The sequence below is a fragment of the Larus michahellis genome, chromosome 2, assembly GCF_964199755.1.
Source record: "Larus michahellis chromosome 2, bLarMic1.1, whole genome shotgun sequence".
In the NCBI taxonomy this organism is placed as follows: Eukaryota; Metazoa; Chordata; class Aves; order Charadriiformes; family Laridae; genus Larus; species Larus michahellis.
This window is the reverse complement of record NC_133897.1, coordinates 69,804,979-69,877,067: the sequence shown is the minus strand read 5'-3', so window position 1 is coordinate 69,877,067 and position 72,089 is coordinate 69,804,979. Positions and strand designations below refer to the sequence as shown.

Here is a 72,089-nt window from a genome sequence, read left to right as displayed (position 1 = left end):
GAGTATCTTTCAACCTGCCTGTAGCACTCTATCCCCTCAGTGCCTTGTGGACAAGATGCATGCGTACTGTCCTTCCAGCTGCGCTCCAAACTTCGCTTATGAACAAGTGTATGAAGAAACTCAGAGAATTTAACTTCTAAATGAAATGGCTTATCTGATTATTTCATCTTTACATGTAGGCAACAGAAAGCAAGATTTCAAGAAAGAGCAGTGTTAATTATTATAGACATCCTTTCTAAGAAAATAAAAAGCACTTTTTCGTACATTAAAATATTGAAGCCTTCCTGATTAGGTGTATTCAAAGACGTGTAAAAATTACAGGGTAGGGACCTAGTTGGGAACAAATTCCCCTTATATTGCCATGCCAACAGTGCTCATGCTGCACCATTTCACCTGCAGATAATAGAGGTAGGTGCCTAGAACCAGGAAAGGAGGCGGCTTCTGTTCCGCTGTGCACAGTTCTTAGTTATGGGAGAGCAATTCTGACTCCTACAAGATATTTCCAGATTTGAAACGCTGTTTTGTTTTGTTTGGTGATGAAAGGTAATGACTTAGCAAGTTTATAATTGAATATTGCCATGAGTGTTAGTTTACATAGATAATGAGACCATCTTCAGCTACATTACATAACTTTTCGTTGGTGTGACTTCTGCGAAAGGAATCTGAGTCTTTCTGCTTTGGGATGTGAACTCACCACCAACCAAACAGTTGAGAAGAATCTTCCTGTAGGGAGAAGTGTCCTCTTCCCTTTGTTTTTTGTTTTCTGCCAGTAGCCTCTCTTGAAAACAAACTCTTAGACCAGCTGCTTCAGCGTTACTTTTTTTTGCCTTTCCTGTAGAAGTTGGTCCCTGCTTGCTTCACACTCTGGAGCCACATGGGTAGTGGTGGCCCTGCTTAAGGTGTAGGAACTGCTTTGCATGAGCTTGGATGACATCGCATGGGTGCTGACCTGCAGGCTGAAGCACAGGAGAATAACCATGCGATGGTCACAGAGGGGTCACAGCACGATTGGCTTTACCAGCTCTGTTTTGCTACTTTATCATACAAATGAGCTCGCTCTCCTAATCAGGTTTTCACGCAGTGAGCGTGGAACAGGCTGGTACTGAAGGGGGGCGTGGGGAGAGAGGGGGAAGAAAAGAAGAAAAATATTTGTCAGGCTTGATAGTGTCAATGAAAACATAAAGAAAGAAAGGAGGAAAGCAATGTTTGGAGAGCAAAGAGTGACCTGACGAATGTGACCCCTGTTTTTCCCAAGGGCTTCTGACTTTGAAACCAAAGCTGCCTTTAATGTTCACCAGGTGCCATCAGGGTGTTTTGATTCCCTTTAAGGAAGGGAGTTAGCCCTATAGTTTCAGCATCTGTGCTTCAGTGAACTTCAGTGACAGGGTGTATTCTTGTTCAGATCATAACCCTTGAGGTTCAAAGGCCATGAGCAGCTCAATAATTAATTCTGTTACTTCCACAGGAGGCGATGAACACAGACCTGTACTACACACAGTTTTTGCCACAGGAGCCTTTCCAGTCCTGTCCCTGCTCGAACAGGGTGCGCCTGAGCATCTCTGAACGGCTGGCCAGAGCAACCAGAAAGGTAGGCAGATACAGCAGAGAGGCAACACCGGCAGTAAGATTATTCTTCACGCTAAAAGGATACTTTAAAGTTCATATTTTGTCAGCTGAGATTATAGTTCAATTTCTTGGAAAAAGCGAGGTGTTATTTTGCTGAAGATATAGGGCTTTTTGTCCCCTGTTGTTATATAAGCAAATTGTTGTTACTTATCATCCTCTTTCTGGCCGCTTCCTCTCCATGGGTAATCGTCCCTCTGATATTACCTAGATATCTCAGCCCTGCTTGTGACCCCAGTGTCGCATAGAGATTTCAGCTTTTCAGGTGTTTGTCCTATTGCAGAAGACGGATTTATAGGAATATTGCATAATGTCACCCAGAGGAAACGACTGACTGATTGGTGGGGCCTTTGCTCCCCCCACCCCTCACCTCTTTCCTCCGAGAGACTCAGGAAATTCAAGAAGCTCATCTAATCACCTGGTGCAGAGGCTGGGTTGTAGCAGGGGGGAAGGCAGGGTAGGCAACCTGTCCTCGACAGAAGATTTTTTTTTTTCTTTGGAGGGGAGGACCTAGAGGGCTATCCAAGGGCTAGCTCAAGATCATTGAAGTGCTAGTTGCTGGAGTAGTGGGGTGGGCGCGATGGCCTTGAGAGGCCACATCCAGTGACAACTCTGCAATATCTGTGGTTCTCTCAGCCTCAGTACTGCAGCAAATGGATGCTTTAGGAACAGAATCTAATAGTATCTCTGACACCTCTAGTTGTACTGCAGGACCGTGTGGGTCCAGACGTGCAACAGGATGACCGCTCCTTCTAGTCATCAGTACAAGACCTCCTGCACCCAGTATCTGTTCTATGGTCACCTTCTGCTCCCAGTTATGTGTTCCACAGGCCATTCATTTAGAAGTGTAAGACCAGAGGAATTTCAATAAGAAATATGGGATGCTGTTGTGCACCACAGATCCAAGACAGCTCGCGTTCGCTGAACTGAACATGATGATGATGATGTTACTAATAATTGCATTTCATATTGTGGCACAAAATGCAGCTTGTCTTTATCTTTGTGTAGAAGTGTTCAGTTTATACTGTAGTAGTGCTTCTTAGTTAAAGTGGAAAATTGCTTCCTGAAGTTGTGTTTGCATTCAGAGGGAGCATTTTATTAATTAGTAAATAATGATATGATGGAATTGAAGTATACTGCCTTTTCTTTTCAGTCTTTCTTTGAGGAGTGCATGCTAGAAAAGTGTATACACAAATAAATGCTTGTCCCCGTGTCCCTAAAAACTTAGGCAGATATGTTGCAATACAATTTAATTTTAATGGCAATGACAGCTTAGAAAGGAAATGCTGTCCAAAGGTAGATAAGAAGCATATCAATAAGAATGTACTTTTATGAGTTTAAGATAGAATGTTGGAAGCATATTTCTATAAACCAGAGTCACAATATTAACATGGAGATATATAGATATGTATTAATATCTTGTTAACATTAAAATATGTTTGGAAATTGTCTTGAAAATTTCCAACCCAGCCACAAAATCTAGGTACCTGTTCTTTTTGCTTCATGTTAGGATAAAAAACTTGCAGTTGGTGAGTGGGATTTAGCAATGCTAGAGGCATTACTGTGGGTTTTGGGGCCGATTATAATCGCTAGGGAGATTGAAGTGTACTGAAAACCAGAAAATCTGAACAAGCCTTTTAAATGAATTGCTGAAGTCCTCTAAGAGGATTTTAGAATAAAGGTATCTGAATGCATTCACACATGTGGGGACCGGAGTGCATATGTGCATTGCTGGGCCCTGGTCTAAATTCATGTAATACTACCATGAACTAAGGCTGTGCTACTGTAAAGTGTGTGTTGACTTGGATATAGCACCTTCCGAATCGATTCAGAGCCCTCATTAGTATAAGGATACTTCTGCTGGAGAACGTGGGCCTTCTTCAATTGCACTGAGTGATTTTTAAGGATGCTTCAGTATTGGGGACTGGATAATAGAGCCTGGAGGAGAATGTTTCAAAGTTGGTTTGAATGCATAAGAACAACCAGTCCATCTTGCAAATAATACTGACATGATTTTTTTGTATTTAAGTTGTTTTTCATGTAGTTAAAAATAGTATTTTAGTATTTCTGAAGTCTTCCCTAGTTTGTGTTCAGCAGCAAATTCTGGAAAGTTCATGAGCAGCTGCAAAATTAACCCTAGAGTAGTAATTCAAGAGGAAGCTGCCTCAATATTCACAGCTGAAAGGTTCTCCTGCTGCATTCTCAAATCTGACTTTCAGCTTCACTTCCCTATAGCATAGTTCTGATTATATTGTGTAATGAACAACATCTGATATAATCTTTACTACTTTTCTTTCTTTTTGCACAAAGAAAAGAATTTTATTGTTATGGTAGAAGGAAGAAACTATTCTAGGCACAACTAGAAAATATAGAAGGTGGAAAACAACTTTCATTATTTATATTAAGAAAACATCAAATAATTCAAAAATATACACATGGGGGAAAATTCTGAAACTTCAGCTGTGCTTCTAGTTTTCAGTTGTACCACTTATTGGTGATGAATCTCTCTGTTTGTATGTGTGAACAGAGGAATGCTTACACTGAGATGTCTTGAAGTTGGTGTTCTAGATGTATTTTGCCTGATTGTCTTCACATTTATTTTTACTAGTCTTGGAAATCACAGTAGTTGTAGATCGGCCCACAAGATTATGAAGACAAAAGTAAGCCAATGAGTTAACGAGTTTGAAATATTGCACCCATAGTATTCTATGTCATTTTTTCCTGTCATAAAGTGGATATGAATTGCCAGTGAGTGCTATAGTAGGCCAAATTTGCATGATCAATAATTTTCTGTCTTTGAAATATTTTGAATATCACATATATTTAATATATATATAAAAATATATATATTTGAAGAGGTCTGTGCTGGTTTTCTGTGCATATATATGATATGAAAACTTTGTTTACAAACAATAGGTCTTTCTCTTCTTGTCCATTTATCCACAAATAAAAAGCAAAATGGGAGAGAGAGCTAATCATTATCATTTATCAAATCCAGCATTTTTACTGCATGTGCCTATTTGTTCACATTAGCAATTCACTGCTAGTGACAACCTGCTCCCTGAGCAGTAATTTCACCTACAGTCTTAAGTGTGAAAAAGAAGATACTGGGTTAGACGTAATTAAACTTCAAAATCTGGAACAGTTGTTCATTTTAGTGGTTGCTTCGTGTGAAAATTCCTTTAAGATTAGTGGGACGTCAAGACCCATGGAAGTGCAAGTGCATTTCATGACCCTAAGGACAAGAAAAGACAGGCACGGTGCGGCAATGGTTACAGCAGAGACGGGTGATGGGGGAGATGACAAAGCTCTTGGGGAGATATCCATGGCACAATTGCTGCATTCCAGGTGCAGCAGCTTAAAAAAAAAAGTAAATCTGAAACTCCTTTGGATCATTCCTTAAAAAAAAAGAATATTGTGGTGATGAAGCCCAGATTGATTTTATTTTTTTTTTTTTTTTAAAAACTCAGCTATTGACCTGTGAGTTCCTAAAGGAGCTGGGGGAAGGTTGCACAGTGAAACGCCGGCATACCTTTGTCTAGAGTGTGTTGATGGGCGTAGATGTAATAGTGTTGTAGTATACCATATGAAGAAGAGGTAAAGTAGATGGGTGCATCTGCTGACAATCTTTCTTTTTAATTTGGAGCCACCTGAAGGCAGTAAGTATCTCAGTAATAACCCGATCCCCATATGGCTTCCGTTCTTTCAGAGTAATAGTGTGCAGGGGCGGAGGGGGGGGCGAAGAGTCTACTTTTAGCTCTGGCTTCTGTTTGCCCCTTTGTGAGCCTGAGAACATTTCCTGTCTGCTTGGTGATGGGAAATGTAACCAAAACAGACGCCGGTGAGTGACATTTCTCATGGCTGGCTTTCTGCGTTGGGTTTTCTGTACCACCTTAGAGATGTCGCAACATGCGTGAAGGAAGAAGGAAGCCAGATCTTTGGCATGATTTGCATGCTCACTGTAATATTTAACCTTGTCTTCTCAGCATATATTGTATTGCATCTAAAATATTTTTCCCGATTATAATTCCTTACAGTCCAGTATTGCCAACAGCAGGTGAATATTGTACTTTAAAATACATTTAGTTTTGCAAGTGGCACATTTTAAAATAAAGAGTTTTGCTTTGGTCTAGAATTTATACATAGACTCTCTACTTATAGTTTCCTCATTTTTGTTTCTGTATCTCCCCATACTTTCCTTCCTGTCTGTGTTGTCTTATTTTCTCTCCAAATTATAGATACGCTGGAACAACCATTTTCATTGAAAAGGGCTTCACTTTTGGGGATAATCTATGGCCATTTTAAGAAAGGTCAGCAGTTCACAAGGGTGTTGCCGAAGATGGGACTATATGAAATGTGGCTTTAGGAAAAACAAAACAAAATCAGCAGTCCTCAGCACCCTGCAATCTTCAGATGGATAGTACTAGAGAAGAAATGCCCATCCTGCTTGTTTTTCCAAGAAGGTTTTATGCCAGATTATAGTCCTTGCCCTGTCTCTGTCAAAGTAAGTTTTGTGATGCAAATTCACATGTCATGTGAAGGGCAGGGTGAGACAAGGAGAATGAGTGAGTGCAGAAAGGAACAACAGAGAGAGAATTTGTGCTTCAGCCGTGTTTAGTATTGATGCTACGCTAAATCATTATAAACACAGGTTAGGACTGCCGATTGGGAAGCAATGTCAATATTGGCATCTTTACTAGTATCTGTTGCCCTATTGAATTGTTTGGTTGCTTTAATGAGAGAATGTGAATATATGCAACTCTTTAGGAAGAATTTCAGAAGGAGACAGTGAAGTCATCTTCTTTTTTGGCCTGTGCAAACATACACTTATTTATTGGAGATGAGAATTCAAAGTTACGGATTCAAAGGCACACAGGCATAGAATAGTTGTATTGTATTGTTATTTTGAATTGTACTGTTATTTTTTCTGCTTGGAAAAATGTGAAATCCTGAAACACGCTTCACTGCCCATTTTTCACTCCTTTTGCTTACCTCTAGAAAATAAAGTCTAGGCTGCTTATTGTTGACTTTATGTAATTTCTGTCTCCAGCTTGCTGCATCTTCTGGTTCGGCACTGCACGGGAGACATAATCATGCAGCAAAACTCCGGCTTCCCCTCATCTGGGTGTCATCAGGGAAAATGTGCGCTGTGGGTGAAGGGTTTCCAGAAACCCCAGTCCCAGCATGAAAGCAGCTGTGAACTCCATTCTCTGGACGCTGCTTTAGGATCTTAAAAATTAACCTTCCTTACCCACAGTGGGATTTCAGGTCCTGCAGAAGTCCATTACCTGTCCCTACATAGGCACGAACAACAACTCAGAAATTTCTACAATGTTGTGAGTGTTAAGGTGTTTGAGTTGCATGTATTGAATATATGCTTATCTTTCCATAATTATTTTAAAATCAGGGCATAGGCTTGGTATCATGCATTCGATGCCTTCCTATTCCTCTACATGTTGCTTTCAGGGTCAATTTTGCTGTTAATACTTTATCTTTTGAGAATGTTGGATAAGGAATCCATTGGATATGGCAAATTCTTGTTTTTCTACATATTGTCTAGTTGTATGTTCCTCACAAAGCAGTATGATGAAGCTAAGATATAGTTTGTTTCACCTAGGTAGGGAAAGTTGTGAAATTCTAGTTGGAAATAATGATACGATGATGTTATTCCATGTTTGAGAGAGATCTGATACCTGTATTAAGGCAGAAAGGCTGGTGGACAGAAGGGCTTAGTCTGTACTAAGAAGTTAAACGAGCCTGGGAGTACCCTCTGGCACAAAGTTATGGACAGCCCATCTCCATAACATAGAACTCTTACTCTCCAAAAGAAGGTGGTGACACCCAAATTGCCTTACAGTATTTAACCCCGGGCTGTGTTTTTCCCCTGTGAAGAGTGCTGGCAAGCCTGTGCCAAGCCTATGGCAAGGACTAGTCTAATAACTGAACTGCAGAGACAATTAAAGTCTACTGTCTGGGATTGCTTCTTGGCACTATTTAATTTACTGGTGTAGAAGTGGCCAAAGAGGAATGTCTGGCTGTTTATCTCCAGTTATGCTGTTTATTGAGGATCAGCACTCCAACTGGTGTGTTTCATGAATTTGGGAACTCATTTTGTCTTAGCGCTGCTGAAAACTTTTGTTACGGTTTTGTATTAAAATGACACCCATGTTACTTCTGCGTATCTCTTGGGGGGGGCGGGCGGGGGAAGAAAGAATCCTTAAGCGAGTGTAACACTGGCCACTGTACGTGAGACCAGTAATGATGGGAGTGAAAGAGCTTGCCATTTCCCTGAGGGTTTTTTTTGCCCTTCCTTTATGATTTCAGGGGATGATAATGACTAATTTTCACTGTAACATATAGCGCGTTTCTGCTGTGTGCTTCAAGTGTATGCCTGGTGTGTGTGTATCTATGCACAGACACACACATACATACGTCGCCCATTTCTAGAGGAGATGCGAGTAGCTGTGGATGATGTTGGGGTGGTTGGTATTAAGTGATAGTGACAGGTCATGTGAACGCTGAGGCTCGGACCCAGCAGGAGGCGGTGCGTATGCATCTTCAGCATCAGCACAATCGACATCCGCTCAACAGAAGGGTGGCCGGGCCTTTCCTTAGGAAACATATGCCAAAACTATTATTGGAGACTACGTCATGGCCTGCAGCAAACTGGACAGGATGTTAATGAGGAGGGAACTGTGGAAGAAGGAATCTGAGTGCGTCCCATATTATCGAAACAGAATGCTGAATAAACAGATTATTTCCATTACTGTGCCCTGTCAGCAATCTCGGTGTTTTGATCTTTATCAGGTTTATGCTGATAAAGGTTTATTTTTCATTACTTAGTTGATACAGGTTTGGGGGCGTTTTAAGTGCAATAAATAAATAAACAAATAAATGCAAACATCTGGGAGGCTATAAAAGACACTGTGGACCCAGGACAGCTCATTATTTCTCCTTGACGAAAAAATCTCTGGTGCATCCTGTGATGTCTGTGACAGCGTGTAAGGAGGCACTCCACTATGTCAAGCCCAGAGTCATAATTCTGTCTTCTCTGCTGCAATAATGAGACTTTTTGAACTACTGAACTCAGCAGAAGTTATAGGTGTAAAGAAAATGGCTTGTGTTTTGCAACTGTTTACAACAGGTGGAGATCAGGGAATTCGGACTGGTTATTTTTTCATTTGAGGACCATGTATCAGAACCTGAACTTTAAAATCGTGTTGATGATTCCAACAGTCTGGCACTAATTTAATTTCATATTTGGCAATTTTCTTCTGTAGTCCTTAATTAGAGGGTCAATATTTTATTGCTTACTTTGCTTCTAGTTGTTTTTTTCTTTATCTTTTTCTTCCTGTCCCTCTCCCCCTCCCTGAAGGTTTGCCTGAGTAGCAAGAGTAAGATCGACAAAATAAATAACTTTGGGGAATACAGCTGTCCATTTAAAGTTGGTGTTCTTTTGGTGTGTTTTAGAAAGCAAAATACCAAAACAAGATTTAACCCCATACTTTTTTCCAAGATGCCAGCTGTTTAGAGATTGCACTTTTATGCATTGATCAGAAGTTCATCATTAACATTAGTTTCATGTCCCTTGAAATGTTGGGTCGGTTCTCTGCTTATTCATAAAATTAATTAAATATGGCCAACGTCACAGTGAGTTCATCTTATCATTAATTTTAAGCTGCCTTGTCTTCACCAGACAATGAATGTATTTTTTCCTACATCTTAGATAATGCGCAGTAACTAACATGCGGTAAGCTGCAGTTGTAATACGAGTTATCAGGATGACGTGGCTCTTGGCCTCTTGGCAAAGTATTCACAAAGTCCCTTGTCTTTGTTACGATTTTACCAAATGTCAGCTAATATGCACTAAGAATAGCTTTGCTGCCTGCCGCCCCAACAGGAATGACCTCAGCCCTGACCTGGAGCTTCCCTGTCTCAGGCTGCAGAGATGGCTCGTGTGCTGGAGCCATTCCAGCCTCGGCCCCTCAACCCCCTGAGGTGCAAATCTGTGCCCCCGTCTGCTAGAAATGAGATGTTTGGTGTTGCAAAACCCATCAAACGGCCCTTGATTGGCAGCCGCTGTCACTCATTATCAATCTGAGCTTGATTTGAGGAACCAGCTGTTGGTAAAGGGCCATCTAAAACATTTGTTGTTTGTTGTTAAACTTTCCTTTGCAGGGAAAATGCCTCTAAATACCAGGTACTTAAGAAATGGAGAAGTTGGATCTGATCTGTTTGTTTATGTACCATATCGTCATTCCGGGTGACCTAGTTTAGGATTGTGATGAGATCTGAAGAGCAGAGTATTGAAAATGTTGTTTGTGAGAGCCTGTGTGCCAGAACAATATGGGGTAAAATCATCTTAATGAGATGCTAGATCATCTGCAAAATGCATCTCCCGGTAAATACAGTGGATTTATTTTCCTTAAGAGGAACACAGTGAGCATCTCACAGGAATGCACTTTCATAAGGTTGAAAGAAAATAAGTAGAGGTTTTGGTTCTTTCAAAGCTCAAGCAGAAGCAATTTTCTGCAGTACCACCATGGTTGCAGCCATCGTGATTAAACAGTTGTTATTGCCAGCCTGCTCTAGATTCACACGTAGTGATGGGACATTGAACAAAAATCTTCCGTCGTACTCCAGAAATTAGATAACCGTTCTCAGTTTGTTTGGCAAAATAAGCATGAAGGTGTTGTTTTATTATTGTTAACCAAGATCCAGAACCTAAGAGTCCAAAATAGTACTGTAGCTTCCAGCTAAAAATCAAGGCCTGTCAGGTGGTATCACATCCATTCCCTTTTGAGCATTATTTGACCCAAGAGGAAATTCGTTGAAATGCTTGCTAACCTTTACTGAACAAGAGGAGTGACTTAATAAACATGATTTTTCCCTGGGGAGTTTTACTGCCTGGCCTACGTTTAGGCAAGGTTTCCCCCTTGACATTTTTCTACTCATGTTCTGAGTCTCCCAGGGAACACAGCAGTAGCTCTCAAGGAGACAAGTTGCATTGGTGTTCCCCTGGAAGAAGCATAATATTTGTTGACCAGAGCCTTAGCAAAAAATTTACGCTATATATAAGCTAATAAAAAAGGCAGATTTTTACTGTTCTGAATTTGCAAGAGCAATCTTGTAAACCTCATGAGTTTTGATTATTTAATTCTTTATAGGGAAAAGGTAAAGTTATGGACAATGGCTAGGAAAAAGAAAGTATTTTGATTTCCCTTAATGTTTCCTGCTAGTAAACTTGTACTGACTGGAGGTCATGTTATAGAATGAATGAATAAAAGATGAATGAGTAAAAATTATTTACAGAAGGGAACTTGCCTTGCTATATGTTTTCCCATCCTGATTCTGGTTGATGGCATCCTCTAATTAATTGATTAACTTCTGTGAGTAAAACTCATAATAACCTGTTACTGTTATTCAAAATATTAAAAAAAATTAAAAGAAAATCCAGGTTTTCTCAATTTTCTGTCTTGCTCAGAGTGAAATCCACGTTGCTCAAACTGAATACACGCAAGACTCTATTGATTTTTCTCCTCTTGGTCTACATCCATCAACCAGAATACATTCCATATTGAAATAATAAATATGCCTTCCCACCCAGAGAATGGCATTGCATTCCTTTTCACTTCCAGACATGAAGAATTATTTGTGCTTGTTTGTTTGCTATGTCAGAACTGGAGAACGTTAGCATTTCCTGGCAACTCATGTGTCACCAAAAAGGCTCTTTCCTTGATAGAAGTCCTCCACTTTTTAATTGTCCCACTACTGCCTGAGTCAAAGTATATGAGCATCTCACTCCAAGGGAATACACTAGAAATGCAATGGATAGCTTATTTGATACACTTGCAAACTATAAGTAAATAACACAGCTGCATCAATACGAGGTGAAATTCAGCCATAATTTTAACGATATATTGTCTGGCTGCTGGTAACATTTTTCTTGTTTTTAAAGACAGTGTTTTGAAACACATACACATACATGTACATATACATATGTACATGTATGCGTGTGTAACAAAAAATATTTCTTTTTGATTGGTTGGATAACTGACTCTCTGCAGAAAACAATGGTAATGAACTTAAAGCCATTATTTCTCAATTAATTTTAGTTCAGTTTTGTATTTTACCCGTATTTAACTCTGTTCTGTGCTCTTATGTGTACACCATGTTATTTTGCTCATTACGGCTTACAGAATCACAGAATGGTAGGGGTTGGAAGGGACCTCTGGAGATCAGCTAGTCCAATGCCCTGCCAGAGCAGGTTCAACTAGAGCAGCTTGCACAGGAACGCGTCCAGGCAGGTTTTGAATGTCTCCAGAGACGGAGACTCCACCACCTCTCTGGGCAGCCTGTTCTGGTGCTCTGCCACCCTCAAAGTAAAGAAGTTCCTCCTCATGTTTAGATGGAACTTCCTGTGCTCAAGTCTCCGCCCATTACCCCTTGTCCTCTCACTGGGCACCACTCAAAAGAGCCCGGTCCCATCCTCCTGACACCCACCCTTTAAGTATTTATAAGTGTTGATAAGATCCCGCCTCAGTTGTCTTTTTTCCAGACTAAAAAGACAGAAATCCCTGAGCCTTTTTTCATAAGAGAGGTGTTCCAATCCCTTCATCAACTTTGTAGCCCTTTGCTGTACCCTCTCCAGCAGTTCCCTGTCCTTCTTGAACTGGGGAGCCCAGAACTGGACACACCACTCCAGATGCGGCCTCACCAGGGCAGAGTAGAGGGGGAGCATGACCTCCCTCGACCTGCTGGCCACGCTCTTCTTGATGCACCCCAGCATGCCATTGGCCTTCTTGGCCACAAGGGCACATAGCTGCCTCATGGTCATCCTGTTGTCCACCAGGACTCCCAGGTCTCTTTCCACACAGCTGCTCTCCAGCAGCTCAGCCGCTACTGCTTAACTGTCATGCAAGTAGTACCCATCCGTGTACCGTTATTGGACAGGAAATTTATAGAGCACAGGTCACGGTTTTCCAAATAAGGTCATTGTTGTGATTTTAATACAGGAGAGTGAAATATGGTTAATATGTAATGTTTTAGTATTTTTAAATGATTCCTTTGGCTTTCAAAGAGCGTAGTTCACTCTTCTGGGCCAAATAAGTTAATTCATTCTTAATACTTCATACTTAATTTTTAAAAGAGTTACAAAACTGTGGAAAGAGTTTTGTTGGTTTTCTTGACTTAGTATACTTTAACTTCAAATATAGGATTGAAGGCTTGGGTTCTTTTTCCTATTTTTCTCTCTGGATAGGATTACTTTAGAGGCAATGGGAGCACTGCACCTTAAGTTAAAGCGGCATGGGGTGATGCTTTATTGCCTTAACTTTGATACAAATAAAATTGAGGATTCTAACTGATCGTGTGTATAAACAGTAGATAACTTTCTCCTCCATAGCTTTTTGTAGCTGATGGCTTGAAGGTGGACACAGAAAAAACTTTCATCCGTCGAGTTCTGACTAAGCATTTTAGAATTCTGGTTTGCATCACCCTAGTGTATGTCCTCTTACCTTGACTAAGACTCATTTCTCACCACGCTACATTTTGATCAGCTTAAGATGCATCGAAGTATACATGTACAACCAGAAAAGACTTTAAGCGTATATGTTAACAGCTCACTTTTAAATCTTAGTCCAGACAAAGCCTACGGCACTATTCCACACTGATGTGTGTACGAATAAGAGAAGACCTTTAACTCCATCCTTAAGTGCTCAGCCTGCCATTGGCACATCAACCTGTCTTTTTTTATGATTCATAGTCTAATGAATAATTTTGTCCCCCATGTGTCAACCAGAAAAAAAAACCTGAATCTGTTCCTTTAGAGCTGTGTTGGTAAGTGGAAGGTCATAAAACTGAGGCTTATGCAGGTAACTTACTGCTGCAAACTGAGGCTTAAATCAAAAAATGAATTTGCTTGCTTGCAAAAGATACCATTACAAAATTTTCTTGGAAAATTTTTCTACACTTACTGTGTCTTGGTAACTGTACTATTCACAACGCGCAGTCTGTTTTCATTAATTATACATACCTAGCATGTGCATTATATTTATTAGGGAACAGCATACATGCTGTATTCTTAGGGAATAGCATACAGATTTTGTATTCTTATCAAAATTGACACGGTAATAATGTATTCTTCAGTATTTTGTGGCAATTTTACATTGGTACGAAATACAGCTTCTTCAAGCTGGAATTCAGTTCTTACAGAGGATATTTCTGTCTCCCTCCCTGTTCCTTTGAATGATACTTAAAGGGCTCTATAATTAAGTGGGGATACAAAACAGACATTAGGAGAAAAAAATGAAGCAGGAGATGACACTGATTTTTACCAAGGGCTGATTATGTTTCTGAGAGCTGTATCTTGGCAGTAAAATACCTTAAGGCCCAAGGGGAGTTTCTTAACTGTTGTTGATTTATAATATTTGATGTACTGAGAAGAAGGAATCCATCTTTGTACAGTGTACATAATGCTGATAGCACTTTAAAATCAAAATATAATGTACATTTAGATCTGAAAATGGGGATATTTTTACCAATACCAGTGCAAGTGCATTGTTATTGAATAGCAGTAATACCTAACGAAACAAGAGCAAGAGCTGCTGAAGTAAAAATCTGTCTCTTTTTTCCTCCGAAGAACACTACCTGAATATACTTGCTGCTCATAGAGAAATATTGACATGACTTTTGTTAATAATCAAAATCACATCCTGCTCTGGTCCTAGAAGACTATTTTTTAATAGCAATTTCCCTTTCCAGATTCCTGAAGTACAAAGGGATTTATAGGTGATATATGACAACAGAAAAGTTCTGATTTCTAGGGCAGAAGAATTGTTTTGCGCGCAGGTAACCTGTTAAAGTGGGTGATAAAGAGACTTTGGCCAGTTAAATTGCTTTTGGCTTTTCCATCATGCTGAGTTAATTAGTTAATATTAGGAGATAAAAGAAATGAGATACAAATGTATCAAGCAGCAAGTAAGTAAAAGACTCATTGTAGTCTGCTGTGGCTGGAGGATATTACAGAAACTGTGAAGTCGAAGCACTTGAGGATTTTCCATTGAACAATGTGCTTAAAATCATATAGGAGCAAACCCAAAGGATATATGAGTCAATGATAAACTATATGGTAACCCACATGTCTGAGATGCTGTCCTGGCCCTGGAGGAGATACAGTTATTTGAGCTGAACCCAAGTACCAGGAATTTTTAAGTGGCTGGTCATTAGTCTGAGAAAATGCAGGATACGTATGTCTGTAAGCGTCACAGCAAGAGAAAATAATACAGTAAACCTGTATAACATTCTTAAGCCTTTGGAGAAGTTTTGCATGAAATATTCTATTCCTTCCCATTCTGTTCTCAATAACCAGGCTTGGCTTATTTCTTTATTATTGTATTGGCAGGATTAAGGAATACATTTCTACTTGTTTTTTAGACACATTTTGAAATAGTGTTATTAAAACAAATGTTCAAGTAAAATACTGAGGAAACATTTTGTATGTGCTTAAGGAAAGACACAAAATAGAGTTTCTTGCCACGCTCCTCTGTCATACAACTGAACGTGTCTTGAGACTACTTTATCTTCCATTATTGAGACTCATTCTAAAACCTTTGAGCAATAGAAGTTTGGGGACACAGGAATTAAGGCTGGACCACTGTGTCTTACTGCGAAAAGACAGAAAAAGACAAATCAGCGTTCTGATAAAGGTTGTTGGAGGTGGATGGAGATGGTTGGAGGAACCCTTGCCTTCCTCCGTTTTCTTTTCAGGCTGTGATGTGTGCTGCAACCTACAGCTGGAGCTGTTTGTAAGCAGGACTCTGTGTCTGACCAAATGGCATAAATATGTAAATAATGTAGTAGCTCTCATTTAATTTAGAGTAGAGTTAGGGAAGATAATGTGGCTTCGTACTAAATTTCACTGCTGAAATATGTTTTATTGGTTGGAAGGAACATCCTTTACTAGCTGATCTTGTGCTGACTGGAGCTGTGAGTGCAGGGTTTATGCTGGGTATCACGGCTCTTTGATTTGTATCTATTCCAACTTTGCTATACGGGAAAGTGGGCTTAACTCCTGGGCCATTAGGCTTTCTAAAACTAACATAAAAAAAGATTTCACCCTCTGTTGGCAGCACTATTTTTTACTTCTTGTAGCCCATGTTGGTATGATAATCAGGAAAGGCAAGCAATTCCACAAGGCAAGGTTTTTTGTGGAATTCAAGCACTGGCTTGAATTAGGATGGATTTTAACACATGCTAATGTATAGTTAAGCGTGTGTCAAGGTGCACAGTTGAATGAAGCCTGTAATTAAAAATTATGTATATGTGAATCCATTAGGTAAAATTTCAGCAATTTGTGAAGTTGCTTGTAAAATACAAAATTTATAAAAGAATCTTAACTTTAAAGTAATCTTAAACTGAATTTGCTATTCCCATGTAGACACCTAGGAACTGTAAGTTAAGGATCTGCTCCATGGTCTTGCTGGTCAGTCTCACCTCTGTGCCCAGGAAGATCATGGAGCAGATCCTCCTGGAAACTATGTTATATCACATGGAAAATAAGGAGGTGATTGGTGACAGCCAACATATCTTCATTAAGGGCAAATCGTGCCTGACAGATTTGTGGCCTTCTGTGAAGATTTTACAGTATTGGTGGATAAGGGAAGGGCACCTGATATCATCTACCTGGACTTGTGCAATACATTTGACACTGTTCCACACAACATCCTTGTCTCTAAATCGGAGATGCAAGGATTTGATGGATGGACCACTTGGTGCGTAAGGAATTGGCTGGATGGTCACACTCAAAGAGTTGTGGTCAATGACTCAATGTCCAAGTGGTGAGCAGTGACGAGTAAAGCTCCTCAGGGGTCGGTACTGGGACCAGTACTATTTAACATCTTTGTTGGTGACATGGACAGTGGGATTGACTGCACCTTCAGCAAGTTTTCTAACAACACCAAGCTGTGTGGAGTGGTCAACATGCTGGAGGGAAGGGATGCCATCCAGAGGGACCTGGATAGGCTTGCGAGGTGGGCCTGTGCGAACCTCATGAAGTTCAAACAGGCCAAGTGCAAGGTCCTGCATGTGGAACCCATGCACAAATACACAAGCACAAGCACAAATCCCAGGCACAAATACAGTCTGGGCAGAGAATGGATAGAGAGCAGCCCTGCTCAGGAGAAGGACTTGGGGTTGTTGCTGGATGAGAATTCTCCAGCAAGGTGCACTCGCAGCCCAGAAAGGCAACCGCATGCTGGGCTGCATCAAAAGAAATGTGGCCAGCAGATTGAGGGAGGTGATTATCCCCCTCTACTCTGCTCTGCTGAGACCCTACCTGGAGTACTGCGTCCAGCTCTGAAGCCCCCAACATAAGAAGGACGTGGACCTGTTGGAGCAAGTCCAGAGGAGGCCCATGAAGATGATCCGAGGGCTGGAGCACCTCTCCCGTGAAGACAGGCCGAGAGAGTTGGGGTTGTTCAGCCTGGAGAAGAGAAGGCTCTGAGGAGACCTTATTGCAGCCTTCCAGTACCTAAAGGGGGCCTACAGGAGAGACGGGGAGGGACTCTTTACAAGAGAGTGTAGCGATAGGACAAGGGGTAACAGTTTTAACCTGAAAGAGGGGAGATTTAGATTAGATGTTAGGAAGAAAGTCTTTACTGTGGGGGTGGTGAGGCACTGGAACAGGTTGCCCAGAGAAGTTGTGGATGCCCCATCCTTGGAGGTTTTGAAGACCAGGCTGGATGGGGCTTTGAGCAACCTGGTCTAGTGGGAGGTGTCCCTGCCCATGGCAGGAGGGCTTGGAACCAGATGATCTTTAAGGTCCCTTCAAATAAAATCGCACTTCTTGACAACCTGCACACCATATCCATAGAGTTCACTGTTTGATACTTCGGGAAAAGTTTGTTTGCCCCAAAGCTCCTTTTTTTGGGTTTTTTTTACTCTAACATGACTTTGTCAGTTGGTGAAAGAGATTACTACCTGATTAGGTGCACCCTTAATCTCAGTCACAACAGCACAATATCTGTAGTCTTTTGAAATTCCCATGGTGGTAACTGCAGAGCCCCATTAACAATGCTACAGGTTATTATTTATTTATGCTATAAGCTTTGTCTTAGACAAAGAAATTTTTTATACAAGGAATATTTTTTTATTCAAGGAATGTTTTAGGATTTTGGAGGTTTTTTCCTCCCCCTTTGGATGGGATGTTGATGTCCTCAGAAGTCAAGACATGGGGCCTGGAAAGAAGACCTACAGATTGGAGTTCCAGCATGCATTTTGTTGTGTTTCTGCCCTTGATGGTCCCCAGCATGGGGTTTGCAGAACTTGCTCTCCTTTACAGTATTTGCCCTATTCATTATAGTAATAAATCCACTGGCACCTTCAAGTGAGTTCCCTTGGTACTCTGGAAGATTACTTGAGATATTGATGGCAGGTAGACATTGCACTCTGTTGGCAGTTCAATAGGCCCAATAACATGTAGTTTAGAAATTGAGGGCATTGTGCTCTGTCTTGCACTATATTTTCCTGTAGGCTTTTTTCCAAGCTGCGACTGAAATATTTGTTTTTTCTAAAAACAATTTGCAACTGTTCATATTTGCAAATTAAAAAAAAAAAAAAAAAGTGAGAGACAGGTGCTGACAAGATTCCCTTCTTGGTCACACTTACTAGACATTTGCAGACACTCAGTTTTGCAGTGGCTTTACTGGACAGCTGGAAGGCCAGAGATTAAATTTTCAGAAGCATGATGTTGGATAACAGGTATGAATATAAAAGTCGATGGAAGTGAGTAGCTTTAGAAATGGGACTTGAGGTTCTTTTGACAGTTTCACCTTTAATCTTTCAACAAGGCTGAAACCTTGGGTATAGTTTAGTATGGCTAAGACCTGGTTTTAGATACAGCTATTTAATTTTATCAGGCTGTCCTGGGGAACTTTATAGTTCTTGGCTTCACAAAGCATGATGATCTGCTGGGGAATGACTGTTTTGTAAATGAAAAGGCAAAAGTGGCTGTAGTTCTGTTTGTCTGTCCAGTCTCCTTTAAATCTTCAGTCCTGTGGGTAATACATTATCGGACTGATTCCAGTTTCCTGTTTATATAGGGTCTGGCTTTGATGTGAGTACAGCAGATTAAGAAGCAGAAGCAGAGTTCCTGTTTTAGTAATTTCTCATTAAGATGTATATAAGTCCAATGACACTGTGCTGACAATTATTTAAAACATCAAACTGGCTAGCACATATTTTTACATCAGCACCAAAGATTTAAAGGCGTACCACCTCGGCAGCAGCCCCACTACTTCATCTTTGATCAAAGCCACACATTCGAAAGAAATTTTGTGTGTTGTTTTACAAGTGTTTTAAGCTAAGGAAGATCATTCTGAAAAGACTGATTTGTCTCTAAGAGAGAATTTAAGTAAATAATTCCTGCGTTAAATTAAATCCCACAGTTTTTGTCTGAAGTTCATTTATCAACCAAAGTGATCTGGAAACTGTCGATAGGCTTTTCTGGTGATTTGTTAGTTGCATTTCATGTTAAAAAAGTCATGCTTTACTTGCAGTTTCAATGTCTTTAGCAAACTTTCTTGCCATTACCTCTTGGAATGACTTTGATAAATTATAGTTCACAGCACAGAGCTCCTGGGATTGGGATACAGTAACCTGTTGCCCTGGCTCTTGCCATTTTGCTAATGATTTTTTGCCAGCCAGAATTTTTGTTTCGATGTGGAATTCTGTTATTCCTTGAGTAAAGTAATGTTCTGTCAACACGTCACCTGGTACAGCAGCATACCTCCACCAGAGTGGTCTGCAAACCACATATTCTTCTTGTTCAAAGACAGACGATAGAAAGCCACTTATTTTATGTCAAAAATTAAAAGAAAAAAAAAAGCATTTCAATATGATTCTTTGTGTTGATAAATAGGCAAGTGTTAAGCCTATTGCCTCAAAATAAGCTTAGCAATTCAGAATAAACTTGTGATGAACTCTGCAAGAAGCTGAACTCTACATGAAGTCCCAGCTTCTCGGAAGTTCACGCAGGCAGGCCAGGACACTTTTTCCCCTCAGTGCGCGGCTTCTCTTGGAAAAAGGTTTGCGATGACCCTGCTCCACATTACCTTTTCCTGAGTTAACTTTCCAAGTTGATTAGTTATAATAAAGTGTGTATTGTAATAAGACTTCTTTGTAGTAAGTATCCATCCCAGGTAACCCTGGAAAACCACCTCAGCTCTTTTCCCCAGCAACACGGGCTGTGAAAATCAGAGCAATGCAAGGTGCTTAGGATACTCTTTTCAAGCTACATTTTGTGTTAGCAAGTGTACTAGTCTTATAGTTTAATTGGTATGTGAACTTAACACACCGTTTTCTCTTTATGAGTTTTCGATGTGTTACAAACCCATTTTATTTTCTATTTGCCTTCTTTGGGAGTTTCAACAAGAAATGATAAATATCCCTATGCATATGAATTCCATTATATGCAATATAATTCCAGTAACAGTATCTATGATAACTGTAGCCTGATACCAATAACAGAAAGCTTATACTTACAGCTATTTGAATAATCACTTCACTGTCTATTTACATTTGGAGTATAGAACTGGCTAGATTTAATTTCTTCTCTGATGAATATTTATCCTTTTACTGACTTTTTGTTCCTTTCTGCTACTTATGGTTGTATAATTTACATTTACTTAATGATCCAGAATGTTTAGAAAATAGAAAAAGTATCATCTGCTATAAAAGTATTCCCATCAGAAAAGGGTTAGTTGTCAAATGTTAAAACTAAATAAGATCCAGTTGGGCATAATTAAACCAGGACTTGCACTTAATAAGCTGCACACATGCGTATCAGAACTTCTGATTTCTGAGGTGGATTGGGTTATTCTTATATTAGTTTTGAAGCTATTAGCTCTTGAAAAAAGAACTTAAAAATGAAGACATTTTATTAAGCTCAGCTCTGCTATTTTTAGTGAGACATCGTGAGACTTCTTTCATGGAAGCATCCTTCTCCCCTCTCATCACAGTAAAATCAGGGCAATTTAGCTTTCTTTAGAAATGAACCCCAACAGATTGTTTTAAAAATCACATTTACCGCATGTGCTTGTGGAACAATAGACCTTGAATAGGGTTTTTTGTAGGTATGTGATGTGAAAGCAGAGCTCACCGTATTAAATTCAGTTGAAATGTTATGTCCGTTTATATAACCGCCCTACCAATGCAGTATTCAGTATGCCTAAGAAATCTCTGTGGACATGTCAGATTATTGTGGTGTTCATGTGTTATCAATCGATAGGCTTGAGAAAACAATACATTGGTCAGTATAATTCCTAAATTTATTATTGCTAAAATACCAGGATTTTGATTTTGCTTTTCTTTGTATGTCACGTTACTAAACTGACGTGTAGAGAATTTGCAAGGTGACTGAAGAACCAAATGGTTCTTGAGACAAAATCCTTATATCTTCTGTGCATTGCGGAAGTATATTCATGGGGATAAATTCCTTAGAGGGGCTTTAAATTGTATAAGGGAGCCTAATAGGATTTAAAAGCTGTAAAGTTGGTTATAGCCTACTTGGATGGGTATGGTCTGTATTTTTTTCAGGCCAAGGTCAATGGTGTAAATGGTGCTGTAAAATCTGCTTGTGAAAAACTGGAAAAGATACCTGCTGGCTGAGGCAAGACACTTTTCCACAAACATTTGTGTATGTAAAGTAAATTTTTAGAGCTGGGGCAGAAAAGTGGAAGACAACCTTTGCCAGAGCTAGACCACAGCTCTTGAGTTTGCGTTTGAGGTGCTTTTATTTTTTTTCTTAAATTGCTTTTTGCTTTCTCATGACATCGCTTTTTTGATTTTTTTTTCCTTTTTTTTTTTTTTTTTTCCTGTCTGGGAACTATAGTTGGTGATGAAAAGAAGCCGTTTGCTTCATTGTTTGGGCTTAATGTCTCTGGGTGCAAAATAGAACTTCTTTTTCTGAAATTGAATTGTACAAAAATTTCTACTTGCAGCCACTTACCGCCGTAGCATTGAGGCCACTTAACGTATGTCATGAGAACACTTAACACAGTCTGTGACCAAGTGCTTCTGAAAGGAATGGAAATGTCATGAGCCAATTATTGCGCCTTACAAATGACATATTGAGACAAGACCATACCTGCGTTCCAGGAGCGTAATGAGGTGGGGGCTTGCATTTTCAAACCCTGTGGTTACCTTGCTTAATTACCTGTTGTCCATCTTCTCCAAGAGGAGCCGTGGGGCTCGGCTGGTGCTCATGGGATGCCTGCAGGCAGCCACTGGCAGCAGGCATTGCCAGCACGTTGCTGACGGTGTTTAGACATTGTACCGACACTCAGGACTGGGTAAACTGACTCTTCAGTTACGTATCTGAACACCGCAGCCATTGAACCCTGCTTCTTAGGTCCTCTCTATCCTCTCAACGCAAGTGCACGTTGAATTTCAGTCAGCCAAGAAACGCAGACCTGTGAGGCTGGGCCCACGCCAAGGCTTGTTTGGCATGCTGTAGGGTCGGGCTGTTACAGGGGCGCCCTCAGCCAACGGGGGGTGGCTGAAATGGTCAGCCCGCACGCCTTGCTTCTTAAATGTAGTCAGCATATAGGTAATGTGTATACCTGGTTTGATTTATTCCAATATTTCTTTCCACTGGGACAACATTTTGTTCTGCTTTAAATCCAACACGGAAGAGATACAGCGTGTCTCAAGATGTAGGTGCAGGGGTCTGCTGTGTAACTGACGTGTCTTTGTTGACACTAGATATATAAAGTGCTCAAGAAAACAGAAAATTTGAAGCTTTGCTTATATTTGTTCTTCTTTCTGTTCTGGGTGTGATGTTGGAAGCAAAGCTGAATCTGTGCAATGAAACAGAGTGATTCTGAAGTCCTCCATGGAGGAGCTGCGCGGATAGGCCACCACAGCAGCTGGCAGACCTGCCTTTTGCAGTGCGGGGTGATGTTTGTATCCCAACGTAGTCTTCGTGGAGAGTCCCCAGTATTACTTGCTTCTCCCTAGTGTCTGTGAGAGACTTCCTAAAGAGAAGGTGGCAGTCCCCAGGCTGATGTGCTCTCTCAGTCCTAATAAGAGGTGGTTTAGTACGGCTGCCTTTCCCTTACCAGAGGTGAACTGCTGCTGCTAACTCATCGCCATGTGCCGTGTTTGCTATGCTCCCTCTTTTCATGCAGCATTTAAATATCATGGTAAAGTGCGTGTAAAAACACTTGAAGATCACTAAATAGAGAGTTTGTATGGCATTGAATACATAGAAATGGAGCAGCCAGCAGCTAGGAACTGTAACTATGTCAGCAACACCACTACCACCATCACCACCAGTACTTAAACTGGATGCTCCAGGTCTCCCTAGCTGCTGTTGCCTGAATGGATTTAGCGTCGTGTAACACAAGTTCTTCCTGCACCAATCAGGCATTGTGTCTTGAACACAACAATAGAAAAATAAATAAAATAACAATTTTAAAAGCTCAATCACAACAACATGCCACCTCTGTTTTTAACAGTGGGGAAAAAAAAGCTTGCAATGATGCTTTTCTAGTTGGCTGTTGCAGTTACGCAAGAAGAGTTTCAAGAAATTGCAATTTTTCTGTTTCAGGCAGGAGAGAAAAAACTAAACCAAACCGTCCAAATAAACTGCTCACAGAGGAAGGAAAAAATAATTAGAAGTTTAAAATAGCATTTTAAAAAGGGAAAAGCAAATCCTGAGGCTTATCATTGCCTTGCAAAATATTTCTAGGCAGAGCTAAGGCCCTTTTTCCCCACATAGGCCTCTTTCCAAGTAGAGAGGGCCAGGGTGGCAGGCAGAGTTTTGCAAACTATCCCATTACTTTGCAGACTATCCCGTTACTCCCATTTAGCCCTCAGTTTTTTATGCATCATGGGCAGCTTCAGTTTTAAGCTTTGAGCTGTTGTATATGTAATTGGTGTTTTTAGACATACACGTGACAAATAGGAGATGTTTTACTGGTCATAGTTACTGGGGTTTGTTACTGGGCAAAGGTATAGATGTAGAGATACAGTTTTGCTTACTATTAAATATTCAAAGCCTGAGTTACATGCCATAGTTCGGATATAAAGGAGGGGTTTTTTCATCTCTGTTGGCTTTTACTGTAGGCCTGTGAAAGAACTTGGCAGTGTTTGTTTATCGTTTCTGGATTATGTCAAAACTTCCTAACGCACATGTTTTCCAGATGCTAAAATGAAGACGCCTAGGGCTTGGGGGTTTTATTTTTATCCAGCAGCGACGGCCTTGGAACAAGAGACATTCAATCAATAAGCAACATTTTCTTTTTTTTTTTTTCAATGTAGCTATAAGAGTATGACATAGGGAAAAGAACTGCAACTGTGTGAACTGCAGTTCATACGAGAAATTATTGTCACAGCTCCTAATGCCAAGTGCACTGGGCTGGAATAAGCAGAGCTGGAATGAAACAGAAATTAAGGAAAAAAAAAAAAAAAAGAAGAAAGTTGACTCCCTGCCTTTAATCAGTAAGCAGTATTGTGACCTCTGTGAGTACGAAATAACCCATAAAAGAGCTCATGTTGAAACAACTGTTTTGAAAACTACATGGAATTAAGGTATTTGCATCTCTCAAGAGGCTGTTCATTTATAAGATGTATGTTTTGCTTTGCTTGGAGGCATATATGCTGTCTTCAGCCGAGTGCTATTCTACTGCATAATATTTGTCCTGTTTGTTGGGAAAGTTTAATTTACTAAGTTTTAACGGTGGACAAATATCAAATGTATTCTGTGATTAAGCTTTGGGTTTGTCTTAGATACCAATATTTTAAGTTCTAGACATAAAACTATGTAAAGCTCTCTAATGGCTCTTAAAGGAAACCACAAACTGTTTCTTGAGTTGGTTATACAAGGAGTCGCTCCAAGGGACTTGGTCCTGCAGCCCTTGAAGTCAATAGCTGAGCTCCCAGAGATTCCTGTGGTGCAGGCACGGCGCGCTCTGCCTTGCGCAGGAGCCAGCTGAAATCAGCCCTCGTGCTCCCTCAGACAGTTCAAAGCGAGCAAAGCTGTCATCATCGCTGGCAAGCCCGAGGGGTGAAGCGAGGACAGGACGAGGCTGCCAGAGCAGTTCCCGGCGCTGAACTCTCCCAGGTCACTCCTCCGGCACTCGCTCGGGCGGAGGTGCCGGCAGCGGCAGGGACGAGCTCCAGCAGCCACCCCGGGGCTCCGGCCACTGGGCTTAGGGTAGCGCCAGCCTTTCGGGCTTGTGTGCTGCGAGCTGTGGCTTGTGTTTTCAGAGGCCGGCTTCTCTTAGGTGTGTGTTCCGAACTTTGAAAATGTCAAGCACGTGTGTAAGTGTCGGGGTGTGCAAACACCACTGCCTGCGGGACTGTTGCTAGCCAAAGAGTGCTTGTGTGTGAAGATGCAGGGACTGAAACTGTAATACTACTTGTGCACGATCTCGTACCTGCATTTAGAATCATAGAATCACAGAATGGTTCGGGTTGGAAGGGACCTTAAAGATCATCTAGTTCCAACCCCCTGCCATGGGCAGGGACACCTCCCACCAGACCAGGCTGCTCAAAGCCCCATCCAGCCTGGCCTTGAACACTTCCAGGGATGGGGCAGCCACAGCTTCTCTGGGCAACCTGTTCCAGTGCCTCACCACCCTCACAGCAAACAATTTGAAGTGAAAGCTCATGCAGGTGCTCTGTGCACACACAGCGGGTCAAAAGAAGCCCTGCTGAAAATTTGCCTCTGCTGCAGTCATGCAAAGTGACTAAAAACCCAGCACAAACATTTTCAGTTAAATATAATCTTTCTAGCCCATGTATTATTCAAAGGAAGCTTATCTTATGGAGGGTCCTATTATTCAACTGATTGCATTAAATGTTGACATAAACCTCTGAGGAAAAGAAGTAGTTACTCTCCTCCACCTGGTCTGTGTTGTTTGATCGTGTATGTAAAAATAAGTGTGTGTGTGCATATGCATGCATGGGTATATGTGATCTCATGGCCCACGCTACATCTTGAAGCATTCACTAGTGGCTCCATTATAGGTAGGCTCATGCAGAATGTGCTTTTTCGTTGACAGTGCCATGTAGCAGTGCCTTGATTAACATTATTACTCTAAGGAATATAATAAAAAAATCCAGCAGAGCAAGAAAATTATTGTTACAATAAAAGCCATAGAAATGAACATGCTTATTAACATGCCTCTCAATTGCACAGAGACAAAAAGACACGGAGCGCGTTCTCTTCCACGTTGCTCTGCATATTTTGTCATTATATTGCACAGCTGTCGCGACTGCTGTCTCCTGGTTATGATTTTCAAATCCCAGTTGATGATTAATACCTTCGTCTCAGACATTTGTAAAGGGCCGGTGCTTTAGCTGAATACATTTTCTCACTGCTCTGGCAGTAGTGATGTGCATCGCAATGCGGAGGGGCATGGAGGGTGGAAGGGAGCCAAGAGAGAGGAAGAAGGAGGGTGTCACGCAAGGAACAATTTTTTTCCATATGTTTTCCCCATTTGTCAGGTCAGCACTCAGACAGGTTTGACTAGAAAGCACATCGCATGCATGCCTTGCATTTCTGCGGCACCTTTTGCTTACAAGCACCTCCCGTGCAGAGATTAAAAATTGGCGATTCATGGATAAAGTCCATTCAGTGTCCTCAGGTAAAGAGGAAGAGTGGACAAGGTGCAGAATTTCATCCAGGTTTTTCTGGAAACTGGCCCTTTGCCAGCAAAAGAGTGGCCCTGGGCTGACCGTATAGGGTCACACAAAAGCTTAGAGGGAAGGCTGCAGCTATGCTTTGCGGCAAAGGCAAAGTTAAATCCACAAAACTGCTGATGTATGCTTAAGGCAGATAGATGTAATCATGAGTAGAAAATAAATGAGAAATTCATGAAGGTATTATGGCATCCCTGACATTCCTCATTCTGTTTTCTAGGATTGCTCTGGCTATCTCTTCTTTCTCCCATCTTCACCTGCTCTCTGCGTGTTCACCTTTCCTTTTGGTATTTTCTGTTCCACCATCCCACCCACCCATCCCTTCCCAAGTTCCCTCTTCTCTCAGTCCTAGTGCCTCTCGCCTGGCTATTGGGGCCCCTCTCTCAAAATGTAGGCAAAAGGATTTGCAAAGTTTTAGCGCATGGATGATTGTCCAAAACAAGTGTAACGCACACAAAAGTTAGTTTGGAGAGCCTGTATACACACTGGTGTGCAGTGTGGTGTGTACTGGTGAGTGTGCAATACCTGGTGCTTGTATTATTTATTATGTAAATTTGTCTGTGAAAAATAAAACTTCAGCCTCTTTCGGACTGGGATGCTGAGCGAGCTGGCTATTTGTGAACAATACCGTTATGAGTCGTACCCTTCCCCTTTTGTCACTGAGGATGTTTGCTCAGATTTAAGTATTGTTTTTGTTTTGGCAGCGGCCGGGAGCTGGGAGCAGGAAGCGGCTGCGCCCTGACGGCTGTCATTTCCCCTGCGCGCGACTCCTGTTTACTGCCAGCTGCTTTCGTACAGACACATCGCCTGGGCTTTGATAGCCGCGGGCCCGACGCTGACTCAGAGCGAGTAAACTTTCTGTGGCTATCTGCTTGTTTGTGCTGTTCTTCACAAGCGATAAGGTCAGCCTTGGAGGGGGGGGAAAATAGTAGTAGTAGTAGTAATAATAATAATTAAAAAAATAACCGTAGGATCTTTCACAATCCTCTGCTCGGATTAGGGTACGTGTGTTCCCACTGAGTCAGTAAATGATGACGGCCGGGAACGTCTCGAGTGGACGGCGGGGAGCTGGGCAGACCTCTGATGCAGAAGCTGCTTTTCCAGCAGGATGGGGAGGAGAATCCTGGTAGACAGATGGCTGGCTGCCCAGTTTGCAAATGTGTCCTCTCAGGCCTCCGTCTGAATTCCTCCCCCCCGTAAAAGCTTTCATTACGTTTTGTCACTTGATACATTAGTTTGTTTTAATGCACTGGAACCCCACGTACATTTAGCAGTCTCTTTCTGCTTGTTTTATGGGGCTCCGCTGTGTTTGGAAATGAATTAAAGCATCTAAAAGGCTTGGCGGTTTCATTAGAGGAGGACAGTCCAATCCAAATTAGTGTAACTCACTTAAAATTGAAGCAAAATGTTTTAAGGAGAGTGATCTGATAAATATTGGCTTAAACTAATTGGATTTTCAATAGACAAATTACTGCATTTTTCTCATTACTTACTGCTCCACTGTAAGGCTTTCACGTTGCATGGCAGGGTACAGTTCCCTGCTATGGACCTGAGAAGGCGGGGTGAAATCCACGAGCTGAAGATGCTTCCTGGGTCTTTGGCTGCTGTGGAGGCTGGGAGGCCTCTGGCTCGGGGAGGCTGGGTGGCTTGGGGGGGCTGGGCAGCTCAGCCCCCCGGGCTGCTGGGCTCACTGCTGGGAATTGGTGTTGCCATTTTCCAGTGCCCTTGCACAGGTTTGCTAATCCTCCTGCTCGCTGCAGGGGTAAATGATCAGCAGGCAGCCACTGACCTCTCCGAAAGGAGGCACTCGCCAGGATAAGCACAGCCTCTCATGTTACATATTGGGCGGTCTTTTTATTCTTTTTTTTTTTTAATAAGCAAAAGAAATACTTATTTCCAGTTAAGATGGTGAGGAAACAGGGCATGTCCTTTCAAAGTCAGCTTCTGTATTCCAATAAGCTATTAATTACAACTAAATAGCACCTAAATAAATATGCAGGTTTTTTGTTTTGTTTTGTTTTTTTAAGTATTGTTATCCCCAATAGCAAAGGAAAATAAGCAGAGATTCTTAAAACCTTATCTCATGTTGGGAGGACCATCATTTGATTCCTTCCCAAACATGTTTTCTGAAAAGAACTGGTGTGCATTTATTTGATTCCTGGTGCTCATTCAAGAATTCCTCTTTCATGAACGTCAAAGCGGATGTCCTATGGAGAAAGGAGCTGCTCCTCAAAAATGTTTTCAGTGAGGCACAAGAGCATGTGGCCTGAAAGGTGCTGTAGAGAAGTGAAACAGCTTCTTGTTCATTAGTACTGAAACGTTTATATGAGTCAAAATAGTAACGGCATATTTTAGTGTCTGTGCGGTATGAAATTGCGTGTGGATGCAATTAGATAATATTGACAGTTGCAATGGTCAACATGCAAATAATACCACAGTATTCTTCCATCTAACTTCCTGTGTAAGGAAAAGCGGACGTGGCAAACGGAGCGGTGCTGTGAGCCATTTATTTTTCTAATGCAAAATACCCTAAAGCGAGGTTTGTTACTAGGATGTTTGTTTCTCTCAGTTTAGGAGACTCAGTAGTCGGCTGCGTGGCTGAGGCAGGCAGGTACGTATTTTCTCAGGGCAGACGCGGTGTGTATCATATGCAAGCTTGACCATCCCAAGTGCAGTATCCTGGCTGAAAACAGTTTCAGTCAGTGCACTGCATTTCCCTGTGATTATGCTGGTGTGCCTATTTTTTTGTTACCTTTTGAATAGCTAATTTAAAATTGCTCTCTGTAGGGATGTTCTCTGTGTCTGTCTGCCTATCAATCTTTCTATCTGAATGCAGAAGTATTTGATTAGTGTATTTAAAGTAATAAAGATGTCAACAGTAGTGTCACATTGATTGATGCTAATTATAAGTCTTTAATGGCTCCTCTGGTTTGGCCACTCTCCTTGCAGATTGTGATTTTATGGTTAAAATAATGCCCTGCTGTCCACAGACTCGGTCATAAATTGTGGTCTATCTTTCTTTAATGACTCCGCATGCAGTGGTATAATCCCAATAACATACATTATCTTTGGTAAAAGGAAGGCAGTGACTTTCATAGAGGTGATGGATGGATTTATAAGGACTAGCTAACAGACTGGCTGGGATCACAACCAGAGGCAAGGCTGATTGTTCTGCTTGTGCATTGCCATAAGCAGAAACATTAGGCAGGCAGTCTTGGATAACTGATGATTTTCATTCAGTCTCTCTCTTTCCACTCCATACCACTAGTAAAAGTTAAAGAAAACGCCAAGGTGCGAATCAAAGTCTCCTATCAAAAGGCTAACTGTTTAGCAAGATGCAAAAAATCTTCTGTAGGCTTCTGTCAGCGCTACTGAACAAAAAGCAGTGCCGACTCTTGCTTTGTGCGCGTTCTCTTTAAAGCGTGTGACGAATGGTCAATGAATGCGTGTTCACCTTACGGAAGTGCACTGCTACCATGAGGAAAATGCTACAGCCTTGAGAGAGGTCTCACCATTGCTGGGGGAGTTTAATCATTTCATGCGTATGTGAAAGCGAAATTTCAGGGGACCACGCAGGGATGCCCGCAGGGATGCCCGCATACATATGGATGTCTATCAAGTTAGATATGTCCATTTTTAAGCAGGATAGCTAGGGCGATTCTAGAACGCCACCTTATTGCTTCTGTATTCACAACTGGCACCATGGAGCTCCAGCACAGCATGGAGTATCCCACAATTCTGGGTGCATACAGGCACATGTAGGCAGAGGCTTTCAGAGCCGCCTGTGCCCTGCCGGGCCTGGAATATAACTAGTGAACCCAGCTAAAAAGCAGGGTGTTTCCTTTAGCGCTAAAAAGTTAGGAATACAAGTTAATTTGGAAAAGATACAGTTACAAAAAGTAATTTCTTGGCACCCCAGTCCTGGCGTTTACTACTTGGTATCTCACTATAGTTGCACTGTGGTGTGTGACTGACAGCAAAATCCAAGGAAATTACTGGGGGGGATTGTTTTATGGGGGTTGTTTTGTTTGGGTTTTTTTTATTGTTTTTGATGGAGTAATACGGGACTCATAAAATTAATTCTGAGCAGAACTGTAGCACAAACAATGGTAAATATATCACAAAAGTTCGAAGCCTTTAGATCCCATTGCAGACTGCCAGTTCCAGTGCTGCTTTCTGAGTAGACATCTCACACAGCTACTGCTAGATCAGTTACTTTCTAAATAAACCAAATTAGTGTTTGTTTATTAAGCTAGAAAGCTCTGTCACTTTTTCAAAGAATGGCAATATGGATACGCTTAAACGTAGCAAGAAAGCCAACAAATGAAAAAAAAATATTCACCCAAGGCAGAGCAGGATTTGCATAAAGGACTTTTAGTTACTTGCTACCAATTTTTACTAGTATTAATTTTTCTGACTCCAGCGAAGCAGCGGTATTCCTTTGCTGTGTTGTGAAGTGTATGCTTCCAGAAGTCACATCAGCTGGACAGCATCTGGCCGGCTGATGAGCTCGGCGGGCAGCTGTACTCCCAGATTTGGAGTTCCTTCTGGTTCTGTCATCGGAGACCCTGTTGATGGGGCGTCTGGAGCACGTTGCCCGGGTGACTGTTTCGGGCTGGTTTCGTTTTGGGATGGTGTCATGTTCCAATTTGGTTTTGTTTCTTTTTTTTATTATTATTTTAATTTAATGTTTAGTTGATCAGAATTTTTTCTTCTGCCACGTGTGAAGCTTTCCGCCAGGCCCTCGAAGGGAAGAGTTCCCTTTGTCCCAGCCCCTGCCTCTTCATCCCGCTCCTGTCCCGCACCCAGCTCATCCGCAGCACTGGCGACTCAGGGTCGAGACAAATGTGGCGTGTTCCGGGTGTGTTATCAAAGACACGCTTCTTATGAGCATGTCCTTTGCTCTCCAAGCACAGGAGCCCCTCAAGTAGCAGTGAGGAGATCAGCCTACGCACGGAAACTCACGCTGACCAGAGAAGGTGGCAGCGGGGTTGTTTATTCTCTCTCAATTTGATTATTTCCTTTTTGTTTATGATAAACTAGCGCTAGCTCATGTGTTGGAGATGAAGTGAAAATGAAAAAAAACCCACAACCCAGCCCCAAGGCTTCTGTCTAAAAATGCAGGTTAATCCTCCGCGGCTTTCAGAAGCATTTCTGTAGCATGCTACTAATTAAGATAAGGTTATCATTTTAAGTTATACCAGGAATGCAATTAGAGCTCTTACTAAGAACTGTTGTAATCAATTTTATAGAAATTATTCAGACCTGGTAAGGTAGAATGCAGTTTTAATAGGACAAGAGAACACACTGTGGTTTTATTAAATATAATACAGATTCAAATTACAGCCAAATGTTGTACTGCCACTCATTCAGCAGGAATCCATGTATCCCTTTCTAAAATCTTTTCTTTGGTAGGATTAATTCAAGCTTTTTTTTTTTTTTCCTCTCCTTTTCCATGTACAGTTTCAATTGATCTTTGATCTTGAAAAAAAGCCCTTTAAATGGGTGTACTCTAAAACCAGAAGTGAATATAGAGAATTATTTGGTATACTTACCAAATAATATAAATTTCACATTTATGGGTATGAGTTGACGTCAGATGCCAATTTAGGATCTACGTACCTTGTAGATGTATGTATTTTCTGCAGATACTGTAGGCAGTGAATCAAATTCAGCCCCTGTTTAGGTAAGCGCAGAGAGGGCAGGAGGGTGGGCTCTACTCCCACCAGGCCCCCTGTGCACCAAACAGCCGGGGATGTTTCTGTATCTTTGAACTTTGGCCTCAAAATAGAAAAAAAAAAAGAATCATGGATAGAACTATACTCATCTACTTTCATGTTTGTTTGTTTATTCACTAAGATAACACATTTCTGAGAAATAATGTGTGCCATAGACATGCAAACTGTAAAAGTCTGCTGTTGTAGAAGGGTTTCGCAGTCTCTTGCATACAATGTGGTATTTTTATCTCTGTGCGGTGTCCTTCTGGCTCTGTTTTCCAAGCAGAGAATGCTTGTCCTTTAGGTTTTCCTGGAACAGTCATCTTTAACATAATCACTTCTGTTATCTTACTCCCTCTTTCTTTTGGAGCTGTGCAAAATCATATTCCTGGAGTTCTACTCACGTTTCACAGATGCCCTTTCCTACATTCTTAAAAGTGGACAGTGTTAAACTACAGTTAATCTTGAGAGTATGTGTGGGCTTAATAATTTGAAAGCTGAAACATTAAAACAATGACTATTCCTCAAGTGTGATTAGAAACTCAGCAAATTCAGAAGAAAAGCTTTATCTAAAGAAAACAAAACGTGTGAAATGTGGGTGAATGCACATTTAAGGCATGCCACCAACTTTCTTTCTCCCATGTAACAACTCAGTGATCAGTGAATCAAACTGTCTGTAAGTACAGATCAGAAGAAAATGATTTATAAAAATGCATTAGATTATTTTTTTCAAAGAGATGTTAAGACGGTTTAGTTTTCTATTTTAGATATCTTTTATAAAAGAAAATTTTCATTAGGATTTGTAACTTGATTTCTCTTGAAATGTTTCAGTGAGAATGATACAGTCTTCCGCAAGGTTGGAAATGAAACCCTCTAACTTCTGCCTCTAGTATTTTTGCACAAGGCTGTCCATCTTAGAAGAGCAGTGTCTCATTAACTCTTTGCTAAAACATTCAGTATGTGGGCCAGTAGGAAACATTAATCTAGCTGTGTTTATCCAAGTCAGAGTGCTCTGCTTCCCAGAGCCCCTGTTATCTATGGTTTTTTATTATCTGGGCTGTATTTACCAGCCCCGCCGCCCTTGAGGTATAGTACTGCCGTACCGCATTTCAGTAAGGATGATGCAGGTGGCAGTCCTCTGTTTTGGGGCAGGTTTTCCTTTCAATATGTGACTGTAATCTAGGGGAATAAAAATTGCTATTTAATCTTGTTAGGTTTGAAGGAATACTGCATGAAAAGACTGGTCATCATGTTTTTGCAGTTAATTTGATGATTGGCATGTGATATCAAGACAGCAATAGCAAATGTTTCTGTGGACACAAGTCACTCCTTTCTATCAGCTGGGAAAGCTCCAGCTTGTGCTGGAGAAGTGGGTATGTGGTATTGCTACTCATTTTAGGAAGATAACCTTTGCTTGAGTACGCTTCGTTGGAAAAGTACATCCATAAATAAAGTGCCTTTTTTATTTAGGTAATATGGTGAAGATAGTTGGATTAAGAAGGCATAATTTAGGAAAAAAACCCAATCCTGCTTTCATGGAGATCATCCTCTATAGTTTGGCGGTAGAAATATGTAATTTAGGACTTGTGGCAATTAGATAATTATTGACACTAGTAATGTATATAACAAAGGACACAATACAGGTGCTTTATATTGTTCTCATTTCATTCTTACAAGAATTTACTTTCCATGTTTGCTTTCAATCAAAGTTATGAGTAGGATTAGGTTTGGGGGTGTATGTTGTTGGGGTGACCGCTGCAGAACAGAAGCCACCACTGCTCGGTGTGACCAGGCTGTCACAAGGAGCCTGTGGCTGTTGAAAGCTTTCTCACCTGCACCATTGTTTATACAGATACTACATTCTAGAAGGCTTTGTAGAAGGCCTGCCAAGAGAAAGCTCATTAGTAGTGGTCACAGGCCTCGTTATTGTGACTGTAAGTTTACAGGTAAAGGTTATTTTGTCATACACAGAGGTAAAGAGATTTTTTCTGTGTTTACAGAAGGAATTCCTCTGTGCTAAATCTGGATGGTCGGCCTTCATTAGCAATAAAAAAAGGTATGTGGACCGATAGCATGGGTGGGTGTCAGCTTCATTTGTTGTTAATTAAACTTACAGTAAAGGTTAGCTTGGTCAAAATGTCTTTTAACAATGTCTTATAATATTTAGCATGGTAAGTACTTAACAATATCAGTGGAGCACAGCCTGTTTGTTGGGTCCAAATCTGATGAATAGCAAGTTTTTCTAGTTTGGTTTACAGAGCGGTGGATTATGTTTTCATGTATCATATTTCACTGTAGTAATTGGGAAGGTTTTGGGTTGAGATGTTTTAAAATACTTAAAAACACAAGACGGGATGCTAATGATGAGCGGAAACAAATATTCCAAAGCTAAATCTAGTTATGGATGTCAGAGGAACTGAATCAACTTTTAAATGGCAATTGAGTGCAGAAGGCATTTTCAAATGACTTCTTGATATTGGATGTAAGGCCAGGAAACATTCATCCTGTTGGCCATAATTATTTTCAATGCTCCTCAAAGTTTCTCACAGTTTGTTTACAATTAAACATATCTGCAGTTCACAAATTAATAACATGCATCTGAGGCTTTTATGTTGCTCAGCCAGTATAACATCTGTACTCTGGAGGCTGTAGTCCTGATTCAGAAAACAGTCTTTACCAGCGAAGACCAGTTAATCATAGAATCATAGAATGTGTTGGGTTGGAAGGGATCTTTAAAGGTCCTTCTAGTCCAACCCCCCTTCAGTAAGCAGGGACATCTTTAACTAGATGAGGTTGCTCAGAGCCTCATCAAGCCCGGCCTTGAATGTCTCCAGGGATGGGGCCTCCACCACTTCTCTGGGCAACCTGTGCCAGTGTCTCACCACCCTCATTGTAAAGAACTTCTTCCTAATGTCTAATCTAAACCTACCCTGCTCTAGTATAAAACCATTGCCCCTCGTCCTATCGCTACAAACCATGTGCTTCTTTCATACTGAAGACAGTAGAATGTAAGCAAGTGCTTAATAGATGAGCCTAAATAGATCTAATTTTAGGGCTTTTGAATAAATTTGAGATGTTGTTTTTCTTCTTCAGTTCGTTCTTCTGACTTTGTTTTCATTCCTGATAACACTCAGTCTTCTTCCTTCCTAAGTTCTGCTGCAATTTCGCTTTTAATCTTTTTTTTTTTTTTTTCTTTCTTTCTTTTTCCCCCCAGAGGCTGTAGTTTTGTGATGAATACTGCTTGGTTAGTACAGTAGCAGATCAGGTGGATTGCCATTAGGAAGCATTTGTTAAAGTAATTGAAAGATCAAGGTTTATAGTTCAGCAGAAATATGCACCCTGTTACTTCCCGTGGCATGGATAGTGACCTAAAGTACACCATTTATATACACACACAGGTAAGGTAGAAGAATTTTTATAAGGTTTCAGGCACAAATACTTAAACATGAAGAAACACCAGCATTAAATTTTCCCTCAGTAATGTCTATGTTTGTACATTACCATTTGCTCGCTTTATGCCTGATCGTATATGCTTTCGTTTCCCAGAAATTCCCATTTCTTTCCTTGAGCAGGATGGATATAGAAAATTGATCTGCACCCATCCCTTTGGTTTTTTGTCTTTCTGTTTACTGTGCTTTGAGAGTTCTGCTCCAAAGAGATGTGTTTTGTCATTAGCTAATGTGTGCATTATCTTACTGATCCACAATCTGATTAGTCTTTGTCACATCCCCATGCGATGAAGGCCTAATATCCCTGTTTTACGGACACCAATCTGAAGTGTAGATGAGGTAGTGTAGAGTCTTCACCAGTTTAGGGTATTCAGTTTGGAATGCGCTATGTGGTACTACCAGGACACAGCTTCTACTGACTTCAGTTGTGGTTGTAAATACTCAACTGCAGAATCTCAGCTTGGGGGCCTGGAGAGAAAAATGTACATATAGAACTTGCATATAGTTAGGTGACATTGCAAGCCTCACGCAAGGGCAGAAGGGGGTGAATTCTGTTCACTAAAATAATATTCAGCTTTCCAGAACAGGTTTAGATGTAAAAAAAAAAAAAATTAAAAAAAGGAATTACAACATTGGCAAATTTGGGGTTGTATCTGAGGAGCAGCAAAAAGTAACCATGATGAACAAGATATATGCTTATAAAATTATAAATTCTGTCTTCAGCTCTTGGAAGCCCTAATGCTTTACATACAAAATATCAATAGAAATGTTATTGTTTAGGGAGAAGGACTCTTCTTAGAAATGTCTAATGTTTTTTTACTGTAAATTTACAAAGTGAGGTAAAATAAAACCAAGCAGAGGTGAGATTGACATTTTTACAGAGATAAAAGCAACTGTTAAAAAGTGAGTGGGAGGCAATGTTAATAATAAGGGATGCTACTGGTTCTTCTCCATACCTGTTCACTCACCATTTCAGCAATATATGTGCACTTCATATATACATATATTAAAAAGTATGTATGAGTATATATAAGTACATATATTTATAGAGATATATATATTTTTAAAAAAGCATGCGGGGCTGTATTTGCATGCCTTCATTGTGCTGCCCAAACAACTGAGTGATGAGAACACCAAACAGGGTTTAAATGTGTGGTTATTCTCACTTCAGTGTTGTGCCTTTGGTTTCTGGAAGCAGGCTGTCGCTCTTGCAGTTTGGTCCTTGACCTTCTATCACTTTTGGAGACGTGCCATACAATCTTTGTTTACAGTAACAAGCATGGAAAAACTGACTTCCTGACAGTAATGCTGAAGTCTAACTTGAAACCACTCACAGGTGAAAAAACATAGTTCTTCCACTTTGAACTTGTAATGTGTTTCATGTAAAATACCCATCTAAAACTGGGCAGCCAACATAAGGAAACCAGTCCTTTGCCCAAGACCAAATATTAACTCCTTTGTCAGCAGTTTCACTAAGGAGTTGGTTGTAATGCATTTCTGTATCTTTTTCCCTGCGTAGCATATAAACGGTAGTCTTAAAAAACCCACCCCATTGGTAATTTAATTTTTATATAGGTATGATATTAATTGACTAAGCAGTTCAGGACCCTTAATGGAATTCTAGCTATTGTCCACGTAACCTCTTAATCACACAGCTTTCTCACAGGCTGGTAAAACACATCAGGATTTGTAGATTGGTTTGTACGAAGAACCAATAGATCACACAACTTCATTGTTTTCTGGCATTTGCATCACCTTTCCTAGTGTTCTGTGTTCATCAACACAATACTAATGGCTGGAAGACTTTTTAAGGAAATTAGGATATTTACATAAGGCATATGTGTGTTCAGATTAGATTCTCTCCTTGAAGGGCAGGGTTACTAAACAAAGCAACATTTGAGTTTTGGAGTCAAAATCAAAGTCATGATGCAAAATGAATGCAAATCTAATGGAAGATTTGTGACCCAGTTCAATGGTCACGTTTTTGGTGATTAAGTTAAGTGATGTGTTTCGTAGCAATTAAATATTCCATAGTTATGTCCAAAGAGTGTTATTTTACACTTTTAGGAAATTAAAAGGGAATGAGAAGAAGAGTGGAAGTTAAATGAAGAGCGAGCTAATGAAGCATTCTTATTTTCCTGCAAGTTGTGTGTTCAATGTGTTTTAATGCACGCTTCCAAATCCTCTGTACAAATTTTATTTACTTTTTACATCATTACAATAATTACTGTACTCTACACTAACTTATGGCCTGACCCCTTTTACACTGGCTTCTACATTGTGTCAGTTGCTTTTGAACCGTGAGAGGAGTTTGGCCCCAAGGCTAACTTAACTGGAGGAAACAGTTCTTAGTAAGTCAGAATAATAATGGGAATATTAACCTTAGGAAGCTGCTAGGAATGCAGAGACAATTATATATTTTTTCAGTGTTGATTATCATTTGATTGCATTTACATCAATGTATCGCATTCTGCCTTGTTGAATTTCCGCATTTCTTCTCCCCTCCAGGACTGCTGCTGAAGTCGTCTTTCTCACACAAACATTTTGCAGGGAGCCACTAGCACAGGACTTAAGATATGTAGTCCTTTAAAGTGCATAAGCATTTTCTAGCACACAACGATCAAACACGGGTGAATATTGAGAAAACATCACTCAAATATTAAACATAGCATTTGTAGTCACACTGGAAATAGAATCTCAAATATTATGATTAAAGAGCTGGCAAATGCAAACGTACGTGGTCAATGCTATCATATGGAATAGCTGAAACTTTGGGAGGCTAATTGTGATAAACTGTCCATCACGCATCCGTAGAACCTAGAATTAATGTGGGAAAATTTTCAAAGAGTAGTATTGAATAATCAGGGAATTCAAATAAATTGATCTGGTTCCAGATAACTGCAAGAGAAAAGCGCAGAACCGTGCTTTGCCAGTTTTGTGTGATGAAGGTCTCTGCTACAAATGCAGAAGCAGCATTTCCTTATTTTTTTTACATGCACTCACTAAGACGGTCTAGAAAGATTCTGGCTTATTCTAGTGGAGACTACCAAAAGGTGGAATCGTGGCTATTTTTTTTAGCTGGATGGACAAACAAAGCATATCTTTTGTATGAGACAGTAGTTAGATCTTCATACAGCGTAGCAATATCAGGAGGCAGCTTTGAAGAAGCCCATCAAGTACCAAAGGAGTTCAGCTGTGGTCACACCAAACTCCTCAAGGGGTATTTTCCCCTACTGAAGAGCTCTGTACACTGTAGAGAAACTACTTCTGGGACTTGAACTCTATGATAAAGTTGACCTGAGTGTCTCTAAACTATGGCACTGTGTGTCTAGACATACCCTGTGGTCACTAAACATCTACTGGTATTTTGTGCGAAGCGTAGGGCACTTCATGCCTTGGCCGGTAGCCAGCATGGCTCAGTACTTAGACCACTGTGCAGCTCTGCGGTTTTTGTTCACTGACATATGTTTGTTTTGGTTTGAGTCCATAAGGTTTGCACGCTTGAGGTTCACTTTGAGGTTTCAAGTTCAGTGAAACATCACGTTTTGCCTGGCTTTTGGGTTGAAACCTCAAGCGTAATGATGATGATTTCTCTATCTGCAGATTATGAAGGGAAAGGTCAGTCAAAAACAAACCCCAAAGCCTTATACTTGCTGACAATCACCAAGCATTCAAATGGACCATTCCACGCAGAATTTAGCAAGTGTACGTTTCTGTCAAAATTAGCAACTCCACATTTTACTGATACGAACAAGTATGTAAGCGGCATTCTGCTTCCATTAAAGCTATAGCATTTCTCCAAGTTTCTGCTCTTTTTCAGTTCCTACTTCCTGGGTGGCACTGTTTAGCACTATGCAGGGGTGGCAGGTTTTGCCTGAAATAAGCAAAAAGTTAAATTTATGTTAGGCCATTGGCCAGATACTTGTTGTTTTAAGCCCTGTTATTCTGCCCAGTCTCTGCAGCGCCCATGCTATGCTTAACCATCATGAAGTTCTCCTTCCTTTCAACTTCAGAAAGTTAAGTCCCCAAAGGGATTTTTCCTGTTGCCCTGAAGGCAGTTGGGTAGCTTTCCTCTTGAGTCATAACACAAACACTGGTGTTTAAAGGAATTTAGGTCTTGTTTTCCATAACTGTGGAACTCTCCTGGAGCTGGAATCCAAAGTTTAATTTTCAGTGACATTCAATAAATTTTAGACTCACAGGGATCCATGTCAGAGTGGAGTACTGTACCAAAAAGATAATTAGCCATACAAAGAAGTATACTCAATCTGGTTGAAAAGCACCTCAAAATCACTCCACAAAATTCAGTAGACTGTAAGCAGTCACGAATTATGCGTATTTTGGGCTCTCTCTATATTGCTGTAATTCTTCATGTTGACCCAGAGTCTACTCTGCTGCTGAATCTTTTGCTCCAAAGCCTGTCCCCTGTGGACAGTTACATCAACTCCAAGGTACCTTTTGTATCCTTAAGGTAGCACAAAGCTCCAGTAATACGGGAGCAGGATTTATGATCAAATGATTGAGAACAGATCTTCAAATGCTGGCACCAAATAGGCGTTGGGAAAATATCTCTTGATGACCTGTGAAGGCAGCATCCAAGATAAGCCCAGTTCTTTCCATATCTTCCAATCTAAAAGCTTTCAGTGAACTCAGGCAGTAATGGTGTCAACCAGAAATTCCTACCAGTATCCTCAGCGGTTCTGTGTGGACAACTTCCTACTTCTCCATTCACTGTATGATGGGGAGAAAATATGCTGTGGAGTTCAACTGGGAAGGTCATTTTAGACAGGTAATTTTTACAATCTGCCAATTAATTACTTTGAGAGTTAACAGTATCTAACAAAGTATCTATGTTAGGGATTTGGAGAGGGAATAAAGAGCTAGTTACCCATGCTGTTATCAAAGAATTTGGTGGGGAGGTTATCTGAAGGGTTCTCAGTGTAAGAATTAGATTTTTAAGCACTAAGTGCATAGGACTGCCTCTCACAAGAAGCTTTTCTGCATCTGTGTCTTCTACATTTCTGAAGAAATGATGACTGGTCTTTCTCTTTGTAGTTCTCGTCTCTTCCCCTCCCTCCCTCTTCGTTTGCATCTAATGTGACTGTGTATCTCTGGGTCATACATCGTATGTGTACATGTATGTGTACACGTATGAACAAATGTTCATACATCGTATACCCACATAGGAGGTTTTTCACAAGCTTGTGGATATATTTATAAATACTGTAGGGCCCCCTTTTCAGGTCTGTTTGAAAAAGATGTCCTGTATTGTGTATGCTGAATAAACTAGCATCCTCCAGGTACCGTGTTGGTTCAGCTCGAATTCTAAATTCTGAGAGTAGTTCAGGTTTCACACGCATCTGGTCTTTGTTTTTTCTCCTGTTTCTCATGGGTAACACATGACAGAACACTGGAATCAGGTTGTTCACTGGGGTTTTAGTGGTTTGGTTAATAGTTGAACTGGAAGCATCCTAGATATCAAAATGATAATCAGATGGTGGCAATTTGGAGCTGCTACTGGTTTGAGTTGAACTTGGTTAAATGAGTATGAAAGGAAAAGTCTCTTCATTCCTTGACTCCTTCACTTCTCTTCGGTTTTAGTGTAAGATCTAGGAAAATGTATGCAATTCAGTATTTCCCACTAGCAGTGCAGTGAAGGCTCTGTATGTAAGAAATAGAGAAAGAACATTTATTTCCTGCACATTTATTTCCCCAGGGAGGGAGGTGCAGCACTGGAAGAGGTTACCCAGAGAGGTTATGGAAGCTCCATCTCTCAGGGTTTTCAGGACAAAGTCACAGCTGACCTGATATAATGTTGATGATAGCCGAAGGGTTCACTAGGTGACCTCCAGAGGACCCTTCCAACCAATGTATCTGTGATTCTAAGTCAGAACAGATAAATGAGTTACTGGTACCAAGTGGGAAAGATCATCAGCTCACAGAGTCAAGAACTCCTGCAGCTCTCTCTTAAAAAGTAATGAGAATGGATGAGAAGCCATCCTGAGACATGCTGCTGTAATTGTTATAGGTTAAGAGCAATGAGAGTGGTCACCAGGACAGCCCCTCTTATCTTGTAATCTAAAGCCCTGAAGATACTTATTTTGCTGCACTGAGTCCCTGCCTCAGTAATGTTTATCTTTTGGACTGAGAAAAAGTCATCCGAAGCCTTTATTCTTCATATTAGCTAACACTGCATCTGAAAAAACAGTATTACATCCATTAGCTACAGTCTGAGTTTGGGTGTACCAACATCGTTTTCTAGCAAAGACTTGTCAATGCTGAAATTATTAACCCCATGGGTGAAAATGCCCTCAAATGACTGTGGTAACCTTGTGATTTCTGTACATGCAGTCCTGCGGCTCTGCTCACTAACTGCACACTGAGGGTGAATACTACAACTGGCTTTTACGTGGAATTTAGGCAACTCCTAGGTGCAGCCCATTGCAAAACCCCTTTCTGATAGGAGCCAATGAGAACAAGCTACAACTGCCTTGTGCAAATTTTTTGCAATCTGCTATTGCATGAACAGTTGGGAAGGTTGAAACCAGAATGAAAGAGCACTCGGGTTTTGCTCCGATTGCGCTTCCCCGTGTGAGTGCTAGGCATCTCTCTCTCTTCTGGGGAATTCTGTGCTCGATCTCCATCATATAACTTCGGAGCTTGCAACGGGATCCTGTGCAAAACAGCTGTGCGGATTGACGGCAGCTATCTTCTTACATTTCCCCGACACCGTGTACGGTTTCAGTGCAAGGAGCCAGGGAGCGCAGCGTTGTGAGGTGGTGCTCGGCTTTTGCAAACAAAGGGGATGGAGGACTCTGTGCCACCTGCTCTGTCACTTGAACAAATGTTAGGAGTAAAACAAGCTACAAACCGCTAACTGTTTGTTGGATGATAACTTTACGCAGCAGCAATTCCATCGATCATCAAGGTCGGCTTTTTTGCTTTTGTTTCTCAAGCGAACCAGTCTCTCGGTTCCATGCTCCTATAGGCAAGATGGTAAAACAGCCAAAGATGTTAACTGCTTGGTGCCCTGACAGTGAACAGCATTGCACGCTCTTATTCGGGGACTGCCAGAGGTGTCCAGATGTTTCTGCGTTGAACAGCGTGGCACAACACCTCTGCAGGAATTGGCAGGCAAGAGTGTTTGCTTCTTGACTTGGATTGAAAGCTTTGGAGTCGGCAATGTCAGGAAAACATTGCTACTGCCCGCAAACCAGGGAGCATCCTGTTGTGTCCATACGTGAGGAAAAAACCCTTCTGCTTATTTTTTCCTGATTATTTTGTGGGACAGTGCATTTACTGAAATTACCGGTTATGAAAACAGTGAATGCCCCTCTGTTTCTTGCTGTAGTCGCTCACGAGTGTGGGGCTGAGTGGGAAAAGGAGTGGTCTTGGCAAAAAGCTTATTAGTCTCAAATAAATTATTCAGAACACAGGTTTGGATACAGATTGCAGGGAACGATAATGGAGTTGGTTTTCTAAGCCTGTTCATGTTATGAAGACATGGAGTATGCTTTTCAGGAATTCACTTAAGTGGAATCAGCTTTGAACAACGTAGCCTGGAAGTAATATTGCTGCCATCCAGCTAGTGTCTGTGGAACAGCATTCTGCCTCCTGAAGAATTGGTGTTGAAGACGGATAGATAGGGAGATATTTATTTTTTGGCCTATTTTTTTTTTTTTTAAAGGGAAATTCTTTCTAACCGCTAGAGAGGGACATGTTTCGGTCGAGATTTTTCCCCCCCTGAGTGAAACAGTGGACCACATCAGCATCCGATTTGGGTGCGTCATGTGGTTTCTCATGTGATGCTGGTCTCGCTGCGCTTTGGAGAGTGAGCCTTTGTGACTCCGCACTCTTGGACAGTAGCATCCAGCAACACAGGAGACTTTGGGAAGGGAGAGGAAAAGAGACACCCCCTCAGAAAACCCCCAAAGCCCAGAAAAATAAAGTTACCATAATTTATTATAGTTATTGTTTCTTCTTAACTGTTTTGGCTTTTATTTTTAATTCTGGGTCTTCCCTTTTCTCCGTTCCTGCAGGCATAAAGCTGCACTGTTCGGAAGAAGCGAGATTGTCTTTCCTTACAGCTCCGACGCTGCACCGCTCTCGACACAGCCTGCTTTTCCCCCCATTTACCTGGGCGGCTGCTGCTGCTGTTTCTGCTGCTGCTGGGGCTGCTGCAGTCTGGCTGCCTGCGCTTCACCCCGGCTTGGCTGACTCGAAACTCACTCGTCTGCACATTGCTAAGGAAGAAGAGCGATGGAGCCGCGTTTTTTCTGTTGGTTCTGGAAGCAAAGGGTTGCGATGTGTGATGAATTTGGGGTTTTCTTGGGGGGAGGAGGGGGGGCAGGGAGGAGAAAGGAGGGGTATGAATCTAGGATGGGGTGGGTGAAAGCTTAAAGTAATATTATGTGAAGTAATCCAGTGCTTGACAAGGGCATCAGCAGCAAGAATCCAGCCTCTGCTGCTCCAGAGGATTAACATGGGGAAGCCACAGTGCTGCAGTCGGGTTTCACCTCAGCGTTGTGCTGGAGATGGAGAAATAAGGTATCGGTTTTGTCTGCCTGTTAAGGCAAAGCCATGGGAGAAGGAGAGAGCGAGTGAATGCAAATGCAAAGGAAGAAGAAATGCTACGTGCCGTTTGTCTGATTCTGTGCATTCTCATTGCAGAGAGGATGGCATGATTAACAAAGCAATGTATGGACGGAGGGACTGTAAATTGTAGCTCGAACACTCCTGATGCTGTCAGGGAGGGAACTGATGAGCTAGGTGGCTGCAGCGATATCCCCCAGGGAAAACAGCAGCCACGCACTCTGTGTGTGTGTATATGTGTATCTTATGTGCTCGTGTGTGTGTGTGAGCATGTATAGACACGAAAGAAAGACATTTCTGACCAATTTACGGAGGAAGTTTGTCACTTTGCTGGGTCAGACTTGATTGCAGCTTGTATTTTCAGCTATAGCTCTACACCCATTTCCTGACTGAGGCGGCACTTTGTGAAAACAGATGTAGGCAGAATTCTTTTGAGAAACGTGAAAGCAGATCCTTTCCGCTTAACACCTTGAAGCACTGAATCTTCTGCACTGTGCTGAGAGAAACTGTAGGGGTTTCGTTTTCTCCATCTTAAAATCTTTATAAACACAGCTGTATTCAGTATGGTGAAAAATTCTATACTGTAAATAGAAATGTGATCAATCTAATCAAAATAAATGCATCCCAGATGACTTCTAGACCAGCTGGCTACCACAGTCATCAGATGGCTAAATGCTCGACTGAGCATTTATATCCAGCATTATAGTTACATTTTCTTAATTTTTTTTTTAGAATTTCAAAATCAGCCTCTAATTAAAAAGGATTCTTCATCTACTGAAAAAAGCCAATGCTCGCATTTGGCAGTAGCTTTCTCTGCAATGTACCTGGGTGAATTTTTGTATTGCTGAACGTGCATGGGGGAGACCGTGTTTTTAGAGCAGGTAGACCGGTCACAGTACAGGCGTATTTAGTTTGGTAGGCAGCTCGGCTTGGCCATGTCTGAACAATGCAGAAACAGGGGAAACAAGTGCTGCACTCAGCTCGTGGGGCTTGGCATGGCTTCTAGCAGCTGCCTACTGAGAAAGAGGGGTCTTTTTCCTCCCCTTTTTTTTTTTTTTTCCCTTTTATACAAATCCGTAGACCATAATGTCATCCTAAAATGTGTACGAGGGGATTTCCCAATAGTCATGGTGAGCTACCCTGCAAGACGCCTGTCTGGCCCTTCCACTGTTTGTTACCCAGCCTACAAAGGCAGCCCTGTGTGTTGGATTATATTTAGCCAGCTGTTGGATAACATTCTCGTGCTGGGGGCAAAGGAGTCCTATTACTCCCAAAACTGTAGTTTTCTGTTTGCTTAAAGAAAAATAACCTTGGCAATACAGCAGGCTCTGCAAAGGAGTTATGCCGCTCCCGTACCTTTCTGAAACTGTCGTGCGCTTGGAACTCGGGTGGTTTAAAGCAAGCAAGGAGGAGGAAGAAAGACTCTCAACTCACAGCTTCAAAGCTGCAGAGACGAGCAAAATGTCAGCAGCTTGTAATTAGGAGTCCATGGTTACGTCAGTGGCTGTATCTCTCCAAGAATAGCTGTGATGTGTGCCACAAAGCAAAGGAAGACAGTCATAACTTGGTTATCAAGCCTGGTTCAAACAAGAAAGAGCGAAATGGATTAATGAATCTGCTGTGTTCCTAAATCAGACGTGGATGGATTACATGTACAAGGCTCGTTGAATTCTGCAGCAGTGAAGACTGAATTATCAGTTTGTCAGAGGGCTCGTGTTCACCGAGTGAAAGCGTGAATCCTTCAGAAAAAAATGCAGATGAACAGTCTTTCCTAGAAAATGTCTTTCCCAGCTCCATCCTGGTCCTGTACAGGCTGTGTGACATGGAGGCATGCTCCAAAGGGAGAGACTGGCAAGCCGCATGGAGGTGTTTAAAAGGAAGGGTGTAATTAAACACAAAGCAAGCACGCCGAAATTCTTTTCCGGCATTAGAGATTGGATACCGAAATACCACCCCAGAGCAGAGTGGCTGGGGTCTGGTGTGGTTTATATTAAGGCTTCTCTGGTTAAGAGCAAGAGGGGGAGGGAAGGGGCTCGGTGCAGCATCTTGCAGCCACAGAGCAGCCCCCAGGGCCGCAGAGGGAAGAGGGATGTGCGGGGCTGTGGGCTCTTAAAGGCCCCGCCAGGAGCTCCCTGACCTCCCCGATCATTTTTAGGTCGGCGCAGGCAACTGGGCAGTGTTTCAGCAGTGAGATTGCAGGGGTGGTGGGAGGTGTGGGGGGGACACACTTGCTTAATCTGCTTCGACCGGCCTTTCTCCGCGTCCTGGCTGGGAGATGTTTGCAGGGCTTTCAGCAATACCCCGCCACAATATTCCGTGTGCATGCCTGGCGGCGTTCACACCGGCCGCCCCATTGCTGGAAGCCTGGCGTGGTTCCCTGCTCCCAGCAGAAGTCGGTTGCAGTTCAGCTCTGTTTATGTCGCTCTTTAATTTACCAGGATAGGTAGACTGCGTTACGCGAACAGTGGGGTGGGTTTTTTTTGGTTTGCCTTTTTTTTTTTTTTTTTTTTGACTGTGAACACAAATTTGTAGGAGGAGATGACTCTGTATATTAAACCAATAGCTCTTTGAATTGTGTGTAGTATAATTTAAATATACTTACTTTAATTAATAGAAGGTTACAAAAGCTGGCATTGTCTGGGGCTGTTTAATTTACATCTTAGGTTTAGTCAATGAGCATAACCTGCCTGATGAGAATAGTGTATTCTGCGCAGCCAACAGGGTGGAAGACATTATTTTGTTTGTGTTAGTTCAAACAGCTGGTCATTAATGCAGGCCCCATCTCCAGAGTGAAGTGCTAGTGGACATGAATGGCTGCCTGATTAATGCTGCCCCTCGACGGGTCCTTCATCCAGCAGCGATGCTCGCAGCAGAATAATGCGGTGTGATTTGATTGCGCTCTAACAGGGGTAGTATGTCATTGTGTCACCCGGCAATCGAGGTTATTATGGGGCAGGGCAGACAGACGGGACAGTGGGGTTACTAGACCGTGGCATTTTTAGAAATGCAGGCCTGACCTACTTAGAGTTATTCTTGCAGGCTGGCAGCTGCCTGGTGCAGGGCTCCCCCCTGATAGGCTGCGGCTGTTGCTAGGGGGAATTAGCATGAATTTTTCCACATGCGGGCTCGGTGATTGAATGATAAAAGCTGACTGGAATTAAAGAGATTCGGTTCAGTATTATGCAGATTTATCTCCCTCGGTTTCTCTCTCCCTCTCTCTCTCTCTCAAATGCATAAAAAAGAGCAGAAGACAGTTTGTTTCCATTTATTTTTGACCTATTTTTTTTTTCCAGGGGAGGGCAGAAGTGTTGTGAATTTTTGATCATCGTTTACTGTTTAAGCCCTTGAAATGATATGACAGTGGGCATGCATCTTTAATGTACGGGAGATTCAAATGCTGTCTCTTTGGAAGGGAATGAAACGAATGTATTTTGTGTTCTGGTCAGACCGCCGCCTCTTTCTATTTGAAGCTATGTCAGATTCCGTTGTCTGGAAAGGGGAAACATATACCAGGTTTTATTGCATAACATTACTCTTGGCTATTTTTAGCTGCCTGTGCTTCACAAAATTAGTCCTGTGTTTATGTTGGTGGATGAAATTAATCCTCGGACTGTGTCTCCTGTATGCAGACAGACACCCAGGGTATGCTGCAGTGCTGTGTGTCATGTTCATTGGAAAAGGTGTTTACGTGCTACAGGCATATCAGCGCTGCATACTTAGCAGGGAACTGAGATTTGGCCTGTGATCAGATCGATTAGAGAACCTCTTCTCAATTTTGGAGTATTTTTCAGGCTTTGGTTTGAAGTTGGATTCTCTAGATGGCCGTTTTTTATTTATCTACCTCTGCCTAAAATAGTGTTATCTTTTCAGAGAACTCTGTGCTCCCTCAGGAAGCAAATAAAAACAATACTCAGTGAAGAATCCTTTGATGTAATTATGAATATTTCCTTTGTTATTATCACTAATTATAGAAGATCTTTGTTTAAACCGCAGTTCCCCTCTGTGTGATCCTTTACCATGCAAAGAAGTTACAATTTAGTGCTTATAATTTTAAATTAATTTTTTGTGGCAACGCATCATGATGTCATACTCGAAGAATTGGGAATTTTCAAAGTAAGAGGCAGTTGGGGATGGGGGAGAGAGACCCAAAGGTCTTTGGAATTACAAAATAAAAAAGGTGACTCAGTGCTGAAAAGTAGTGAGCTCATTTGTGCCTGAAACGGTTTCATTTGAAATACTTGGATGAACAAGATACCTTTTAGAGGGGTGTGAACAGCCAGCACGTCTGTGTGGATGGCCAGCAGCCTCGCTGGACGCAGAGCTCCTCTGCCTTGGCCCCTGGAGTTTCTCGGGAAGGTATGAGAGGAAGCAACTGGAAATGGAGCCACACGTTTGAATGCATCTTGTGGCTGAGGCAAAGCATTAAGTTCCTACAGATCTGAATTTCCTATGTCTCTTCCTGGCCTTGATTCATTACTGAAACTCACACCACTTCCTTCTCTGCTCCTTCCGACAGTCCCACGGAGTGACAGTTTTTTAGAGAAGTGAAAGTGAAGAGAGGCACTACTTGATGCCTGGTAATTGTGTTCTCCTTGGCTGTCCCTAGAGGTGACTCCAGAAAGTGAGATCAGGTCAAAGCCTGATCTCTTGATCCGCTTTCCTGGGGGATGCTCTCAGTGCCTGTGGCTTTGCACCTGGGCTGTGGGTCTTCCCATCTGGGTCACATGGGTCTTCCAAACTTATCTCTATGTTGTGTTGTCTGCTGAGCTTCTCCCCAGCTGCTTTCCCCATCATGAACCAGTTCAAGTGACCAGAGAAAAGGGCTGGAGCATGGCCAAAGTTCAGCCCATCCCAGCGTCTCCTCGGTGGCTCGTACCCGTGTGGGCAGCCTCTTTGCTAACAGAAGGGGAATACTGCCATGGAAGTCACTTCCTTATGGGAGGAAAAGCCACCTTTGCTTTCGAGACGCTAGGCAACAGCCAGCCTTTGTGTGCAATTGTCTATTGAGGTTTACGCCCTCGTTGGTTGTAGCCAGTTGTAGTTTCATCAAATTCACCTGGGTTATTAGCTAACTTGGACTTCAGCAAATCAAACTGAGTGTGCAATATTATATTAATTTCAGCAGAAATCTGTTTTTGAGAAAAAATATTTGAGCGTCGTCTTATTTTGATGTATTCCTGCTAAGAACGAGGCAGCCCAAAGAAAAGCAGCAAACAATATAAAGCATACACTCTGGGGAAAAGAGTTATATGCTTGATGTTTGTTTGGGATTTCGGTGTGGTGAACATTTATAACAAACATCAAATCAGACAGTTTCAACAAACCATCAAGTGACATATTAAATATAAAAAATGCAGCGCACCAGAAATTGTATTCAACATTAGGTTACTTTTCTGAAAGTCTCTTTAATTGGAATTATTCCAAATAAATGAATGTGTGAATAATACGATCATAATGCTTTGGGTAATTATAAGTAGCAGAAATAGGGAGTTAATGAAACAAAACCAAAATCTGAGCTCTGTGTGTGTGTATAAAGCATAAGAAACAGGACACCAGAGGAGTTTGAAATATATGTCTGTGTTGAAAATATTGTCAATTGTGCACATTCCTTTGGAAAAACATGTTAATCATTTTCTGATGATCTCCTCTGAGGTTTCTATTGTTGAAACAACTTACACCTCCTACCTTGAAGTTGCTTACCTACAAAAGATTGTGTTGTATTGTTCAACATTCTTGTACCATGACCTCTCCTGCGAGCCATGAAAGATCTGTTATGCTGAGTTTCATGCTCTAGGGTGGCTAAGCGAGGGCTGATTTACTGGTAGCATATGCAGGCAATAATTTTTTTTTTTTTCCCCAGCAAAAGACTCAGAATCCTGCCTCCATTTGCAGCTGAGAGATGGCTGGGCTGCTCGGTGTATTTCTGATATTCAGGTCTTGGCCAGTCATGGATTTGTTGCACATTTTGTGATGTCACTGCAACTTTCTGTTTTTCTGAAAATGGTATAGCGCAACACATCTTGATTCCCATGAAGGGATTACAGCCGCCAGGAGTGAGTTGATTCCCAGCCTTCACCTCCTGCCAGGGCCATAAAGATCGGTTCTTCTGCAGCAAATGTGTTTCGGTTCCGATTTCAAATCAAAAGTATGAGGAATTGTATTATATTTCTTAAAAGACTGGCAGTTGGCACGTTCCTTTTATTGCAATACAGTAGGGAATAGAAATGTTTTACAAATTAAAATAATCCTTGCAAGATATTTTTCCTGTGATCCATTAACGTGGAAACAAATTCCGTAACATGCTACCATCAGCCAGGAGCGGTGTTATTGTGGCTCCCACGTTCATGCTTTTCCTGCATCCATGGTTGTGTGTGCCGAAACCCTCAGAAGTGCTGTATACACGTAGTGTGTGTGAATGTGTGTACAAGACACAAGCGTAACTTACAGCAATACAACACTGAGGCATATAGTATGTAATCGCAGTTGTCTCGGGGTAGTACCAAAACCTGTGCCTCTAGGTGTATGATGCTGGTTTGTGTATGATGAAAAGTGGCTTGTCATAAAATTCATGCAGTTCTGGCATGTAGCATAACCATTGTGTTAATGCTGTCATCCTGTTCACCACCAGCAACAACAAAAAATCGTGGTATTTTGTAATACAAAGGTAACAGAAAGGATAGTGTGGTGAAAAGTAGGGCGTACCTAGATAGATGGGTTTCGTAACCACTCCTGCCCTTTTTGTAGTCAAGAGCAATGTAAAATGAAATGCATGATAGGCTGTTTAAGAAGGAGAGATATATTTTATATTATAGTTAATTCTTCCCTCCTGCTCTTAGGCCACACCTACTTCAAAAGTGAATCCAGACTCAGATCTTGACAGAGATCGTGACCCTGTTCAAACCAATGGCTGTTTTATCCTGGAATTCAGTGGAGCCAGGCTTTCATCTCTGGTATTTTCCCCTGAACATGTCTTTTTTTGTGCTCTTGCTCCAAAGTGTGGTGTTTCTATTTCTACTTCCCCCCCCGTTCCTCTGAAAATGCTTTGAAAGCTTACTTTTTTTTATGAGCAATATACTATAGATTTGCTCTTGAGTCTGAGAAAATGTGGGGAAATATCACTTCACTGCCAAGCAGATAAGGTTGAGTTGCGGTTGGTCTCCATAGTTATGTTTTTCTGTATACTTCTGCTTTCATCATAAAATGTCTTTAGTTTTGATGAAATGGAACAACAAGTGAAAAAACAAATATGCCAAGGAGAATCCGGCCTCTAACAAGCCGCAGAAACTCAGGTAATGAGATGGCTTGTGTCTCGGCCTACAAAGCTAGGGCTCATAGAAATGTAGAGGGAGGCAGAACAAAACAATCTTTAAAAAGAAATGCTTTCTAGCTCTCTGTCAGCTTACAGTGTTATCATCATTGAAGTTAATGGTGGATTCCTTTTCCTTTTTTTTTGCTACTTGAGTGTTGCATAAACAGCACTCACACCGATATTCACTGAAGTTATTCATTTTGGAGGTAGGTATACCACCGTTGTGTCTGGGTTTGCCATGTTTTTCTTTGTTATACATGGACACAGTAAGTAGGCTTTTCTGAGGTCAACATTTTTTGGATATTTCAAGATTGGAGACATTTGAAATAATGGCAGTTAGCAGTGGACATTGGTGGTAGGTTTTGTGCTATATTTGTATCATTCAGAAAACATGTGGAATGGAGGAGATGGTGCGTTGTGCCGCATGCTTGGTTTGGTTGTGGTTGAAACAAATGGCTGATGAATCTTAGTTTAAATCTCCTGTTTGTGACCTCTAATGGCGGCAATATTTTCTAGCTCTCACCTGCAATGCCTGTGTGTATGCGCAGGCACACATACGCACCATTTCAGCTGAATTGAAATTACTAGCGAAGTCATCTCCAGCGGCTCTTCCCATTACTCCTTTGAAACTCAAACCTACAGTTGTTCACAGCTTACAGATGAGACCACAAGTTCCATTCTTTTTTTTCCTTTTCTCCCCCCTTCCAATGGTTGGTGAGATTATGTCCCTTCATGAGTTTTATGGATATATCCTTTTATAAAGTAGCAGAAACCCCAGTGCGCTTCAGTACTCTGTTTGCTCTGTCACAGCCAGTTGATCTTGTTTCCATCAAGTGTTCTCTGTTAACAGCCAGGGAGTAGCACACTTGTCTTCACACTGGACTTTGATTTCTTGGCGTTATACTCGCCGTTCCCTGCATTTTAGCAGTTGTGAAGAGATACTTGCAAATGTGAAAAACAGTCTCCTCTGGCGCCTAGATTTTGTAGAGTCAGTTCACATTTGATATGAGTTTAGGTGAACAAGACATGAAGATTAAGCGATGCCCTCCGAAATGTTTTCTCTTGTTTTATGAGAGCCATCTCATTTCTTTTAGAAGCAGCAAGTGAGTGGCAGGCCAAGGAGCCCATGCAGACAAATTTCACAAACCAAGTATTCCCATTATGATATGCTCCTAAGGCAGCAGGACGGGGAACTGGTGCTGTGTAGATCAACTTGGTTGTATGTTTTCAAACAGTAGGTCATGTGAAATCAGAGCTATGGGACCAAGTGAAAGCTTGGCACTGGTGGAGCAGTTGGAGAGCTGGGCTGACCGGGGCACAGTGCCTGCTTGCACAACCCTCCAAAGGGATTCTCCAAAATTTCAAGTGCTGCCAACAGCTGGTTGCCTTCTTTGCTCAGCCCAACAGATGCTGTTTTCATTTCGGTGGTGATTGTAAGGGGAGGTAATACCCTTTATTTAAACCAGCTCTCTCCCATCGACCTTGGCTTCTCGATAGCCTTAGGTAGTCCTGGCTGCCTCATATTAGCGTTGACTTTAATAGGAGTTTGGAGCATGCAAAAAAATTGGAAAGCGGCCAGGATATTGGAACAGCAGTGTACTGTAGTTGAAGATTTCTAGAGGAGTTGGTTATTTCTGTTGCACAGAAAGTTAGAAGAAATGCAAGGCAGTGAAGTTTTGGCTGTACTCCAGCGCTGCATAATGATGGAGACCAATAAAATCAGTTAAAACTCTAGACTTGCCGCAATCATTTGCTTGCAACACTGAAAATCACATCAGGAGGAGAACAAAATAGAACAAAAAGCACAGTTTTCTCAGGGAGAAAAATCTTTTTAATAAATATAGTTTTATGGGGTTCGTTTCACCCTTGATGAGTCAGCTCAATGCTCCTGCATACATTTATGATGTATGCAATAGGAACTCAGCATGTATTCACTGGTCTTTATTTTAATGCTTCATATTACCAAAACATTTTTTGTACCCCAAACTTTATACCGTAGGCTGAAAAGTGGTCATAAGCAATCAGAACACTGAGCATACAATTTCTCCTGAAAACTAACTGTATTTTAAGACGTTATGCCAGCATACTTTGACATACAGGCAGATCTGAAAAACTTTAGGAGAAAATGACATCGTCTGATGTTAATTCATGAGGAACGGATGCATTATTGAAGAAAAAATCATTCCATAACGTGACTTTTTTTTTCATATAATTATTTTGGTGGTTACCGTTGCTTAGGTTGAATGAAAAGAACTGAGCATAGTCATAAATGCAAACTCAGTAATACATGTCCCTGTGGAACATAGAAGTCCCACAAAAGCAGTTTCTTGGTTATTTCCCGAAGTGAAAAGATAAGTTTTTTTCAAATAGAATTCTGTTATTATTGGTAAAAGTTATGGGTTTGTATGTAAAAGTTGTTCTTTTGGTGGAACACATATATTTTTGTTATACACTTCTGTTGCTTTTTAGGCCAAAGTTGCATGGTCAGAATTCAGAAGCTGGCAGGTAATTTCCATAGGAATGAGAAACTGGTGATAGGGGTGCAGTGTATTTTTGGGGTAGTTTCGTGGCAATGTGCTCTATTCACAGAGCATGTGTGCAAATTTACTTCCCTGAACGTAGGCAAAAATCATCGGAGAGCTGTTTGTTTGTTTTCCAGAAATACCCCAAATGCGCATAACTGCAAGTGGTGTTCACAAGAAGCTCCACCTCCATACAAGAGGAAGTGTCACCTTCCTCTGCTCTCACACGCCTTTTGCTCGCTTTGTCTGAAATTATCTTACTCCATGGGTCTACAACCAGAAAAGAAAAACCCCTCTGTTCATCTGCTAGATTCAGTTCTGCACGGGCCCCAAGCAGTTTATATCTTGGGTTGTCATGCCTATTATGTGCAAATGTTTTTAAACATTTGGTTCCCTTTTTCATTGAGCCATAAGGATTTAGCATACATGCTGGCTTTTTTGAAGTCTGTGATTATTTCTAGATTCTGGATGGCACCCACGCCTTCCTGATAGCCACTAGAATATAGATCATATTCAATGCACATACACGTTTTTTTAGAAAGGATGAAATGGCTTTTTGTCACTCCTTAATCCTATGTCAAAGGGTAGAAAATGCAGGATTTTTCTCTGTGAGCTGTATGGACATCAGAGATTCTTCTCTTTCCTTGGGTCCTACAGCCCTGCTTTGAAATGTCTTTTAAAGAGATGAAAAGGGTATAGTTGTAGCTTTAAAACCATGAACTTTGCACATGACTGAAATAAATGGTTCTCCTTTTTATTCTGGGATCCAGATTGAGATAATACACAGAAATAAAAAAAATACGGATGTCTTCTATTTTATTGTCTCCTGACTTTCCCCCCCGCGTTTAATTTCTTTTTGGGGTCTGGAAAGAAAAGCATGCCGAAAAGGCCCGGTGTATTGAGGTGTGAAATTGAAGGAGTTGCTCATTCTTATGATCCAGACACTGTGCCCTTTGACAGGGTTAACACAAAAAGAAACATACTGGAAAACACGCATCTCAGTACGAAAAATTCCTTAAATTCAGGGTGTGTTCATACAAAGTGAAATTTCTACAGTGTGGAAAGCATTAAACCTGATCCAGAAAAAATGCGAGGTGCCCCAGCCATTGAGATGTGAATCTCTTTAATCCGCACAAGCATTGGAAAAATCTGAAACATGTGAAAGTTCAAAAGCTGCAAAGCCATTACATGACTTCTTATTCATTTCTCAAATATTGTAACTTTCTATTGAACTGTGAAAAGGCTTTTTCTTGTGGTTTTTTTTTTCTTTTCATAAGCAATAGATCAGTCACTCACTAATATGTTATTGCACATTGTGAAGCTGACAGTCACTTTCACTTGGTTCTATCTACTTGGATATAAATTCTTGATTTATTTTAGAGGATTTATGTAGCATTTCAATAGTTGGTAACTCACACCTTTTCAGCAGCTGCTGTTAGGGTGGGGGAAAAGGGCAAGACTGAGTACAAGTTTTAATTTTTTTTAAGATCATTTTCACAGTAAGTGTAGAGGTCATTTTAATGACTAGCTCTAACTTTGCATGAGGGCTTTTTAACTGTATGTGCGCTACTTTAAAAAAACCCAACGAACAAACATAACAAAAACCAAAGGAACACAAAATCTCATTTTTCAGCTTAACTTTACAGCTCTGAAGTACACCAAGAGGACCTTCAAATTCGGTGAAAACTTGCTTCAGAGGAAACGGTCGAGTTACTGCTTGTAAAGGGACAGACCCGGTTGGTAACAGAAATGCTCAGCCCAAGGATTTCCAACTATCAGCAACCCTCGAAAGTGCACGTATGCCTAACTCCAAGGGCCAGAGTCTCCATGTCTGGCCCCAGGCTGTCCTTGTGCTGCCACAGCAGCCAAACCTCCTGCGGAGGCTGGGCAGCCTGGCAGATCTGGCTTTCCCTCTATGGGAGTATTAATTTGTTTTGCATCTGCTATTGTAGCCTTAGGCTTATTTTTGATACCTTTGCCCTTGCTGTGGTCAGCTATAGCAGCCCTCAAGTTTTCAAATAGTTGTCTCTCACTGGGGTATGAGTCATGCTTCGGGCTGTGTGCTTAAATGAAGATAAAGTTGCTGGGGAGGGGGGTCCCATGTGTCTGATGGTTTTGTTCTAGGAGCTGCCAGGGATGTAGTGTTACACTGACATGTCTGAAACAGAAATAGATCTTCATATGTAGGGTAACAGGCTTTCTTAAGGGCAGGAGGAATGGAAAGGTTCATGTTGCTTTGCCAGTTGAAAATTGGCCATGAATTTTTGTCAGTGAAACTCCTGTGAGAAGATAAGTATAGTGACAAAAAACAGTTGGAGTTGGTTTTTAAAATGACGTGCAACCGCACAATCTGACAAAGAGACTTTTTGAGTCCCCTCCCCACAACAAATGTCTTCTACACTTAAAAAGACAGGGAGAGGCCTGTTTTCCACATGAAAATAGTTGGCAACCTGACTTTCATTGACTTGCCAAAAGATGTATCAGAAGGGCTGAGGTAATCCACTAATTTCTGAGGTGGCGAAACAGAAAAGTGCAAGTACTCTGTGGGCTAGAGATGGGGGTGACTGCAGGAGCAGAGGCGAATGTCATCTGAGAACTCCAGGATCTCTGGAGGAGACCATGTTCTCAAGCAACGCTCATCATTTAGAGTTATATAACCTAAACAAAATAAATGTCTCAAACCTGTGCCAAGACCCAAGGAGTTTAAAGGTAAACATTAGATAAGGATTAGCTGTAGTCATTCTGTCCTCTGCTGCCAAGGCCTCGCAGCACAACAAAGGACTATTGATCAAAAAGGTCATGTAGAAGAGGGCAGTGTTTGAAGAAACTGAATTTAAAAAAAAAAAAAGAAAAAAAGAAAAAGTCCAAATGAGACAAATGCAAAAATAGTAACTCAGAGATGAATGGAGTTCTGTATCATCAGGCATTTCTCACATGCATTTTTTTATCTCTCTGCACAGATACAGTGAATATCTGTAATTCTCTTGGTTTCCCTCTGTAGTCTCCAGAGCTTGAAATGGCGAGTAAGCACACAACGTGTCTGTCTAAATAAAATGGAAAAGGTAACAAAAGAAACCATGGTGCTGTTCTTGGGTTTTTGACTTGATGTTTTTCTACTCTACAGGTCTGCATGGACACTTAAGGCTGCTCACACACGTGATGGTAGCCAGTGGCTACTGAATTATTGCTCTAGTATTTAGGCCTTGGCATGGTAGCAGCAGCTGCTGAGGGATATGCTATGAACAACCTGCTCTTGATCTTCACCAAAAAGGCTTCCCCCCTACCCTGCCCTGAGGTTGTGGGAAAGGGCAATAATTCTTTGTAGCTGGGGTCGATCCACAAGTTGTCAGCCTGTTGTATCCTGAAAAATAATAATAAAGGGCAATTTACTCTTGTGAGGCTGCTGTAAAAAGATTCTAAAATACAGAGATTCTAGTGTCATCCCCAGACGACAATCTGCTAAGTGTGTTTGTGTTTTGGGGGCAAGCGGAAAAAGAGCATTCCCTGTGAATGACAAGTGCCAATCTCATAATGTCATATTACTATTATGGATGAATAAAGAAAAAGGCCCATTATGTTATATCTAACTAGAAAGAAACCTAACAAAGAAATACACTGTGTTGTTAGTGAGAGGAAGTATAGACTTGTGGTTAGGGCACAGGAGATGTTGGTTCAAATTTCTGGCTCTGCAAGAGACTTCCTCTGTGACCTTGGGCGACTTGCGTACTGCCACACTCAAATGGCAGGAGCACCCAAACTGGGAGAGAGATTTCCTGGAGAGCTGTGTTCCCATTCAGGCACTCAAATGGGTGCCTAAGTGGCCAGAACTCCAAGATGGGCAAAAAGGTCTCTTGAGAATCTACAATAAAAGTAGGAACGACCGGGCTTGGAGCTCCCTGCCCACCCCCCACCCCCCCCACCTTTATTTTCTCCTCTTTTTCCTATGAAAGTCTGGCTCTGTTGCTGGTTATTGAGCATTTGAGAATCTGATCCTTGACCTCCCTTGGGATTCTCACTCTTAGTCATCTTAAGGCATGGTTTCCCAGCTGAAAATGGGGATAACAATGCTTCCTTTATCTTGCTGTCTGCCAGTTTTGTCTGTTTAAATGTGGAGGCTTTGCGGGGAGGGACTGCCTTCTACAATATACAGGTATTTGACCCTAATCTTTCAGAGGTATTGGGAGAAGTTGGGACTTTAGACATCAGCGTGATGAAAAGGAACACATAAATGATGGTAAAAGCAGTGATTTTGAATAAGTGATGAACTCAGCTCAGTAGTATTAAAACTGGTTTTGCTTGTTATAGAAAGAGAAGACAGTTTGGGTCAGAGTCAGGATTCCTTCAAGACTTGGGAATGTTGAGATCCAGACTTGTGGATTAAACACATCTCTACCCAGAGTTAGATTAGAGTCTGCGTTCAAGTATGTTTTCAATTATATTCTGTTAGAAAAGTAATGCTGAAATTTATCTTAAGTTGTCACAGTGCTTCAAAGCATGGGCTTTTCCTCTCTCTAAGTCCTTGGACAAACGCAGGATGTGTTGAGGCAAAACTGTTTCCAATTAAGTTGATGCATTCTATTCTTTAATGTTTCAGGACTTCAAGTTTAAGTTAAAGAAAAATCCTGTAGCCGGAGTTCAGAAGGATGAGTCAGATAAAATTGCCTGGAAAGCAGTCATTTGCCTACATTTTTGTGGCTGCACCGTGTCGGGTCCTCAGATAGCACAGGGTGACACACAGCCATGAACTTCACTGAAACTCTGCTGACTAACACTGACGGGGGATCCAGCTCTTCTCTGTACCAGGTCACTGCATATCTAAGAGGGGCTTGAAGCATATGGGTTAAGGAAAATAAAAGTGATTCCAACAGATTTCTCTGTTGCTTGTATCCGATGTAAATTTTTGCTGTAGTAGGTGTGCCTGCTTCAGCAGAACAAGTTTTTGAAGTTCCAAGGGTTTCTCCCTGCCTAACTGAAGCATTCCTGTTCATCACCCATCATTTTGTGGAGTGCTATCCTGAAAACTTCTGTCATGTTGAAGATTAAAAAGGGATTAAGAGTGAGTAATGTGTTTTCAGGTAAATTTATGTACACGCACAGCACATTAATTGTCCAGGTTCAGTTCGCCAGCTCAAGACAAATACTTGCATGTTTACACTTGACACTCTTATTTGTCAATTCTTGGAGCTGCTGCTGCAGGGATCCCTGACCAAACCGCCTTAGCAGTCTTCTGTATGTTCTTCCTTATATGTGCCACCTCCATCCCTGCTCCCCCTGCACAAACACCTCCCTGCTGAACCCTAGCCAGCAAGGTTACGCCAGAACTTAATTTGAGTCACTGATGTTGACTGCTTAGCAATGCCTGGCCTGCTCAACTTTGTTTTCCCTCAAGGCCAAATTTAAGACTGCTCAGAGCACGTACTCAAACCAGCTTCATCAAAGGTAAAATATATGTGGAAATGATGATAAAAATAATCCTTGCGTTTTTGTGATACTAAATAAAGAACAAAAATCATGTGATGTAGGAACAAATGGCCAGTTTCTTACTTTGGCTGTTGCCCTGTTGCAAGAGTATGTGTGACGGGCGGTCAGTGCCAAATGGGTTTTGGATGGATCCAAATTATGTAGTTGGCCGTAACTGTGAACCTACTTACGCTTGGTTCTCTTAAACTAGGTACAACTTACTTTGGTACTCTTAAAAGATCACTTTGAAACCTAGCCCCTGAAAATATAAAAAAATATCTAACATAACATTAAACCACACTGTAATTCAGAGTGGTGTCCTTATTTAGGCTTTTTCTTGAAAAGTCAGGTCAAACCCCTCTTACATCTAAATTTTTAAAAGTTTTTGATCGCAAGCTGTTTTAAATAAACTTCTGGGACTATGAAGATACTGGAATTATGACATATTTTAATGTATGCACCCTGGGATAATTGTTCTATTACAGAATGATATTTGGTTGTATTATCCATGACAAGTTGGCCGTTTCCCTTGTCTGTGTTTGTAATCTGAGCAGTGTGTTCTTTTCATAAAAAGAGCGTATGCTCATCTCATTGTATAAATAAGAAAACACAAGAAAAATAACCACGGTGTGACATGGGTCCCCTTAGAGCTGGGGGTAATATTATGAATGCCCTCTTAATGAGGGATAAAAAAAATACTTTTATTTTGCTTTGGAAAAATGTGGAATATTAGATCTCATTCTGGAAATATGGGCTGTGCCTAGCAGCGTGCTACTTTCTGCCTAGCAGCGTGCAAATTTTATCTTCTATGTAGAAGTATATCCTGGTCACCACTTTGAATTAATAATTGACTGGCTGAGTGAGTCCTGTCCACTTTTTAAACCACAGCAGAAATATATTTCTGTGAGATGTCAAGCTGAGACTATTTGAATCAGCAGATTAAAAAAAAAAAAAAAGAAAAAGAAGGTTAAATGTATTTAATGACAGAGTAGCAAAATCATTTGCTGTAAATGGACAGGTACCCAACTTAAAAAGAATGAAGAAATCTTCCAAACCAATGAGTTTAAGACATTTTTATATAAAGTCTAACATATATTCAAGAGTTTAATTGACATGCCTTATTATTTACTCTGAGAATGTATTCTGAAATTATTGCGTTGCTCCTGTAAATGTACTAGTTTTTTCCGGACAAAGGACTACATGACTGTCACAACTATATGCATTGCCCAATACATGCATTATGGAAGAGTGCAACAAGTTTATATCATCCTTTCTGTTTCTACAGTCCTTAAAACTTATTTAGAGGAGAAATCACAGCTGCTTTTGTCTAAAGAGCATCAGTGTTTTTATGACTGGCAAATATGACTGGGAACATGACTCAGCTTTAACAGCAGTGACCTAGATCTTGCATTAAAGGACATTATCTCAGTAGTCATAGTGGAGACATTTGAATGCTTTAGCTGTGCGTGAGACTGTACGCAGACAGATTATACCATAGCAAGCAGATCCCTAATAGTCAGAACTGCTGTGCTGTATTGACATATGGTTTGAGAGAGACAGTTTAAATATTATCAGTAGCTTTTCAAGCATTGAGTAAATAGGGCATATCAGTAAGCGGTATGGATGAGATAGTGAAGTTACGGATTTTATACCAGCATAACTTAAACAAGACTATTTCCAGCAACAATTGATATATGTTTATAATAGGACAAAAGACAGCTGGGACATTACAGGGTCATTGTCCGATCCGTCTTTTGACAGAAGGATAACATTTTGAGCCATCTCAAGTTGACTGGCATCATACACTTTTACCTGCCTGCTGGTTGCTGCGCATAGTACCGATTTGATTTCAAGCTTATTTTCACAGAAAAGCTTGTCTGTTGTGACAGAAACAACCTTGTACAAGATATTTGCGGCCAACACATTAGCAGTATGTGTGTGAGGCCTAACCCTGAAGATTTCCTGATGACTCTGGTTTTAGCCACCTAACAGTGTGTTACCTCAGTGAGCTATTCAGGTTCCTGAAGTTCCACATGCACCAGAAAAACTTCGATGGGTCAGAGACTAAATTACTTTCCTTCCTCTCTTTCATCCTTCCTTCCTTCCCTTCCCTTCCCTTCCCCTCCCCACCCTCTGTCTGGCTTTCTAAAGAATGTATATTGATTTTTGGCCCTAAATTATGACTGAGGCAATGATGGGCAGAGAATTTCAATGTGGCATTATTATGCAGTGGTCAGATTTTTATATACTTTTTCTAACAAGTAACACTGCTGCTGTCAGTTTTGATCATTTAAGCTAAAGAAAGCAGATAGTAATGCCTTTACATTTTAAGGTGCTGGAATAGTTGCATTAATTTATCCATATAAAAATGGTTACTATAGTGCATCAAAAAATACCCACCTTTTGGATGAGTTAGGACTGCATTTAAAGCACTAAAAAGAGATCCATCAGTGCCTAAGGGCTTTAAGTTGAGTCTTTACATGAATTCATGGATGAGTTTACTTGGAAAACATTGACCAGCACTGGAAAACAGAAGCTGGACAAAATTAACAGCAAATCCTCTCAGCAAAGTAGATCTGTTGACTGTCAGCTGCCCTAGATTTTAGAGTGCAAAACCACTCAGATGGTTGCTGAGCATCAGTGGCTCAGAGAGTTGGGGAAATTAGCCTCTGGTTGTGAGAATAATTGGATTCCATTTGGGGAACTTTCAAACTTTTAATATTTTAAATATTTGAGTGAAGGAAAAGTGGTTTCTTTTCATTAATGTATTTGAAGGGCTGGAGGGTATTTTCTTTCTCCGATTTTAGTGCCTAATTCTCCTCAGAGGATCTTAGCATACATGCTGCTTTATAGAGGCCACCTTTTGTGTCATTACTGAAGCACCTAGCTTCTCCTCTTCCCTCCACAGAACACCCTGTAAGTGGGTCAATAACAACTGGCACAGGGAGAGCAATGGCTCCAAATGGAGAAACAGATACCACCTCCAAACATCCGGAAAGCACACATCCCACTTCAGCATCCCTCCGTTTTATCATAGATAAGGTTTCAGTGAGGCTTGAGAATATCAGAAGAGTAAAACCAGGATTGTTCAAAAAAAAAGAAAAAAAAGTCTTAAAAACCTCCCACTACTTCCTCTTGAGCATCTCTGATGTTTCCTGCATGTCTGTAGAGGGGCTGCATTTGCAGCAGTAAGTCTATTTATTTTTATCTCCGATATAGTGCTAAACAAAGGGATTCTTTTTCCCTTTTATCCTTCGAAATTGAGTTTATGGTAGGTCTCTCCTTTTTCTGAACCCCAAACTGATACAGATAATAATTCACATCCTCTTTGATTGCTTTTTCCAGTATTTCATGAATAGCTGTTAATCTTAATGATCCTTCCGTCCTGTATTTGAATGGACCACTACCCATTCCCCGTACACTCTGGAGGATGTATGTCAGGGCATACATATTAATTAGGCAGAATTATGTAAGCAGTTTTTTCCAAAACCATCAGGGCCAGTTAGTCATCCCAACATTACATAATAAAAGTTCATAAGTTGAAAAGAATGTTCTTAATCGTTTATGCTCAGTAAAAGAGAGGTTTTAAAGCTACAAACGGAAGTTAGATTTCCTGAAATTCACAACTGAAACATTCCCCTTAGAAGTAACACAAATCACTACAATTAATAATTTAACTGAAAAGGCTCATATAAATGTATATACACATGCATGTGTATGCATCATTATCTGTCTCTACGTTTCCTAGCAGTTGGTTTAGGAGCTTAAGCTGGAACAAATCTGGCTGCTAGAGAGAGCTCCCCTGCGTTTAGTGAGACATCGCATGGCCACAAATACTGATCAGCACAACTAAGACAGCATCACACTTCAGTGACCACAAAAGAATTCCGTTTCAATGTGAGATGTGGAGGTAGAAGAATTGCCTCCATTTGGGTGTCAGGCTATAAAATCCAGAGCATAATGCACTGTAAGGGAGAAGGGATGAAAAACCACTTGCAAACGTAACATTCACAGAGACAAAGTGAGGGATCCAGATGGAAATACGATGGAGAAAACTATGGAAAATGTTTACATCCCTGAAAAAGAGTCTAAATGAATGTTCAGAAGAATGCATTTTTCTACTTATCCAATATAAAGAGCAGAGGGAATTTTGAAAACTGGGTCCTAAGTACGTGGAAACTTGATCAGTTATTCCTGATTACTTTGATATAACTATGTGGCTTAAATGAGGCTGTGATAGATACACAACTTGTGTCAAAAAGAGAACATTTAATTACGTGAATCTGATTAAAAGCTACTGCATTGTAACAATGAAAATAAGCAAAACATCAGTTAAAAATACAATGAATAATTTTAAAGTGCTGAAGATGTCAGGATTCATTATTTGATTTTTATGGTCAAATTCCAAGGGCACTCTGTGATTCAGCTTCCCCTTTTATGGAGAGTTTATTGAAGAAAAGTGGGGGGGAGGAAAGATGAGGGGGGGAAAATGGTGCTTCCAGCAGATCCCATAAAATTGTGCAGTTTTTTCCTCAAAGACTGAGGTTAATCTTTTGTAGTTGTACTTGAAGTTAATCTGCCTTGATTTGTAAAAGGTATTAAATTTTCTTTTCTGAACTTATCCCTGTACTTCCAGTATAAAACTTTACATTCAGTATTCTCTCTAGACCTGGGGAATTTGATTTCCCTTTACCCGTCTCCTTACATAGAACAAGCAGCAATGATTAGACTGACAGGGCATCTCTGTTTGCTCAGCAGCAACACCCATTCACCCCAAACCCTTCCTTTGCAAAGTCTGAAGCCATTGCATTATATACTTCTGCTTTGTATTGTCTTCTCTCTTGTACAGGGTAATGCTACTTTCTAAAAAGCAAGTAAGTTCTGTGAAGAGTTTTGGATAGGGTTTTGCTTCAATTCAGTATTTTGACTTGAAATTAAAGGATGATTCTTCAGTCAAATTTCTTTTTCTTTGGAAGAAAAGGTGAAGATTCCACTCATAGAAGTTTGTGAGGCAGATTCTCAGCACAAGAAGGACATAGACCTCTTCGGGCCGGTCCGGAGGAGGGCCACAAAGATGATCAGAGGGCTGGAGCACTTCTCCTGTGAGGACAGGCTGAGAGAGTTGGGGTTGTTCAGCCTGGAGAAGAGATGGCTCCGGGGAGACCTTGTAGCAGCCTTCCAGTTCTTAAAGGGGTTAACAGTTTTAAACTGAAGGAGGGGAGATTTAGGTTAGATATTAGGAAGAAATTCTTTACTGTGAGGGTGGTGAGGCACTGGAACAGGTTTCCCAGAGAAGCTGTGGATGCCCCATCCCTGGAAGTGTTCAAGGCCAGGCTGGATGGGCCTTTGAGCAGCCTGGTCTAGTGGGAGGTGTCCCTGCCCATGGCAGGGGGGTTGAAACTAGATGATCTTTAAGGTCCTTTCCAACCTAAACCATTCTATGATTGACTTCATGATGAAACTGCTAATGTAGAAAAAGAGCCTGTTGTCAGAAACGCACCTAAGCAATTCTTTCAAAAGTCTACACTTACCTTCTGTAGATAAAACCAAGTATCTCCAATGTTACTAAATTTAAAAGGAATGTGATTTTTTTTTCTTTTTGGTCAAATAAATATACTTATTTCTTGAAGCTATGTGTCAGTAATAAAATGTGAGAATGAAATATGCTCTTATACTTATCTCAGTGAAGGTAAGTTGGTATTTTTAGCAAAGATTTTACTGGTATTAGTAGAATCCTATAAGAGAACTTCCGCTCTTTGTGACATTGAGACTAATTCCTTCCTGACTGTCCTCTTGAATCATTTATTCTGCTTTTTCACCGCATTCCCCATTCCTGATTGCTATCAGGTAGACAAGTCCTCCTTTCTTCTTCACAATCTTTAACTCTTATGAACACAAATTAAACCCTTTTTTAGCAGACTTTTTTCTGACCCTTTGAGCCAAGGAAGGACCTAAAGCAAACAAAAAGAAATCATTGTCACACAACAAGTGGTGGAACTCGCTGCAGCTGGCGCTTTTGGAAAACAACAGTTTAAGCATCTTAAAGTAAGAATATTCACGTTTGTGCAGAACAGGCCTGCAATAATGTTCAATGTGATGGTTGCATCCAATATCCACTCCACAAGATCCATCATCTCTTGCTTATAGAAGACCCGAGAATAAGAGAGCTGCCTATCTCTAATGGTCTTTTCCTGAACATCTCCTACTTGCCATTGTTAGAAACATGACAATGGAACAGATAGTTCTGTAGAGTGAACCAATACTTCAGTCATTCTTCCCTCAAGGCCCAAATTTTCCTACTCAAACACGTATTTGAGCTGCGTTGCCAGTGTCCAGTTTAGACTGAAAATTCTTTAGGGCAGAGATAATATCTTCCTTTTGATAACTGCTCTCTATGTAAAGTTGAGGGCATAAATAATCATAATACTCAATACAATGAAAAGACCAGTTCTGCCCTCATGTAAGTGAAAAGTAAGTTCCATTCTCTGCTGTAGACTTCTTTGTTTATGATTTACACCAGTGGTTGTTTATGATAACTATTTTCATAGCGATTTCTAATTTTTCTCATGGCAAACTGAAATGGAGGGTCGTTTTGTGATAGTCCCAGATTCTTGTCTTACTTAGTTGACTTTTTCAAGTCTAATGGTTAATTCTTGAATGGGAAGTGGTTTCTGCAGATTTGATAATACCAAATGGAAGTTGGGTGATGTTTTCGCCTTTAACATACGCTTAGATGGGTATCTGCAGGACAGTGTCTCAAGAACAGAGAGGAAAGAAAGGATCTGTCATCAACAAACTCAAGGACTACAGCCCAGAAAATTCTTTGTTTTTTAATGTGTTTCATTGATAAGGGAATGTCTTACTGGAAGAGAGCAAAAACATAATGATGAGCCCTTGTGTAACTGTAATACTTTTTAATAAACAAATCCAGTGGTCATTTATCCAAACATGAATTATTAAATGTTTGCACAGTTCTTAGCGTATCTATGCATTTCACTATTACCATTCATCTTAGGGGCTGGCAGGGTAATATTGCAGAGTGACTGGAACAATTTGAAATTTTGCATGACATCAGCAAGTAAAATCTCTGCAGTGCTCCAGCCTGAGAATGTTTTCCTTATAGTTTTTGAAACTCAGTGTACAAGACTGTCTTTGGGTCCAGGTGGAGGAGAATGACAGCTTGGTGAACTACATATTAGACAACTGATATATACAGAGGAGAGCAACCAGGCAGGAAAGCAATAAAATCTATTGCAGAAATTAGCCTTCAAAGAGGGGCCCCTTAAATGTCAGGAGAGGTTTTGGAGTTGGGTGTTAATTAGTAATCACAGAATACCAGGTTGGAATTCTATGATGAACTGAAGGATCATCTGGTCCAACCTTTCTCGGCAAAAGCACAGTCTAGACAAGAGGGCCCAGCACCCTGTCCAGCTGAATTTTAAAAGTGTCCAATGTTGGGGAATCCCCCACTTCCCTGGGGAGAGTATTCCAATAGCTGATTGTTCCCATTGGGAAAATTTTTCCTCTTGGGTCCAATCGTTATCTCCCCGGGATTAACTTGTACCCGTTACCCCTCATCTTTCCCATGTGACTCCTCATGAAAAAGGAGTCTCCGTATTCTTTGTAGTCACCATTTAAATACTGGAATATGGTGGTAAGTTCTCTCCTATTATTAATATAGTATGATCACAGTATGTTCAACTGTCTTCAGCTTACCTGCTTGTTACTGGTGAGACTTGTGGAAAATGACTCCGTCCCCTATGTGCCTTGTCAGCATAATACTGCACGACATAGTGTCAGGAATTGCTGACAAGGTGCCAGAGTTTGTCTGTGCGTGTGTTGTAGCACAACGACTTGCAACATGCCAAACTACCACTCTTTTGTAAGTGAGAAGCATCATCAAATGCGGTAAGCCAATTTTCCTCCTACACGTCCTTGGAGTAGCAGCTACAAATCCTGCTCTTGTGCAGCCTGGGTGTGCAATGGGGAATGACACCCTTTAATACCAAATGTATCCATGCTTACCAAAGGTTGTATAAAAGCTTTTTTTTTTTTTTTGACTTAGAAGTCATTTGCAGAACTTCAACCTGGATTACTTGAAATAATAGAGCTGTCACTAATACGATATTTTTTAAAAGTGGGTGCAAATTACACCCTTTTGCAAGACCCTGCTGGGTAATAGCAGAAACAAAACAATAGAAATGAGGCAGACCAGTGAGAGGAGGCAAACATAAATCTAAGATGCTGAATCCTAGGGAGACAAGAGCAGCTTCCATTATGAATAATTCTGCTTCTCTTAATTTATTTCCTGTCTCCATCCCCCAGTGTTTCTATTATACTATAGGGCATCGTATTACTGATTTATATCAATAGTAGACTTCCCAAGATGTTTGTTCTTCATCCAGTTTTACATGCAGAATAGTTGGGAGGGTGTGGACATTAAAGGGAAACAAACAGCAATGCTAATTTCAGTGTTTCTTCATTTGTAAATCAAACTTTGTTTTGCATGAGTCTCTTTATAATCGGTCTTTGCAAACAATAACATACTGTTTCAAAGTGCATTTTAAGTGACTATGATTTGACTGCAAATATTGTCCTAATGAGTTCTGGATATAAAGTGGAGAGCTAAACGATGTAGCCTTATTTTGGAAAGTCTGTTGTATTTAGTTCTGGCTTAGTAAATGAAGCAATAGCTCACGAAGTGTTCACAAGCTTTAGAAAAACTGTGTGGTTCTGTATATAACTAGAAAGATTGCTGAGGTTTTCAGACAACATTATGGGTCATAATACTACTGTTTCAAAGTCCAGCTTTGATTTTTGCTGCTTAGATTAATTTTGAAAAAAGGGTGCTGTTGGGAGTATTTGTTGTACAAGAGTCCTGAAGTCATATAATCTCACCCCTTCTGAATGTCATAGAAAATTGGTTCCTGTTTTTTTTTCTTCCCTAAAAAACTTTTGGTTTCTGGGTAACTCTTAGGCTCATTCTTTTAATCACTTCACAACATGTAGAGCTGATGGGTAGGGGTCTAGAATATTTCCCCATCCCCACAGGCATTTTCACAGTGCAGCTGTTGATCATGTGAACATATTCATGTTTCCTTCACAGCTGACACCCTGCAAATGTCTGGCGTGCCTGGAGATGGTAAACATGTGTTCAGAGCAAAAGGAGCTTTCTTCTGAGAGGGACAGCATGTCAATTTTCTAAGAGGCGAGGGAATCTGAAGTGAAAATAAGGGTTTCTTCAATTGCATTAAGACACTACAGACAGACCATCAGTGAATGAGAAGAAAGTGTGTCATGCTGGGGTATGAATCTAGGAATCCAGACATCAGAAAAACAAATAATTTTCTTTATTTTTATTCCCTTAGAAGTAAAGGGTTTCAGAGCAAAAAAGCTAAACATTTCACAGATTTTAGATTTTTAGCTTGTCTCACCTCACTTTTTTGTAAGAGATTTTCCTTAGCTGCCTCTTTAAAACTCTCTTTTGCTGTGAAGTTTATTAAAATTTTGACAGCTGTCAGACTAGGGATGTGCTGAGAATGCTGCCTATCACACTGACCAACTGTGTCACTGCTGCTTTGTTCTTCCATCTGCCTGTCTTTTTCCATTCGTCATTTTTGTCCCACTCTTATACTCTAAGTGCCTTTGAGACAAGTAATGTTTTTGCAAGGTGTTTTGTACAGCACCTACACAATTGCTCCTGATGCATGTCACCACTTGTGTTTTGTTCCATTTATTGGGTTCCTTTTTCTAGCTGAAAACCTAGCTGAAATACCAGGTGAAAAAAGATCAACCCCCTGTTACACCAAATACAGAAAATCGCATATGAATGCACTTATAATTTTGACAAGAGTCTAAAATGTTTAAAGAAGAATCTCCAAGGCATTAACTTCTGTCAATGCTTGCTCCTTCTCTAAAACAGAGCTCATGCCTTTATGCAAGGATTGAATAATCCAGTCAACTAATTAACTATACCTTCTGTCGTTTTTTTGAACCCTTTCATTTGGGAGTGCATGCATGTTTCCCTCTGTAACCTAGTGAACCTAATATAAGACAGTGAATTGTCATTTGAGCTAATCTAACCATATTCTTTTCTCTATTTAAGGAAATAATAAGGCTACAAGGACACATTTATTGCATATCAAATTATTCAGGTCTTTTGTATTCAGTGAAGCTCATTTAAACAAAAATCTGATAAGGGAAGAAATATGTAATGATGAGTAAAATAATGCATACTGGGTATAGATGATATATCTAATTCTAATGTTAACGGACTTAGTACCAGAAGATAGACATTTATGCTTCTGTATTCTACATTGCATAAATCACCTGATTAAGTACGTTAGGCTTATATGCCAGCAAAGTGCACAGCTGTGTTGAAGGTTAACCCTTAGAACACGTGTCTCTCCCCACAATCTTCTTTTCTTCTGGTAGTCCGTGCTCCATAACTACCTCTGAACTGCTGATCTTTCTCAATCTTTTTCAACAGGAAGGATCTGGTCTACTGTTGGCTTTCTGCTTGCCCTCTGCCTTGCTGAAGTCCATCCTTCTTGGTACTTCTCACACCAGTCCTCTCCAGCTGCACGAGGCAGCTGCTTTGTAATCACATCATCTACCTCCTTGAATTGTGAAGATACATCATCTTTTGTAGTGCTGCTTTGTGGATGAATCCTTATCCTGTCCTAATGGGGATATTAAAGATGAGGTGAGCCTTAATATCTGGGAATAGTATTTTTCAGAGGATTATAAGGCACATAGCTACACAGACAGATGGTTTGCCTCTCCAGTGATGTCTTGTCTTGGAAAGACTCCTTGATATTTCAAGTAATATTTCCCTGTTTCCTAGATATATTTTATTTGTCAGACATAGCCCAGCTACAGAGTGGCCAGTTTCTAAGAACTCATCTATGCTTTAGGCCTCTCAGGCTGTAGGGAAATGGATTGTCAGCATTTGCAAAAGTTTGTATTTTGCTAAATTATTTTTAAAAACCCCAAATAAACAAACCCATAAACAACCAAAAACCCCCTAACACTTCCAGCTTCCACTACCTTTCAGTATTAGAAACAAAGTAAAACTCTTGTCTTATACCATAGAGATTTTACATTTTGGTCTTGCAGCTTGCCTTTTCAGAGGGGGAGGGAAAGGAATGGAAGAGAAGTGTCAGTCTCTGAATAACAAGTCCTCTTTTTCCTATGTAAAAGTTCTTTGAGAATGAAACAGATAAATTTTACCAAGTTACTCTGAGGCAGAAAGATCAACTGCGAAGTGGAATGTTAATAGTGATTATATTTGTTTCTTTTTGGTTTAAATAACAACATGTTAGAAGAAAAAAAAAGAATTAACTGTAAATACTACCATGTTAGCACTGATCTCTCTGTTGTTTGGCAGTATAATTTGGTGCTTCATTGTGAAACAGATACATGCCTTCTTAAACATATTTTAAGGCATGAGACCTGGTCTTACGCAAATAAACCCTTTTTGTGTGTCCAATACCATCTTTCTTAAGAATCTTTTCATAGCATTGAGGGAAAAACTATGTCTACACGACGGAGAGTATAGAGGCTTGGACATTTTAGCAAGAATAAGGCAGTTTAACATTGTGCATTAATGAAATGGAATGAAAATAAATGTCAGCTGAAAGCAAGTCCCACCCACGCACCAGTTCAGCAAAGTGAGCGAGGCAGAGAGGCAGCAGTGACCACAATGACACACAGCGAGATGTTATGGCTTCAGACTGCATTCGGTGTCTGTGCAGTCATTTGATAACACTCTGATCCAGGAACATAGGCAAAAAAAAAAAAAGCTGACCTGCTCAGCTTTAATGGCTGTTCTTTTGTGATTATTTTTGTCCATTTCTTACTTTATGTTCTATTTTATATCAATGAGGATAGAACATTTTATACAGATTCATCAGGGAAATGACTTTGTTGGGAGGGTTCTTCAAGACTTTTTATCTTCACAATAACAGGACTTCTAGGCTTGTGTTTGCATGAGATGAACTGCATTTTTCATCATGTCCTCACCTTCACATTTGGGGTTGTTCCCTTTACCTCCCTCTGTTACTAGCCCTAACGTCCATGTTATCTCATATCCACGTGCATTCTGTCATGTCTCATTCTTTGACTGAATAAAAACCAGTTTTGGAAGATGGGAAATTAAGGCCTGGACTGAATTCTGTAGATATGCATGGAGAAGGCACTGTTCATGCAGATCTCCCCCTTCCTACATCCAGGTGGTGGTTATGGGAAGCAGCTGCGTTGATTTTTTCCATCTTTCTTTCGTGGAAACCATATGATCTGGGGCTTTGCGTAAGACTGTGTTTATACATCACCTCTTCTATGCAACACCACATTCAGCTCCAACTTTATGGGAAGGACAGCACGTTCTATATACCACAAGAGGCATAGCATGGATTCAGCAACAGGACACCATGAAGCAGCTTAGATGGACTTCAGTTGGGTGCTCCAAAATCAGCAACACTGTAAGGGTGGGACTTTGGCTCCAAAACTTCTCTGCCTTCCCTCTGAGGGTGCTGTGGTAAGAATTTGCTGCTCTGTGGAATAGTTTGAATGAATCTCAGTGCGTAGCGCTTTTCTTTACAAGTCCTCTATTTGGAAAAGGCCACGAAATTCTTCTAGTGAAATGAATGCATATCAGTATTTTCAAATAAAGACCTTTCTAGACGTGTTTACTGAACTACTTGGATACTAC

At 40.9% G+C, this 72,089-nt stretch overlaps 2 long non-coding RNA genes across 2 annotated transcripts in view; both read left to right on the top strand.

Annotated features, from left to right (window-relative positions):
• Nucleotides 1–27,050: 27,050 nt before the first annotated feature.
• LOC141739126 (uncharacterized) lies at nucleotides 27,051–53,317 on the top strand. The gene is made up of 3 exons (XR_012585588.1): nucleotides 27,051–27,230; nucleotides 34,046–34,101; nucleotides 43,534–53,317. It is a non-coding gene; the product is annotated as an uncharacterized LOC141739126 (long non-coding RNA).
• A 15,851-nt stretch (nucleotides 53,318–69,168) lies between these two features.
• The window catches only part of LOC141739127 (uncharacterized), a 9,282-nt gene continuing 6,361 nt past the window's right edge, over nucleotides 69,169–72,089 (top strand). Inside the window, exons 1-2 of the long non-coding RNA XR_012585589.1 lie at nucleotides 69,169–70,082; nucleotides 71,611–71,915. This is a non-coding gene — a long non-coding RNA (uncharacterized LOC141739127). The remainder of the gene's footprint in view (nucleotides 70,083–71,610; nucleotides 71,916–72,089) is intronic.